Below are 71,255 nucleotides of genomic sequence, written 5' to 3' on the forward strand. Positions count from 1 at the left end.
CTCGCAAGAAATCAGATGGGCAGGACTCTCGACGTAACGGGGGCCAAGACAAAGGGAGTTTGGAAGAGAAGGATGCGGCAACGAATGTCCGATACCTAAAATTAATGGTGGAATAAAGCATTAATTCGGATGTTTGCTATTAGTTCTAACACTATGCTCGGAGGGCGAGGGCGATTAAGGATTACCTTCGGGCCGGAGACCGTTGCGTTGGCGTTGGATGATTCCGCCATCTGATTCGCCGGCGGAGATGAATCTGCGCGGTTGGGGATCTGGGATTCGCGTTGCCGCGAGTTGAATCTGCTCGATGGGCAATTGGGGATCTGAGTTTGTTCCTCGCTGGAAGGTCGCAAGCTACCGTTTGAAATTTGGGGAATGACCGCTTGGACCGGTCTAAATGGGTAACTGAGTCTGGCCTTGCTGGCGTTTTTTGGTAAAAGACCGATGCGTTGCCATCGGCTCTTTGAGCGTTGACCTACTTTGACAATCGGAAAAATCAAACATGGAAGCCTTCTTCATTGATTAAAACGGGTTTTTTTTACAAGAAGAGCCAATTGCTCACAAAAGGAGGATCTGCTACTTAATAGACTACTACTAGCCCTATTCTAGCAGTCCCTGATCTAGGGGCCGGCTTCGTCGCTGCCGTCGCTGGCCTCGTCGTCGCCGTCCTCGCCGCTATCAGCGCTGCTGCCGGCGATGTCCTCGTCGCTGCTGCTGAAGCTGTCGGCAGGGGCTTCTTTTTCGTCTTCGTCATCGTCGTCGTCCTCCGACCCGGCGCGGAAGCGTTTCGCCGGCGGGTACTCGTCGGAGGAGGTGTCGTCCTCCGCTTCATCCTCCTCGTCGGAGGAGAGGTCCGCGTCCCAGCAGAAGGCGTCGTCGTCGCTCTCCTCCTCCAACTCCCCGTCCACGAGGAACTGGAGGTTATCCTCCCCGTCGGTCAAGGATTCGTCATCCCTCGACCCGACGGTGAAGTCCCAATCCCTCTCGTCCCACCACTCTGGGGCGCAGGCCTCGTACGCCGCTATCGGGTCGTACTCCGGCGCCGGCTCGCTGGAGGAGGAGGATTGGAAGGAGAGACCCGAAGAGGCAGAGGAGGAGGAATCCATGGTTGCAGAAGAGGGTTTTTTCCGATGGCTAATGCGGAACAGGAGGATGAGGAGGCGAACTGCTCGGGCGAGGTTAAATAAAGGGGATATAGTGGGAGATGATTCAATGCTTGGGCAGTTTTCGAGGAAGCGGTGCCAAAACTGTCAATCGTGCAATACGGAGAAGTTGAGAAGACAAGGCATCATGATGGAAAGACACTGAAGCGGTTCTGCTCTGCAACGCTTAACCCGATGAAGGAAAACAGAGTGGTTTTGGAATTATTATTGCCAAAACCAGAGGGGCATGTGTTATCACCAGAATTTAGCCAGAGCAGGAGATGGGCCGTGATTGAGATGGGCTTAGAGGACATGCACATGAAGTGTCTCTGAATCGGCCTTGTGCGGGAGTTTGAGCTAGATTTCCCGTGTATCTGTATATTACGGTAGATTACGTTTTATGTTTAGAATTAAGAGATAGAGTTTAGTTGTACACAGCTAGGTTTATTCCAACGATAGAAAGTCTACGGACTATAAATATGTACCTAGGGTTACTGAGAAAGGAGGACGATCACGTTCACAACAAACCAATCTAGGCGCATCGCCACCCCTTATTTCGAGGGTTTCTTCCGGGTAAGCGACATGCTGCCTAGATCGCATCTTGCGATCTAGGCAGTATCAGTTTATTCGTTGTTTGGTATCGCTCGTACTGAAGCCTTGTTGATGGCGAGCAGTACCGTTATCGTAGATGTTTTGGGGCTGACGTCGATACTTTTATGATATGCTTGCTTAGCTATGTTGCCCCTCAATATCTAGCTGCCTTTACACCTATCCTGGGTGTAAGGGCAGTATCTTGCTTGGTCTTTATTTAGTAGATTTGATCTGTTATAGTTGTTCCTTGTTCTTCAAGGATTAGTTTGATATCCGCATGGTTAGGCCTTGCAAACGGGTTGAACGATCCAGTAGTGCGTAAGGTATGGTTTACTGATCCTAGAGGGATTGTTCCGGGAATCGACTTCATGTTAGTTTTTAGGCCTCTTTTAGGACTACTTTTTTATTATCTTTCGTATCTGCCAGGCTCAACTACGCGTAGGATGTTCCGGTTATGCGGTGAAAACCCTAGACTATCGTAGATTGGTTTAACTTGGTATTGATAAAGCAGGATCTCCTTGTTATCGTAAATCCAACGTGAACCATGGAGCAATCGGCTCTTTGAGCCGATTCACAGGGTAACCTGAGAGCCGATCGGGGCTCGTATTTAATGTTTACGTGTCTGCCATGCAGAAAACTAATTGAAGCAATCCATCACCTTCCTGACCAGGTATAGGTCAGGTGGCACGCCCTCGTATTAGCCAGGACGTGTGCCGGAGTTTTGCGGGCCGTCGCCCGAGGGACCAGGGCCCACCAGCAGTCTTGGGAGCCTCCCGGCTCGTCGTGTTGCTCATCGGTGCTCGCCGGTGAGTTTTGACACGCAACAGAAACCCATATGTGGTCGGGTATGCCGTATGCTGCAAACATAGGCACACCTATACATCGCTGCTGTGCGGGAGTTAATCCCGCAAGCACGCAGTGTCCATATTCCTGAAGGGCCAGCCTAGGTAAAAGCTTCCTCTCTAGTTTTTCCTTTTTTATATTTTAGAAAATTTTCAAATTTGAAAAACTTCAGACTTTTTTAGCAAAAAAAAGTTTAGATTAAAAAATGCTTTATGAAAAAAATTGCTCAAATAAAATTTTTATTCAGAAACAAAATTTGTTCAAAATTTTTTGCTCAAAATTCTTTTTGTTCAAACAAAAATTCTGCTCAAATTTTTTTCTTCATAATTTTTTTTCATAAACAATTTTTTTACTCAAAAACCTTTTTATCATTTATTTTTTGTTTAGAAATAAAATTTATTAAAAAAGTTTATGCACAAACGCAATTGTTCATATTAAGAAAATGTTTAAAAAACATTCAGAAAAAACAAACACAAAAAAAAGAACAATTCAAATTCAAAAATGTCCAATAAATAGATAAAGAAAAACAGGAAAAAACCTGATAGAAAAGTGATCAAACCAAAAATGAACCGAAGAAACAAAAAAAACCAGAAAAAAACGCGTAGAATCTTCCAAACACCGAAGTTATCCGAAACTAATGGCCGCAATGGCGAAGCCAGGACAACTAGGCCCAAATCATCCCGTTAGCGGGTGGGGCGTATTCCTGGCCGCTAACAGGGTGATGTATAGGAATTCGGAAATCCTATACACCGACCAGGTCGGCGCGTACCGCGCGCCGCACACCCCCCGCGCGGTACGGGCCGGCCCAGTTCGGGTGTTGGGCCAGTTGGCCGCTTTTTTTTCTGAGTCATTTTTCTGTTCTGTTTTTTTTTTCCATTTCGTTTCTTTTTCATTTCGTTTTTTTCATTTCTGTTTCTTTTTTCGTTTTTAATATTTAATTTTTTAATTTTACTATATTTTTGAATGTAAAATTTTCTAACTAAAAAAATTCGAGAAAATTTCAAATTCGAAAATTGTTCAAGTATAAAATTGTTCAAATGCGAAAAATGTTCAAGTATAAAAATTGTTCAAATTCAAAAATTGTTCAAGTATAAAAATTGTTCAAATTCGAAAATTGTTCACATATAAAAAATAATAATTTTTTTGAAAAATATTTTTTCCAATTTAAAATTTGTTCTAATTTAAATTTGTTCCAATTTAAAATTTGTTCTAATTTGAAAATTGTTCCAACCTGAAAAATGTTCAAATTTTGAAAATATTTAAATTTCTAAAAAAACTAAAATAATTTTAAAAAATCGGGTCTAAAAAGAATCATCTTTTAAAAAACGTAAAAAGAAAAATTAACCAGAAAAAACGAAAAAGCAAAAAAGTCAAAAATAACAGGAGTGGGAATATGTTGGGCCGGCCCAACAACCCGCCTGGGGGGTGTGCGGCGCCTGGTCCGCGCCGACCAGGTCGGCGTACAGCACCCCCCATAGGAATTACCTGCAAACACGGGTGCTCTTATGATACGCTTCACACGTCGGTTACGCGCGCGATGCGTGTAGGCGGATCTCGGGTGGGCTGGCCCATGTATCAGCTCGAACGTTGTATTTTTTTTCTCGACCGCTACAAGTTTCTCTATCGGTGTTTCTCGCACTTCGGATTCTACAGCTTAAATATTTTGTCAAATTCGAAAATGGTTTTAAAAAATTAAAATTTAAAAATGGTTCAGATTTAAAAATGTTCACATTCCGATAATGTTCACATCTAAAAAATGCTCATAAAATTTAAAAAATGGTCAAAAAGAATACAAAAACTTTTCAGATTTAAAAATGTTCAAAATTCCAAAAAATATCCAAAATTTGAAAACGTTCATATTAAAAAATTGTTGAAATCAGAAAATTGTTCAAAATTTTAAAAATGTTCAGATTTTCAAATTCCAAAATTCAAGAAAAATAAATGTAAAAATGTTCATCTTTTTTTAAAGAGCATAATAGTAACCAATAAAAGTAAAACAAAAAGAAAAAGAAATTAAAGTGGGAAAACAGAAAACCCAAAAAAACGAAGAAAAACCTAGAAGTTTCCTAAAACCGGAGAAAACTTGGGCTGGCCCATTTCAGATCGTTAGGAATGGGAGGGGTATTAACCAAGGTTTAAAATAGCGCGCTATTTCTCCGCTAATAGCACGCAATAGCATATTTAGAATGACCACGCTAAATTTTAATAATTTTGCTCGCTATGGTGCTATTTGTGAAATAGCATGCTATATCGCTCTAATACTTCATAGCGTTAGCGTGCTATTTTTTCAAGCTAAGTTGCTTTCACTTTTTGTGGTGATGAACTGCAATCTATTGGTTCCTTTTCTAGATTCGAACATAATACCGCTACTGCTGATGATTCTTAATAAATAATTTATACTATGTTGTTGCCTTATGAAATGCTGATGTTAGTCTTCTGAAAAATTGGAGATCTATTTGTTGTACGTGGTTATGTGGTTATGTATGTATATAATTCAGTCATTTTTTTGACTAACTATTGAACCATTTTAGCGAAATTCTTTATTTTTAGGCTATATTTGGTATTTTTTTCAAAACGCTATTTGAAATATAGCACGTAATTAGCATGGTGTAGCGTTCATAACATTTGAAAGAGGCTGGCGCTATTTCATTTAGCACGCTATTTTAAACCTTGGTATTAACTAGTTCGTGAAGTGTCAAATATGATTTTACCTGCAAACTTCCCTGTAAACATTACTACTGCTACTATTTAATAAAGTCTAGTTGGCAGTATAAAAATTAAAATCAACATCACCTTAAAACAAAAACAAAAAATCAGAGCAGGCAATAAGAAGGCGAACCCTTCATAAAAAAAGGTTCCTCTGAAGAGGAAAATATAGGCACCTGTTGAGATTTCAATCGCCACGAGTGACAATTTTGCAAGCAGAGGTTGTGAGAAATCAGATTGGTTGACCACGACGGTCAGCAGGATCAGTACCTTCAGGTGACAGCGATCACACCGCGCCGACTCCCTTGAAGCTACGTTATCGTGTTCACGACATAGCGTAAATCACCACAATTCCACGCGCGCGCCAGAAGAAGAGCGCCATGCTAACTGCTTCCGTTTACTGAATCTCTGTAGCTCGCACCGTTAAATCAAGAAATCCATGCATCCTCGTCACCTCGTGAATGATAAGGTGCGCCGTATTCGGACTGGAACCAAGCATGCACCGCGGCGCTGGTTTTGGCCTTTGGGCTCTGCGAATCGGCGTTTGCTGAAGCCTGACGGATATAGTAGGGCAAGTGCTGGAATTAGCCACGTCCACACCCGCGCGCTCCAGCCATGTGAACGTTGTTGGCGCTGCAGCATGGGCAGCGGTTGGTCTGGACTCTGGGCGAGTCTGTGACGGTGACACCGGTGAAGCCGAGCTGTGCGCCTCCGGAGGCAGCTCCAGGTCTCGCCCCGACACGTTGCACGCCACGCGGCACGGCACCGCGGCGCCCAGCTCCAGCTCCCGCCGCCAGCACCCACGTGACCCTGCTGCTCGCCCCAAGGCTCGCTCGGCCCCAGCAACGCAACGTCGATCTGAGGCAGACTTGGCCGCTAGGCCAGGGGGGAGGCCGGGAGAAGAAGGCGACTAGCTAGGCCTAGGGGGCGCGCGCGGCGTCGGTGTCGCGCACGCGGTGCACCACGCCGCCTCCATGTGACCGCTTCGGACGCTTGCGCGATGGCGCCCCTGCTCTCCCCTTTGGCTTCGATCGATCTCTGGCGCTTTGGCAGCTTGTTGCTTGTTGGCTGCCCCGCGACTCGCTGCCAGCGACTGCTTCATCCATCTCTACCACCACCACCACATGAATGACTTGTTCTCTTCTCTTCTCTTGCGGGCAGGGCGCACCCCCGCCCCGGTTTGCTTCTGTTTCCGGAAGAAGCTAGCTTCGACGGATATGGGGAGTGGCATGTGCTGCTGTCACGTACGTGTCCGACCGAGCGTCGCGCCCACAGCTGCGAAGCCGCCACGACGCCCGCCACCAACCCAACGGAACCAAACCACACCCGGGCGGGGCGTAGTATGTCCCATCGCTCGTTGCTTCCGCGCGCCGTCGTAGACGGGGCGGGGCGTTGCCGTGGTGACAAGTGGGGACGCACCGCGGTGGCCGGTGGTGGCTTGCTGGGTGCATGCCTGCGTAGCGCCGTGGTCCGGCCTAGCACCGATTCAGCAGGGGTGCGAGAGCATCTCAAGCCGCGTTCTCCAAAAGGATTTAGGATGTGTTGGACAAAAAAACGTTTCTAGTCGCGTGCTTCAAAACGTATTTTAGTTCGGCGTGGCCCGATACGATGTTCGAGGTCTTGAACCCATCCCCAATACACAGGAGACGCTCCGGGCACGTCGGACACAACGAAAAGCGAGGCGACAAGAGGCAGGACCGATGTGTCAGCGGCACATTGAAGTTTAACCTAACCATCGCCTACCTCGCGATAGAAGTTATTGGAGCGCAGCGACGGTGCAGTTCCCACAGAGGCGCAGCGAAGAGTCTCGTCGCGCCTAGCTCTGTGTGCCGGCATTAATGAGTCCACCGCTCCCCGCCTCCGTCCGCCCTATAAAAAGGGTCGCTCTCTCATCGTCTCTCACACACAAACCCAAGCGCCTCTCTCCCTAACCCTAGCCGCCACCATCTCAAGAGTCGACGCCATGTCTGGTAAAGGCAGAGGCCGAGCTCGCGGCCGTGGTCGTGGCCGCGACAGAGCTGCACGCTCGCCGTCGCCTGCGACGCTGTCGTCTTCATCGTCTGACATGCAGGAGGAGGAGCGGCAAGTGATGTTCGAGTTCGTCGTCGTCCACAAGGGCGACCCACTCGGCATCGAGAGGCTGCCGGACAAGTTCGCCGACTTCGTCATGGACAATGAGCCGTCCTCGCTGCATCTGCGAGAGGCTGCCTGCGGCTGCTGGCGGTGGATTGTGGACGTGATCTTCGACGCGTGCGGCAAGATGTACCTCCACATCGGCTGGGAGAAGTTCACGCGCTACCACCACCTTGAACGCTGGCCTAGCTAGAACGCTAGGACAATCCACGTCTCAGGAAGAAAGAAGGGTTAGTCCGCTCGTCCCTCATGGGCGGCGGGGCTTTCCTTTTTGCAATTATATTATTTTCCACACCTTGGATGACATGTGGTGGCAATGACATAAATAATCAAATTTTAGAGATAACTGTGGCAAATCATCGAATATCATCGGGAAACCTAGACATCCTCTCTTCTGGCTCTCCCCCTTACCCGCTTCGCAAGGTAACTGTCGTACCGGCCCCAGCGGCATTCCTTTACCCATGTTGGGCCAGGTTGGTTTAGATCTAGCACCGTCCTCTCACATCTGTGTTGTTTGGCTCGTTGTAGTGGTGTTTTGCTCCCTCTTCGGTGCGACATGGATGCGAGTGCGACGTCTCTCAAATAAGTATTGCGCGGCCGGCTTTCCGACGAGCATTGCAGGTTGTGGTGACTGGCCATGTGGGTGGCAACAAGTGGGCGGCAGGGATCATGCTGTTGGCGGTGCTTCGACGGTAGCGACTCCCAAGTCGCGTCATGGAGGTTCGGTTTGTCTGCAGAGGGCAATTCGTTGTACCGTGGGGTCGCGTGGGGGTGATTTCGAGCAAAATCTCGGCGCTCCGACGCCAGGGAAGGCGATGCCTTATGGTGTTGTGACCCTCTCTTGGGGGCGACGTTGTGGCTACCTCCTCGCCCCAAGGCTCCAGGTGGATTCCCTTGACCGTTTTGGTCTAGGCGGCATCATTGTCGTCGTTGAGCATGCTTAGGTCCTATCTCAACTCAAATCAGCCCCGATGTGTGTGGAGTTCTTAGCTATCTCCGATCATATAAACCTGACATTGTTGTTCCCGGTCTCGGTACTTGGTGTCTGCTGGCGGGATCGACGCTCTAACCCTAGCCCAAAGCGAGAGGGCAGGCCAGCTTGGTGGGTGCGGGGCGATGATGTACGATGGTTTCATAGGGAGGCATGCTTACATATCTAGTCGGTAGTCTTGAGTGTGTCTTGGAGGGCGTGGGTGTTCCTAGTCTTGTCTTCTATCTTTGATTCACTTGTGAAAGAGTCCCCTCATCACTTTATATTTATTTAACCGTTAAGCTTTATTATTTATAAAGCGGAGTAAAATGCTATTTCGAGAATGGTCACCGCGCTAAACCGATCGAACAGAAGGAGCCCAACTAAAACATCATTAATAAACAAACAAAAATTCCACATCTTGTTAAGGTGGATAAACCATGCACTTTATGCAATGATCAGTGGATTGGAGTGGGGTGGTTCACTACTTTTTGTACTACACCACTCTAATCGCAGAAAAAGCAAAGATAAGATAACGTCCACCGGCATCAGCTCTCGCCTAATTTGATCGAATATAGTACCGCAATGAATTGACCCCTGAATTTCTCGTCGGATGCCTGATATGGATTAGCGCCCTCCACATGTGCCCATACCAGCAAAATCTCCGAACGCAATCTCGCTTAAGCAATAAACTAACCACCACTTGCTCAACTCGTCTTGTTTACTTGCTTGACCTCTTGCGGCTCAGGCAGAGTTCTGTAGGAATCCTATATAGTTTCCTGCTTCCATACGATATATACTAGGCCCAGTTGTGCATATTCTGCTAACTGCGTCCAACACAGCGCCGGCTCCGTACCAGTTAACGTGTTTAGTATGTTGCCCGCACAGGCACCAGCTTAATTAATGGCGTTTTGTACATGCAAATCATGCAAAACATATTCGCGGTGTCGGAGGTCTCAACCGCATCCAAGAACGGCACGTCCTTGTCTTGTCTCCACCCAAAATTCAGGATAATCAACACCTGCAAAGGACAATGTTAAAGTACACATGCATACCGCGTTTTGTTAACTACTCATTTCGTTCACACATATGATGTTTTAGGTATTTTAAAGTAAACTAGATACACACTGATGAGTGAATCTACGCACTAAAAATAAACTAGATAGGTACCAAAATAGATAAATTTATTAAAAATTAAAACATCTCATATTAGTGATGGGAGAGAGTAGTGTAATAGTATTTCTTTCTTTTTCTCCCAACCAAAACAAGTGGATTTCTTTCTTTGTGGACAGAGGCACCTCTCAGACTATCAATCCAAAAACCTCATTTTGGTGAAGGGACTGCTTGACATTGCAGGACAGATATAAAGAATTGACAACAGTAGACATTTAAAGTGGAAAATCAGTAGTCCTTTGAAAAGATAGCTGGGATTTTTTTTCTTCGAAAACGGGCACTTTATTATTTGCGCAATAGCCCGGCCTCTGCATAACTAACTAAGATGCACACAGCCGCTCACAAATTCGTTACAAAACCACAAAGGTGTTCAGAGATAAAACATAGTTCAAAAACAGGAACAAAAACTAGCTAGGAGGATCCAGCCGAAGGTCACGCTGCCACCCATGTTGGGAGAAAATATCCCATGCCGTATCCTCCAACTGTGAAGACACCTCCGTAAAGAGGTCCCGGTGCTCCACACGCTGCAACGGTATCCATGAACGAAGCAAAGCTGTGCACCGGTAGATGACCTGCAAAAAGGAAGAAGAAATATTATTGAAAATCTTGTCATTTCTACATAGCCACAGCGACCAAATGATTGCAATCGTTTCCATCCTAATAAGACGTTTAAACCTAACATCCACACCATTGAGACAGTTGCCAAATAAATTTACAACACTACTTGGTGGGTATAAGGTAGACCCTATTTGGACGGCTGACCATATAGACCTAGCTAACTTACATTGGAAGAATAAGTGTTTAATTGTCTCGTCCTGGTGACAGAAGACATACTTTTTACTTCCATGCCAGTTGCGTTTGGCAAGATTATATCTTTAGTAAGAATTACCCCCCGACGAAGATACCAGACAAAGATTTTTGTTCTTAGTGGTATCTTCATCTTCCAAATTTTGGAATTATTATCGATCGGAAGTTCAGGCTGAATTAAAATATTGTACATGGAAGACACTGAGAATGAACCATTTGCGAAAAATCAAAGCACCAGCATTGATAAGGCTATGGAAATATACAGTGAAAATACTTATGATATGTTCCAACTACCTCTTAGTACTATTGTTCATGAGGAACTTCACAACTTGCAACAGGAATTCTTAAACCTGGAAATTACAGAGGATCATGATATTTGGTCATTCAGCTGGGGTAGTTCATACTCCACAAAGAACGTCTACAGAGAGCTAATTGGTAACCATGAAACACCAAAGAGTATAGCATCAATTTGGAAAGCCTGCAGTATTCCTAGACATAAATTCTTCTTCTGGCTATTATTAAATGGAAGGTTAAATACTAAAGAGACGATGAAGCATAAGAACTTCCATGTGGAATTCTCTTATTGTGTTCTCTGTGATGTTTGCCCAGAGAAAACAAATATGCACCTCTTCTTTGAATGTACTTTCAGTCAGAACTTCTGGTGGGCACTTGGTTTGGAGTGAAATGTGGATATGAGTTTACATCAGATGATAGATGAAGCACAACAAAGAATATCCTTGGAATTCTTCATGGAAATCATGATAGCTGGCTGCTGGAGCATTTGGGACCAAAGAAATGATGCTATTTTTAATGCAAATTATCCAAATGTGCATACATGTATTAGTAGATTTAAGTCCACCTTCACCCTTACAATGCATAGAGCTAAGCCTAGCCTTAGAGAGGGAATGCAATCCTGGCTTGACACTCTATAAATGTATAATAATGGTAGTCATCTGATAGACCCATTGTAAATATCTAATTATTTATTAATAGAAAATGACACGTTAGGGAGCCTTTCCCTATTGTATTTGTGTCAAAAAAAATCCAGAACAAGTGGATTGCAGTTTAATTAAAGATTCTGCAGGTGACTGCATATATGTTTCGTTAATAAGAATTCATGTAACTCAGTGTTTGATAGTTTGAGCCACTATTTGTTTCTCCTAAATTGTTAAACAAACATTTTTTCTCTTTTTATGTTGGTGAAAAACGTGATGGAAAAACAATTTAGGAGATTTTGGGAAAAACAATTTACGTGATGAAAACGGTCTTTTTTAAACGTGGAGGCAATTTTGGCTCCATTCATTAATGACATGACAAGTTTTAAAATCCAGAAGCTATAATGGGGATTACTTTCCCAAAAATACATGACAAAAATGCTTTACCCCTGTGGCCACCCAAAGCCTAAGGTCGGTTTAAGCGATGCCAGAAGTATTGGCGGCAGAGTGAATTTTATTTATAGGTTTTAAAAAATTCTGAAACAAAATTTAATAGTAGCTAGTGGTATACCCTAATAATGTGCACAAGTTTTAGTTTCAAATGTTTTGTATTCTGAGCTACATAGAAATGAAAAAGTCTGTCTTTTTTAGAGATTTGAAATCACTATGTTTACATCTTCATTTTTGTTATTTTTGTGTAGACCAAATTACACATTGTTTCCGATTGAAAATTTGCTCCTTTGTGAGATACATTACTGACTAGGCCATGATAGGTTTTCAAAATCTTTTAAAACGTAGAGATATTACTTTTAACTTATTTAAATAAAGAGATCATTGGTAATGATGTGCACCAAATCTCTGTCCTGCCAAAAGTCCTTATGAGCCATACTAGTTCAAAGGTTAGCATGCCTCGATCAGATTAGCCAAAGTTAAGTTGTACCAATCATGAGTCAACAGTGGAACCGAACTAATCAGCAAAATTCAACCCGGGATGCGCGTTAACCCAGATTTTTCCCTGTCCCTTTCGATCACATCGTCATCGCAGCAACGACGCTGTCCCTCTTCCCACTCATCCTTGTTCACCTACAAATTCCGTTGGCGATAGCTCAGCTGGTCCACGGCCGGACAGACGGCAGCATCCGGCCGGGACTGGGAGCGCCGTGTCGACCATCCGGCAGGGCCATCGGCACGTCGCCGTCGGCGACCGCGTCGCTCTCGCCGGTGAGTGAGCCCGGCCGCGTGTACGTGCGAGCGTATGGGCGTAGGAGAAGCTTCGATAGCGTTCAGCCTTCAGCGTGATGGTCACGTCTTTGCTTGTTAATTTGTCCGCTTCCCATGGAAATTACTACTGCCGTACATAAACTCGCCAGTCTCTAGCCCAGGTTAAAAATGGTCGGGCATATTTTCAGTCGATCGACAGGAAAACAAGAACAATCCACACACGTCACGAGTAGCGTGGAGCAGTTTCTTTCCGTAGCAAAAAAAATTGGCAACTTGTTTCCGTACCAATTGATTTGACGAGTTTGGGTTCGCCCACTGTCACGTCATGGACTCGCATTTTAGCAACAGTTACGAATAACTCGTTCACCTTTGAAATCCCCTCTCTGTTATTTAGAAGCAAAAGATTTAAAAAAAATCATCACTTGACTGGTATATACTTATATGGTGTGATGCAACCATGAAAGAAACATTGGAGTCCTACCGTGCTAGCGTCTGATGCCGAACTGACAGCTCACCAAGATCAACAACGCATGCACTGCACCTAATGCAACATCAGGATCAGATCTAGCTGCATGCCTTCGTACAATTTGGATGTTTTAGTGATTTATGTAGTCTTGTCAGCTCCTGTGATCTTATCCGGCAACTGTGTATAGACCATCTCTGCCACGTACTGCTAATTTGATTTCTTAAAACGTTAACGAGATGGCAGGATAGCTAGGGTAGATTCAACTTGGTAACTTGCCTTAAATAGCGCGGGACACTCTCACAGTGACAGGGATCAGGGGACCAACACTCTCCAAATCAAGGTAGATGATTTAGGATAACAGCTTTGGCGAGGATGATCTCATCGTCCTCATTGACTCTTGCGTACTCACCATGTATCTGCAAATATTAGCAATAACACAGTACAAATAGTGAAGACAAGACTTTCAGTGTGACTCCTTAGGAGAATACTCAAATATGCTCATCTGCATTGAAGAATCACAACACTTGCTAAGAATTATGTCATACTTAGGATTCATCAAATGGAAGGTGACTCTATCTACACCTTCATTTGTGCTCCCAACGAAGGTGAGCATGGTGTGCTTCAATATCGTCAACAACTCTAAAGTTAAGCGGCGATAGGTCAGGGCATCCTGGTAGACAAATTCTTGCAACCCCACATTAGTAATAAGTGTATTGAAATCGTTACCGCCTATCCCAAGATGGTTAACAATGGCAAGACATGACCACTTGGTGGACGTGATGGTGCGTACACACAGCTGCTTGAAGCGGGTGAAGTCTTACTTCCTCCCTAGCGCGATCCCGAGGTACTCATCCTCGGTGGTCTTGCTCTTCTAGGCTTGTCCCTCGTGTCCATACTTATCAATGGCTGTCCCCTCGTGTTCATATCTATCAATGGTAAACTTGGAAAAATTTAGCACTTTGGTTCCAATATATTAGAGTAGTAATTGGCCCTCTACAAGTTACATGTAAAGATCTCCTCAAAATAATACTACAAAATATGCTTGACAAATAAACCATTCATATGCATCTAGGAACTATGATTGGAAATATAGTGATGTTGGGCAAAGATTTGCAAAAAGTGATTAAGGGATCAGAGGAGAAACGTACCTTAGATCGTTAGTGCAAGAGGAATTGATAAGAAATCGAACAAGTAAAGAGATCCTCAAGATGGATTTGGAGAGTTTGGAGGAAGAAGTAAGAAAATTTGAGTGTTTGTGATTTAGGGTTACCTCTTCCCAAGAAAAAAAGGTTGACTCATTTTTTCCGTGCATCCTCTTCCTCTAGTTTACACTATCTTCTCCAGGTTATAATCCTTATCTTCTGACGGTGTGCCACGTCAGGAAGAAAGATGAGCATCCCAACTACCACTGTCCGTGGATGCGTTTCCTTCACTCATCCTTTTTATGCACACGAAATTGCGATGCTAGAATGCTTCAGTTTCCACTTTCTTGCGTCAACATAGAGGTGACCTCTTTTTTTGTCACCTTCTTTGCTAACGATGCGGCATGACATTAGAGTGTTCCTCATTTTCGTGTCCGGGTCCTAGCAATTTCTAGAAAGGAAAGTCACCCACCTCACGCCTCGGTTTTGTGGAGGCGATGGGATAAAAAAATGTTTCATCTCATGGCATATGGGAATAATTTAACTTCACCATAGTTACTGAGTCAAATCCACATTCGAACGATGTTTTGAACTTTGAAGAAATCTATATGCAGAACAACTGTCTTATGGGGTTAACCCCACATTCTTTGCATGTGATATCTAGAATTTACTTGAGTTAGCCGAGACATGGTTTGCGTCTTGGGTTAATTCATGATTTTTTTTTTTTGCATATGTTCTCTTCCGCTAATTTACGTCTATCTTCTCCGCATGTCACTATCCTCATCTAATGACAGTGTGCCGCGTCAAAGAGAAGGATGAGCATCCCAACTACCACCATCGGTGCATACCATTTGCTTCTCCTTTTTATGGGCAAGAAAATGTGATGCCAAGGTCCTTCGGTATCCACTTTATTGCGTCAAGTTAGAGGTGACCTCATTATTTTCCCTCGCCTACTTTGCTACCGACAAAACATGACCTCAGAATGTCCCTCTTTTGCTTGTTCGCAGAGCAATTTCTGGAATGGAAAGTCACAGCCTTAATTTGTTTTGTCGGCAGGAAGGGATAAAATGTTTCATCGCACGGCGTCCAAGAATAACTATACTTAATTAATTGCAGTAACTAGCACATATTTACCGAACAAGGTATTGAACTTTTAAGAGATCTATATGGAGAATGCCTGCTTTGTGGTCTTGATGATTTTATGCTTGCAATATATGAAATTAACTTGACTTGTTCAAGACGCGCCTTTTATGTTGGGTTAATTCAATGAATCTTGTTGTTGCATATGTTCTCTTTTGGTAATTTACGCCTAGCATACTTTGGTTGCACTATCCTTATCCTTTGACAGTGTGCCGCGTCAGAAAGAAGGATAAGCGTACCAACTACCACGATCGGTGGATGTGTATCATTATCCTCTGATGGTGTGCCGCGTCGGAAAGAAGGGTGAGCGTACCAACTACCACAGTCGGTAGATGTGTATCATTATCCTCTGACGGTGTGCCGCGTCGGAAAGAAGGATGAGCGTACCAATTACCACCGTCGGTGGATGCATATCATTATCCTCTAACAATGTGCCACGTCAGAAAGAAGGATACACGTACCAACTACCAACGTCGGTGGATGCGTATCATTATCCTTTGACGGTGTGCCGCGTCAGAGAGGAGGATGAGCGTATCAACTAGCACCGTATGTGGATGCGTATCATTATCCTCTGACAGTGTGCCGCGTCAGGGAGAAGGATGAGCATCCCAACTACCACCGCCGGTGGATGCGTATCCCTATCCTCTGACGGTGTGCCGCGTCATAAAGGAGGATGAGTGTCCCAACTACCACCGTCGGTGGATGCATATCCTTTACTCCTCCTTTTTGTGATGCCAGCACCCTTCGGTTTCCACTCTCTTGTGTCATCTTAGAGGCCACCTCATTCTTTTCTCGTCGCCTACTTCGCCACCGACGCAACGCGACACCAAATAGTCTCTCTTTCACGTGGTCGCATCCTAGCGGGTTCTAGAAAGGAAATGTCTCCCACCTCACGCCTTGCTTCTGCGCAAGCTAAGGGATAAAAAATGGTTCATCTTGTGGCATCCATGAATAATTTTACTTAATCAAAATAACCGAGATAAGGCCACATTTGAACTATAGGTTATGATCTTTCAAGAAATATATCATATGGAGAATTTCTGCCTTGTGGTCTCAACCGGTCAACCCGTGTTGTGAGTTTGTGACCCGGTGGGTCGATTGCGTTGTGCACTGGATGAGTCCACTCGGCGCACTATGTGTGGCTGGGGCGGCGGGTCAAGAGATGGCAACAATCGTCCTGGCAGTCCATTGTCTCCGGTAACTTTTCCCAGCCTGAACTGTGCGTGTGAATCAGCGCCGGCTTTCCTTCCCGTTTACTCACCACTGGAAAAAGGCAGCTCAAGGCCTATAAATACGTCGCCTCCTCCTCCCACTCTCCCCAGCACCATCGATCCCCACCTCTGCCGCAGGGTCGCACCCACCACCACCACCACCCGCCGGAAACCCCCAAATCACAACCCACTCCAGCCCCCAACTCGATCCCCACCGGAGCCAATTCCGGCGAGATGGGCCTCTCGAGCATGCCGGCGCCCAAGGACAACCTCTTCATCTTCCTCCTCTACAACACGGCCGTGTCCATCGCCGTGCTCTCCGACCTGGTGCGCGCGGCCATGGCCTTCGTCGGCCTCCCCGTGCCGCCCGCCTGGGGGGACGACGACGACCAGCCCCTCGCCATCCCGTCCTCCTCCCCCGCCCCCGCGGGCCCGACCCTCGCGGACAGGTTCCGGAGCAGCTTCACGCCGGCCCTGTTCGGGCGCGGCCCCCGCCGCGGCGCCTCCCCGGACTGCCGCGTGTGCCTGGCCAGGTTCGAGCCGGAGTCGGTGGTGAACCGGCTGCCCTGCGGCCACCTGTTCCACCGCGCCTGCCTCGAGACGTGGCTCGACTACGACCACGCCACCTGCCCGCTCTGCCGCCTCCGCCTCCTCCCCGCCGCCGACGACCCGCCCTCGCTCGGCTCCGCCCGGGTGTACTGAGAGATCTGCCGCCGTCCATTCGATTCGATTCACCACCGCGCGCGGAGCCAGCTCCATCTGCGCCCTGCTGCCGTGTGCGCGCGCATAGGAAAATTGAGGATCCATCCATCCCCCATTTAGCTCTAGCTCCACCCCCAATTAGTTCGTTCTCCTTTATTTACTCTATCTAATGTTTTACAGTAGTAGTGCCGCGCGCTTCTTATTAGAGTGGCCTCTTCCTCTTCTTCTTCCTTTGTTGCGCTGCTGATGTACCTTGTAAATATCCGCCGAGAGTGCTCCCATCCATTGGACATGGAGGGTGTAGCGCTTCTGTGTACACCGCTGCTTTTGCAATTCAAAGAGATGATGAAGATAATATCCATGACATCAAAGTTGAGCTCCTTCTGCCTCTCTTGCTTTCTTCTTTTCTCATGTATAATTGTGCTAGTAGTAATTAATAATCAGTCTGCGCCTTTTTTCCTAGAAATTTAACTGAATTTCGATGCATCTGTCAAATTATTATATATAGAAACAAAAGTAGTATGGGCGCACGTAGAAATAGAAACTTTTTCAGAGAAAAAACGGCAGCAATTCTTCTTGCGTGGGAGGAGGAAAGAAAGAGAATGTTCTAGAGGGAATGGTCGACACAAGATATTTTTGGGGAGGAGGAGCAGAGCCAGAGCAGGTCGCCGGGCGGGAGGATATCTCTAGACGCAATTCGTTGGGCGCTGAAAGGCACGGTGTGTGAGTCACATGGGTTGCGTGCGTGCCTGTCGACATGGCCGCACTCCCCGTGTCCGCGTCTGCGTCCATGAATGTGCCCATCAATTCACCCTCCCTCCCCTTGTTTCATTCATCAGTAATCTGTCTGCCAATCATGTTATCTCGACTCCGTGGCCCAGATGCGGCACTAGCTAATTTGTTTCTATTTACAAGATGGAGTGTGATAGTACCGTGACAAATTATCAAATGCAATGCTCGGAAATGCAACAGTTCCACAAATTCTACTATTCAACAGAGACAAGTTGGTTAGACCAGAATATCAAACTTGGGAGTCCAATTTTGCATTCCACAGACGGGGACAAGAATAGTACAGTACTGGTCCTTTTCAGCATTGCGGTTTTGTTATGTTCTCCTTCTCAATATTCATGCCTTGGCTATCCCTATCCTCCCAACAGAAAGGAAGAAGATACAACAGCTTAACACAAGAACTGTCTGTAAACTTCACAACTTTATTGGATCACTTATTTCCGCCTCTGAGCAGTGCAACCCGTGATCTTTGAAGCAAAGGTTTCAGATGGTTCAATTCCATATACAAAAAGATACGCACAACACAGTGCTGCAATCCTATGTATGTCCTTGTGTCACTGTAGTTCATCACTCCATACTGAGGCCGCTATCATGGTTTGGTCTAAATGCTGTAATCTGTGATACATTTTGTCAGATACAGGCATACAGCGCAACATAACAAATGGATTGGTGTCCTGTGTTCAGCCACAATGGCTCAGCTGCTGCAAATGGGTTGGATTTGCAAAGCTCGCCTCTAAAATGGTCTAAAGAATGAATCAGTCGCCCGTCCGGCGTGAATCTTCAGTCAAGCAATGTATGTACAGAAGATCATTACCGGCGGTCAGAATATGTCCGGTCATTCAGTATTAGTATGCACAGGGGTTTGTCACGGATGAATGGTCCTATCGGGCTTGCGGGAGCTGCTTTGATGCAAGGCTGAACATCTCCTTTAGGCGAGCAGACGAACTTGAGAGAACATTCTTCTCGATTCTCTTCTGGTGCCTGGTGCTCTTTGACCATTCGATTCCAAGATAGACCTGGACGCTGCACGCCTTTTGTTTAGGAGCAAGGTCTTCGATCTGATATTTTATATGAAGCTGCATGCACAAAGTCAGGTGTACATGTCATTTACAATGTTTATTCTGGTTTTATGTATGCAGAAAATAAGCACAACATGTTTAATTTGCTCCGAACACACAAAGGAACAACTTGGAACATGTTAATTTTGATATTTGGGTACACATACATGAAAGACCAGAACAAACATTTACTCACAACCTACATAATATTTGGCTCGACATATGTAAAAAACCAGAACAAACATCAATCATTAATTTATGCATCACAAGTCATGTGTACCTGACAGAAAATCTGTACTCAAATTGATTACTGTACTACTACGGTTTCGGTCGTGCATTGAAATTGTTTCATCTTTCTAACCAGTGGAGGATAGTCTATATAAAAAGCCAAAGTTCTAGTACCTAATACTGACCTTCTGAGTCAAACTAAAATCCTCTATCTCAGCGAAGATTTCAACCAATTAGTGTAACTAAAGCGATGTACTTCTAGGACAATAGAACACTTCAATATACAGAACAGATGTCATGAAGTGAAAAACCGCACCATCTTTCAAAGGCAGAAGTTTTCTAGACATTGTGAAAGGTGTCACATGAAGATCATGTAACTGCCAGCGGAAGGGTTCCTCCTCACTGGTGCAGCTCACGGCATGGTCCACATGGAAAACACTGCAATGCTTGTGTATGAGGGTGAACCATATCAAATCAGGCCTGGCTGTGGCGATTGGCTAGGGTGGAAGGGCTCCAATCAGTATGCCCAAGAAGAGCATCGCCAATGTAGCTCAGTCATGTGCATGTGAGTCCTAGCCGTGTATGTAAACTTCTTTTTGTATCAATACATCGAGAAGCGAAGATTTTGCGTTCAGATTGTGCTACTCTTAGACACTTAGCCACTAGTATAAGCATGGTTTTGTTTTTTTCTGAGAGCTGCGCATAGAAGATTTGAGTATATCCACATACCGTGAAGAAGTCACCAAGGAGGACCCCTTGAAGTTCCATGATCTCTTCTATAATCCACCCTTTCTTATTGGGCATAGGAGATTTCAGTTGGGTACCAGTCACTTCTCCACCAACAGGAGACAACCTCCTGCTGAACTTGTAATGAATTTGTCTTTGAGATTCATCGGGTTTATCTGATTCCCATTGTGTAGCGGAGTATTTTAGGCAGCCAACTTTCTCCATGACTTTCATCTCCAACGAACCTCCTTCAAACAACTCCATAAGTGAGTTCATCTGGCCAAAGGAACATTCATTTCAGTTCAACTTTGTGATAAATTTCATCATAAGTAGTTACAGAACTTGCAGGTGCAACTCAGGTGCAAATTAAATTTGCCACGGCGTGTATAAATTAACTTGAATTACATTAGCAGATATGGTCGAGGAAAAAACTTCGCTCATCTGAAGGCTCTTGGAGTCCTCAACACCAAGAAAAATTCCACTGTCTTCGCTCTCAAGAGTTTTATCTTGGGATTGCTCCTCAGCAATCTGTACTTTGGACTCGGAGCTCAAAGATCTTGCTTTCCATAAAGCCATTATCGTCCTGTAAAGCATCCCAAAAAATATCTATAAGGGCCAGACTGAAATGCCAAGAATCATAATGACATGCAAAAGGAGATTTCAAGGTGCTATGGTCTAGTGTATCAATACAGATGTTTCTCGATGGTCTAGACTGGCCGTTGTAACTGGAAAACCCTTTAAATGGTTTATTCTAGTGGAGCTAATAATTCATATCATTTCCAAAAGGTGGAGATTTACCTATTGGCCACACTAAATGATGCAAAAGACTGCAGAGAAAACTTCAGCTTTCCACTCTCAATGCTCTTTGCACCATGCTTTGCATCCATCCCTCTACCTTTGTGAAGAGTTATTGCAAGGGATGGACTCCACGACGCTAGTGATGGAGGAATTGCCTGTATGTCTTCAATATCCTCCCATAGAAAGAAGAACTTTGTTTTTCGGCCAAACATGCTTGAATAAAATCCAATAATTCTTGGAGATAAGAAAAGATGGCCCTGAAATGAAAAGTACATATTATCTTGTTAATTAACAGAACGTTTAGTAAGTATTTCATTTTCTTTTAGTTTACTATTTGATCAGACACCCTTTGCTACACACATTTCTTTTCTAAATTTCATTTTTCAATATACATGTTTGAAACTGGCAATACAAGATGCTCATAGTATACAAAAGTGTGTACATCCTAACAAGTTAGCCATATCCAAATAAATGAATTTCCATATCTTTTAAGAACAACTAATTAAAGAGTACACAATTCACAATTCTGCAAGTATAACATATTTTCAACCTTGAACTCTGTAACCAGTTGCTTCTAACCATGAACTCCTGAATCAGTTTACTTTACCCCCATTGTCCTACCCCAACTAGTTTTGTGCTGATTAGGACGAAGCGCGTGGTGTCACTTACAAACGTCAGCACCTTGCCATGTCAGCAACGTAAATATTTATTTTATAAAAATCAAGTAAAGGAGAATTTAACAGTCAAAAGATGGTGAACTTCTTTAATAGTAAATCTGCAAAGAAATAGATCTGAAGTTTCTAAAATGTTTTTCCCCATAGTCAAACTGAAAAAGGATTCAACAGTCAATCTTGAAAAACTTTTTCCAAAACTCCGTCCATATTTTTTCAAATATATTATGTTTTAAACTTTTTTTTTCTTGATTTTCTAAAAAAATACTTACATTGTTTGATGTGTATAAGTCATGCCACTTCTCTTTTTTTCGATAAAATGGAAAGCTTTGTGTCTCAATGCATGTATATAGAAGAAGAGAGTTAAACTGATTTAGAAGTTTGGGAGTTTACTTTAAACTGACGCCAATTGTCATCTTAGTTAGCACAAAACCACTTGGGATATGGCAAGGGGGTAAAGTAAACTGACTCAAGAGTTCAATGCTAAAAAACAAACTGTTACAGAGTTCACGGTTGAAACTTAAACTTCTGCAATTGTTCAAGGTTGAATATGTTAGTAGGACTATGTATTTCCTTTTCCTACTCTATCTCGTACCATGTATAGATATGGGCCTAATGCCATGGCAATAGATCAAGTTGCATATTTCCTGACAGAACAATGGTCTTTTTTTTTCTATAAAAGGCTATCCATTCTAGGTTATGAGCTCAAGCAAAGAAGAACGAATGTATTCTGTCCCTGATTTTCTATCCTCCCAGTCTATGTTCGAACCCTCCCTTCCAATATCCCTGATCCCCATCAAGCCTTGATGTTTGGCTATCCGCTTTATAATAGTGTCAGTTGCAATTTGAGAGGTACCTGTGTAGGCAATTTTCGCTTCAAGTAGCAAGTAAAACTGCTGATGAGAAATTCTTCAGCTGGCAGAGAGAATAGCTCCTGGAATGCAGTATTACTTCGGGGAGACCGCAATGGCATCTGGCAGTAGTAACCCAGATCAGACTAGGGGAAACTCACATAGTAACAGTATGCTTTCAAGAAGATGGGAAGGGAAGTACTCACCTTCTTACCAACTTCTTTCTCCATTTTGCTCAGAAAATCGGAGACCATACCAGTGCCCTTAGAGTTGTTCAAAAATATTCTGAGGTGTAACTTAGACTGCCTGGACTTAGCCAAGTTACCTTCAAGAGGAATCCATACATCGGCTAGCTCTGACAGGTTTGATTTGACGAAGTTGATTTCAGCATGTCCAAGGGAGGTAACTTCATCAAATGGACCATCAAAATCGTACACATGTACATTCATCACTGATGGAGGATCATCCATGGCATCAAACTCGAAGATGTCTGCGAGATTTAGGAAAATATATTTAGTTGCTCAATACATCATGTACCAGACGGCTCTATCTTTTCAACTAAAATGGGGGAATTTCCATGTTAACTTTTCTTAGTGATATGTGGTTATGGAAGATGTTACAGATCATGAATGAAAATCAGAAACTTTTTCACAAATAACATACCGTTCCACTGAGGTTCAAGTGTTTGGAACTTGATTGAACTTGTTTTTGTTTTACCATTGCAAGTAAATACCACGTAAGGATCAGAGAAACCAGTAGCATCGACTGGTGCCAACTTGGTTCCCTCAATCAAAGCAACCGTCAACAACCATCCGTCGCCTTTTGCTTTCACGCCATGATCACCAACTGCATGAGGAAAAATATTAGCCTAACCAAAAATCACATTTAGGGCAACTAGATTCAGTAATGCACATCAAGAAATGAGAGTCAAATCGATATGGTACATTTTTTTTTCGAAATGGGGATACCCCAGCCTCTACATCAATCGATGCATACGGCTTATTTTATTGAAAACAAATCAGTTTTACAACCAGCAACATTCGAAACTTATTACAAATCATGGATCACATAGAGTCGCCATAAAAATAAGCCATCTAAACAGATATAACATGAAGCGCCTTTGCATCATCGATATGGTACGAATACATAGGTTTCTTTGGAGAAAACTGACAGGACTGAAGTTTTGCATTTCTTTTGCATGAAGCAAATTGAAAGCTCTTTTAATTTACAACACGTTAATGTCAGGACAGTGGAGAATATCCAAAAGGCATGCTAAACAGCAAGACAGCTGAACTTTGTTATTATTTGATAACATAATCTTGGTTATTAATAACTGGAGTCTTCCATTTACAAGGAGGTACATACGCATTGCAGATGGAAAGTGATGAAATGAGGATTGAAAGGGAAGAAAGTACCTTTTTGTTCCCTTGCCTGAAAAAAACACAAGATTTTCTTAAATATGTGTTGCACCTGAAGAAATAATAGCCCACCCATGACAATCTCGCTGAGTGAATCTGGCAAATCTAATCCAGGAAACTCAAGTCCCTGAACTGCACCTGAATTCACCAGTGAAATGTGCACAACAATGTACAGGGCTACAAAAAGGGAGGACAAGACACCAAAGTTGCAGAAGTATAGGAATGCTATCTTCAAATCAGACTCCTGGCCCCCTTGCAATGAAGCTAAGACCTGTTCCTTGTCTGACCCAGCATCTTCTACATCAATAGGCTTGATCCTCTCTGCCAGTAAATCAGAAAACTGTGCATAGTTTTGCTCCAAGCCTTGTCTTGCACCATTTTCTATCATACTTTTCAGCATAGTACTCTGAAGAAAATTCATGCGCCAAGAAATGACCAAATGTGAAGTCTGTTGCTCAGAATCAAGTTCTGGACCTGGCATAATACGGAAAAGAATCTCTGTCCGAAAATAAGTACCGCAAGGAACATCAGGGGTGCTGGCACTCATTAAAACTGAATACTCTTTCCCATCAGCCTTCAAATAAGATTGTTCCTCTGTTGCTTTAACAGCTTTAACCAATTTGGATGGTGCAGTTGTATAGGTTACCACTCTCTTCAGAGACTCCCCACTATTATCAGTTCTCCAGGGTTCAGTTTTGAAATCAGTACAACCCTGAGTCTGTATCAATGTTGGTCGAAAATCTGAATCTGGTGAGAAGAGAAGGTTATTCAAATCACCAGGCGACGTAAAATATGACTGGTTAACAAGAATTCCTTGTAAATTCACAGGCATTTCGACTCCTTCATGCTTTGATTCAAAAGATTTCAAGAGTTCATCAAATGAAGCTTCTGTAGACATATCATCAGTTTGGCTTACAGGGACCTCAACTCCTGCTGGTTCTTGTTGAACCTCTTCCGACGCCTCAGTCTTCGCCATAGACGTTGACGAAAGATCATCAGTTTTCTTGACAAACATTTGACAGACACGATCAACAAGCGAGGGCCTCTCAAGCTTTTCTGTTTTAAGAGTTTCTGCTCCATTAGAAATTTCCGTACCAATCACCTTAAACTTGTCCTCCGCGGCTGTTTGATCCATCCCTTGGCTACATATTTCCTCTTCAGGGATTTGAGCTCCACCAGAATACTCAATAACATTGTCTCCTTTAGGGGCTTCATTTTCTTGATAAGCTAATGCAGCTGATGATCCAGTGCTCGGACTTGATACCAATGAATATTGTTTCTGTATGCCAGTTAGTTCAGCTGTATCAGACCATGATCGTGTGGCCCCACCTGTTTCTAGAGATATTGCAACACAAATCTCCCCTGCAATGGGCAACCAAATGATAAATCAGAAAAGTGACTATAGTTTTGTGCACAATGACATGAGTAGAATTTGTCTTCACAAAGTCAAATACTGAATCCATATGCAAAAAGACAAGGCATGATTTAACATAGCAAACGACCATTAGAAAATACTACTAGGAAAAAAAAATCAGAGTTGAAACAATTACCACAATCAACTGCCTTGTCACTCTTGCCCTTGGGAAGAAGCTGGTACCAGCGCGTACCGAGGGAGAGGTCCTCCGCAGCCAGAATATCCTCCAGTGGCACCGTCACCTGGCCCAGGAAGTCATCAGTCCCGATCATGTCTTCATCATAGACGTCGAGCTTGAGCACTTCCCGGACATCAGCGACGACCCAGCTGAACTCCTGATCCCACTCCGGGTTCAGGTTCATCTTGACCACCTTGGTCTTGAACCTCTGCTTCCCAACCTGCAACTTCACATAGGGGTCGCTGAAGCCGTTGAAATCCATGGCGCGCAGGTTGCGGGCTCCGATCACACGCACAGTCAGCCTCATCTCTACCTTCTCAAGCCACAAATCCCCCGCCAAGAATCGCCAAGAAATGGCAAGAATCGATCAGGAGCTTTGCTCCTTTCCCGATCGCAGACAAACTCCGCCCCAAAAGGACCACTCCTGCCAAGAAACGGGCCAACTACCTCTGCTCCCCAACAGCCAATCCGAAGATCAAAATGGCAAAACAGACTCGCATCACTTATTCCACGCCCATTACCAATCCCGGCAAAGAAACAAGGCCGACAGGCACATCGGCCGCTTTCCAGGCGCAAATCTCCCTTTCCAAATCTAGGATCCCCACTGGATGTGGACGCGCCACCAGAACCAGATCAGATTTAGCCGAGCCGAGATGAGACGGACAGGAGCAGGAGGATTGGAGGAAGAAGAAGCAAGCAGACGTGCGCGAGAGAAATGGCGAGGAGGAGGAGGAGACCAAATGAAGGGAGTAACCGGCAGACCGCGCGCAAGTCCTTCCTCAATATACTAGCTCCCAAGTCGTCTTCTTTGTTGGATCAAGTCAAAGGAAAACAAAGCCAACCACATGGATGGATGGACGCCAGATTTCGTCAACGACACAGGAGGAGCGAAATGGGAAGGAAGCGACGAGTGGGAAGGAGGTGGTGGAGAAAAGGCATCGTGTTCTTCATAGTGCACACCCTATTAAACTAGCGGCGGCGCATCCGCCTTTTTGGCGTGCCGGTGATTCCCCCGGCCGAGTCGGCGGCTCGGCTCGGGGTTGCTAATTTCTTCGTCTTGTCCTTCTCCGGCCCTAGTCTCCCCGCGTTTGCGGTTGGTCGCCGTCGCGCCGTCGCTGTACAAGACCTCGGGATTCCGGTGTGAAGACGGGAGATTTCCCGTGACGAATTCGTCGGCGCAAGTACAACTGCAGCCATCGTGAGTACGGCCAGAGGGCTGCCAGACATTTGATTCCGGACGGATGGTCATGATTGAGATCTTGCTTGGATTGGGCAGTACACGTCTAAAAGCGGAAAGTAGTTCTGCACTATCAAACATACTCCCTCCGTTCTGAAATAGTCTACATTCTAGCCCCAAAATTTATTCTGAAATACTCTACATTCTAGCTTTTAGTCAACAACAACACTGAAAACGAGGTGGTTTTACTCTCTTTATTGGATGTTGTTATTTTCAATGTAGTTTGGATTGGTTGTTCAAATATCTAAGTAGTACTAATAAATGCACTACTAATTTGTCTCCTTTTTTCTAGAATGTAGACTAAATCAGAACGGAGGGAGTACACGTGCATCTTTATCCAGAATTTTGTCTAATATATAACTCGTAAAAATAAGAATTTTGTGGCATTGTACATATCTGTGTCCTTTATATCTGTGGAAAGTAGTTCCAAGAAAACGAAAACATAGATTGGCCATTAGGAGAAAAGAACAAAAAATAGTATTTTTTGGAGACTAAATTCAGACAAGCCGTGGAAAAAAGTTCTTATTGTGAAGATTTTGAACCTTATTTTATATTTGTAATGCTTTTTAGGCCAGAGCATGTGCTCGGAGGCTCCATTTTTCAAAAAAAAAAAACTGTAAGGACCCTTTTAAAGAAAAAGAAAAAATAATGGGATTGGAATCTCATTGCATGCTAAATTATGCATGGACCAAAACCATATGACCTAGTATCCTAGAAAAATCACATCAACTTGAAAAGAGGCACGACTTTTAGATGTTGCACCGGAAAAAAAATATAGTAGACTTTTTCACATAATGTGCTACTTTATTGAACAAAGAGAGAGAAAAAGAGTAGTTGCATTGAACTGTGAGATGATTTTTTTCATACTCCCTCCATTTCATATTACCTCGCATATAAGATTTGATAAAAATCAAGCTTTGTAATCTTTGACCAACAATTAATGACAAATTATTAATATATAAAAAGAAAATGTAAATGATTTGACAGTACATTGCATTACGATAAATAATATATCGTAATAATTATTTTTACATATATCTTGTCAAATGTTGCAAAAGTTTTGACTCTGTCCAAATCTTATATGCGGAGTAATATAAAACAGAGGAAGTATGATAGACATCGTGCTTGAATTTCTCCAATACTTAGATGAAACATTTATATCATATGAGAATTGTTTTTTTCATATTGGAGACATCGTGTGGTTGGATTTCTCCAATACCTTATGTGCAATCATAAGGTCCGACAGGAATATCCATATATATATTTCCTTGGACGATTTTCTTACACTTGAATATCATTTTCTGCACAGAGCACGTGCTCCCGCGTGCACCTATGAATTACGCATGTTCAGTCGTCAGTTTCGATAGTTAACCATATCCATTCCTGTATGGTAAATATCCCCGAGGTGATTGGAATGCATATAATATTGTCCTTTGCATGTAACGTTATATAAAAGCACGAAATTCACTCCTTGACTTTGAATTCCATAGGCCACGGCTCTTTATGGATAACTGCAATGGACAACGTCAATCAGTTATGATCTTAAAACGAAGGAGATGATTTCTTTGATACTTCTGTCGTGTTGCTAGATTGATCAATAATTGCGTTAGCCACTTCCCATGATTTACATGTCCATCAAATAAATGTGAAGACAACTTTTCTTACTGGAGAGTTGTAGGGAAAATATGTACGGCACAACTTGATGGTTTTGTGATATCTAAGCAGGAAATAAAGTTTGTATATTATTGAAATCCATAATAGGTTGACATCTGATGATTTCTCTGTAAACGTAACAGATATGTATACTACCACTATGGTAGAGATTTGGGGTTCATCATGTATTTATAGTTGATGACGTGCTTATATTTGGAACAAGCATAACAATCATTGACGAGGTCAAATCTTTCTCATCTCGGTGTTTTAATATGGAAGGCTTATGAGAGGTAAATGTAATTCTAAATATAACAATGAGAAGGGGGTTGCTTTGAATCAATCTCACTATGCCAGAACTGTTCTCCGCTTGGGTTTGACAATTGCAAAATGTCTCCAACACTATATGATGTTAGCATCAAATTTAAAACTTATAACCCATGAGAACGTAAAGATTAGTTAAGATGTCGACAAATAATTAGATCCCTCATCTACCTGCTATGTGTTACATGACCTGGCATCTCTTTTGTTGTGAGGAAATTAAGACGGTTTATCTCTAATCTAAGAGATGATTATTGGGTAGCACTATACGGGATTGAAATTAAACCCGTACGACCATAATTTGAAATTCCTTATATGGATACCCTCCCATGTTAGAAGGATATAGCGATGTCAACACAAATATGAATGAGATCAAAGCCATATGTGGATTTTTTGTTGTTGTTGGGCCACGTAGAGATAAACAAAAAAAAATCCCTATGCTAAACTTTCAGGAACTAGCCGAGGTAGAAGGTCACGAGGATTATCACTAGATGCGCATGTGGGGAACTTGATGAAGCGCGTCGGTGCAGTGCAGACGATCCGATCCAGTTTCACGATCATCGAAGTGCTGAACACACAACACCTCTACCGGTATCCACACGCACAAGAAGGAGTACCGGCGGCAGACTCCTAGGTCTGGTACGGCGGCAAGGGATGGAGTGGAGGCTAGGGTTCCCAACACATGGATGGTCTAACCATAACCGCAAGCCAAGCAGCGCACCTTATGTTCAAATATCGCTTCACGTTAAAGGTGTGGGACTTGATTAGGACTTGGCTCGGTCTTTATGCTATCCAGAGACCGCACCTATGATGGAAAACCCTTCGATTGAAGGGTGTTGGAGGGGTAACTTGGTAGCGTTAGGTAATCAAAGAAAAATCATGTCCTTCTTAACTACGATTGTCTCTTAGGCAAATTTGGAACGGAAGAAATGAGAGGGGTTTTCACAGAAAAATTCACAAGACCTTACAGCATCATTGCTAAGATCAAGAACGACGCGAGGAATTGGGCTATCGCTAGGGTAAAGCATTTGAGAGCGATTTTACCCTGGGAGTAGCTCATCGTTTGGCATTCTTGCCATGTTTTTATCTTGAAAGACTTATGTTTGTGAAATCTTCTCATTATTCAGTGAGATGGGGCAAATATCTTGTGTCCGTTGGAAAAATAATGAAAGAAATAGATTACCAGCAAGCGAACTTGGCCGTGTGCAGATGTAGGTGTACATACACAAACACACACAACAAGTAGGGACCCCAATTAATTGTTGAGTTTTGTTGGTCCTAATGAAGATATTATGTCAAATTTCTTCCAAAATTATTTAGGGAGGTTAGGAGAACATTTACCCATCCACGTCTTACCATCGTGTCTCTCAATACAAATTGCCCATTGCCCAACATTATGTAACTCAGCCTTTCTTTTTTCCCCTCTCTGCCTTTCGTTTCCTCAATGGTTGCACTTGTTTATGCTAATCTCTATCAAGAATGCTTATGTATAAAATAATGATCCGGTTAGCATCTTTAAAATTAAAATTATGTCCATTCAAGTGATTGGTGCACCGGCTTAAATTTCATCTAAATCAAAATTTTGAAAGTCCTTTTCTGCAATGATACAGCAAAAGTACTTAACAGATTGGCTACAGTATAGATTAAATTATGCCCAGGAAATATTTGTTGTAATGGAGATTTACTTGAAGATTTTTACATAAGCATGAAGAATTCACATCTTTCATTTTGTAAATCATATTTCTTGGAAAAGTTGGGTTGGACTTCCATGCATGGTATCAGAGGGCTTCCCACTGTCATGCAACATTATTCATAGAGTTGTGTCATAATCATTGCCTTTCAATTGATCGCACAGTCAAACTTGATGTACACAGGCATGACCATAAAGTACTGATTAACCCAACACACACAAGGGACGTCCTGTTGGGTGGTTTCTTGTATATCAATTGTATGTAACACCTACGAGGTCTAGGAGCCTCTGGAGCATTCGCTGTTGCTCCGGTGTACTTCAGCGAGCGGATCAGGCGCTGTGGCCTAGAACCAGTGGGCTCCACTTCCCCGAGTTGTAACCACTGCAAGCACCGACGCTCGCCTCCTTCATCTCTGCCTCGGAGACGCCGTTGTTGCAGAGGTTTGCGAAGGCCCTCATGTGTTTCATGCCGTACTGAGTAAGTGATCCGCAGTGGGATTCGAAAACGCGCACCTGACAATGGGCATCATTACAGAGTAAGTTGCAACATAAAACAGAAAGAACCTGGATGTACAAGCAACAGCAGAAACTCTATGGCATTTAAATACTACTAAAAAACTATCACACTTACCATCCTCTTCAAGCAATCCCAGTCGTCGACTACTGGTTGGCCGGAGCTTCTAGGAGCTTCAAGCACTGAAGGGCCCTTCTCAAATCCAAACACAAGCTTCCCGATGAAATCAATACTGCTGTCGAGGTGCTTCCTGTGTGCCACGGTTTCTTTGATCTTTTTCAGAACCTGCACCTTCTCTTCCGATCCAGCATTTAGCTGCTCATACTGAAAGCAAGAGGACACATTAGCAGACAAATTTGGCAAACTAGAACACATGGGCAAAACAAAACATTGATGTGCATAACTTGAGCCTATTATGGGAGGATACAGTGTTAAACTGAAAGTTAGTATATGAGCTGAAACCCTCCCAAGTTGGATGCTATTCTTTCAGAGTACTGTCAATCTGAAACCATATCTTCTCAACACCATGAAGCTACATTTCTATTTAGAAGCTTAAGGTCATCCCCATATATTCTCTAGCAAGTCGACAATCCTGGTTATGAGGCCTTTATAACCGCATAGGTAGTACTCTGACTGGTTGGCCAATGTGAAAATTACATTGGAACAACGTTTGCTTAGTACAGTTAAGCATAAGTATTCAATTTCTTTTATGCTAAGGATGAATTCAAAAAAATAAGCAATTAGTTTGATTTAAGCAATCATCCAAAAATATCTCCTCTTTTCTTCTAGAATTCCTACATTTTATTTGGAACATCGTAAGTAACCAAATTTCAAGGTTTATGGACCGCTACATCCTTGTAGATTTGCATTCAGTATCCGAAGGAGTTCATGAGTCAAAACACAGTAATATGCATTGTTTCGCGCAGCAAGCACTGCTTCTACATGTAGCAACCAATAACAGTGAATATTCAGGAAATAACTGGGTTAACTGAAACAGAAGAAACAACTGAAATTTTACCCTCTTCCACATGAAAAGAATGTCCGCATCCCTTTGATTGATTGCACCCTCCAGGCTGGGCAAAGGCAGCCTGTTTGTGTTGTTGACATTTGCAGGATCAAAGCCTTGATAAAGGAAAAGCTTCTCGTCCTTGAATGTCTTGTCACCATACTCCATGACATGAGAACCAGTTAGGCTATTTGAGCTTGAGGTTCTCTTTTTAACCTGCCCAAGAAAGCAGTGAATTGATGCCACTAATTAACCAGAATGGAGAAAGCGTTCTCGAGACTTACCGACTCGTACTGATCCTTGATTGCTTCCTTCTTTAGATTGTGAGTTTCACTGCAAAGTAGGTTTTATGAGATGTCAGATGAGAAATAAAGTTCAGACTGCAGAGCAAAATATATTTCAAACGATTCTTACCTGTCTTCCATCCAAGACACACTGTAGACGTCACCTAAACAGGTAAGGTATTCGTGAGGAGGTGGTGGATTCCATCCTGGGCAGTATGTTCCCCAACTACTTTCCTGTGCGTTTGCTGCTGTTGTAACATAAATATTAAGATCTTGAGGCATTATACCCTCAAACATACTGCCACTGTCACACGCTTCGACATATATAACCTGCAAAGATTGTAATTTTAATCACAGATAAGACTCTAATCAAGAGTACTATTTCATACTATTTAAAAGATATACTATTTTCTTAGGGAAAAAAACAAAATTAACGTTATACCATTTTTGAATAGCTCTTGGAAGCATGCTTTTCTCGCAACACCTTAATGAAGTCGCCAGCAAAAAGCCATGGATTGTTGGGCATACCTACAAACTTGCTAAGGTTAGTTCCGCTTCAGAAGTAAATCAGGTAAATGATACGTAACATTTATGTGGGAGTATGCACCAAGAGAACCAGCCCCCCCATGATCTGCATAATAGATGAAGATGTGATCATTCGGTTTGCTGTTTATGACTTTCCTACTCCCTCCGGTAACCGCTGTTTTGTTGCCCATGAGGACCGCGAAGAAGTTTTCAGTAGTGACCTGGTCACCAGTGTAGTCCTGCAATGGATGTTAAAATTGATCAGTACGTCTAGCAGGAATACAACAACATGCATTCTGTAGTATGTCAAATAAAACAGTGCTAAAGCTACGAATCATTCTCGGCTTAAAAAGTACAATCGACATTTAGAATTTCATGCACACTCTTCTTTGAAACTAAATTAAATGGAGCACAGCCAGACAATACCTTGGGAACACCCGCGTAAACATCTTTGCCTTTAGGATGGTTGATGATGACTCCACGTCTCGGGTTCTCATGGTTATTGGCGATGTCGTCGTACATAAACACCACGATATTCTCCTCCTTCAGCCCTCCCTTCTTCAGAATCTGGTAGGCGTGGCACACATCGGCCTGTCGTGCATCAAGAACACCACAACGTTGAGCAAGCACCCATAGAATTGCTTAGCGATCGAATTTTAACCAAGCACGTCCCATCAATTTTTCATATACAGAGCAGCATTGAGTCATCATGATCATAATCTATAAAACAAGTAGCCCCAAATGGCCCTCACCCGAACAAATTTCTTTTCCAGTTATGTGTCTCGCACTACATTTTCCTATGAACTTAGACAGAGCTCATGTCCTGCTTTCATAGATGAAGTAACCCCAGCGGGTCACCAGTTTCAGCTAAGAAACTGAACATGTCTCGAGCTGTTTACAGAGATCTAAGATCTAACACACCCCACTCTGCTGCAGCGAACAAACACTAACTCTGCAACTTGAACCAAAACTAAAAGAAAGCAAAACAGAAAGGAAAGAACTGGAACACAACGATAGTACAGGATAGTACAGCTGAAGCAGGATTTTAAGCCCGATGAGCTCGATCAAAGAACCAAGAAAATATTAGAGCAAATACTAGCTGGAACTCCCACAGTTCGGAAGTAACGAGATTGAAGCTTCCAAAGCCGGAGTCTCACCTGGTGACGGTAGTTCCCGTAGCCGGAGGAGCCCGCAACGAGCACTGCCCACCTCGTGATCCCTTCCTCCGCCGACGGGGCAGGGGCGGGAGCAGCGCCATGCTCATCCTGCGTCGGCAGCCGAATCAGCGGCTTCGCACTCCCCTCCGCAGCGACCGCGGCCACCGCCAGGAGCGAGAGGAGTCCGCACACCCACCAGCGAGCCATCGCCACCTCAAGAACAAGCTAGCTGGAGAGATCAAGGGAGAAAACAGAGAGCGAAGTGTGATGTTGCCGGTGAGGACTGAGGCCGCATTTTATAGCCGCAGCGGCATGCTGCACGGAGACACGTGGACGTGGTGCGCGGGCCCTGACGCCGACGAGGCAGTTCGCACCTCGCTGGCGCAGCGCCTCCCTAATCGGATTTGCGTGGCGTGGCTGAGACTCCAATCCTGCCTTGGGAATTGTACGCCTAAACTTGCTAAAAAGCGCCAGGTTCCTACCGGATTTCGGCTGTGGCCAGGCGCGACGTCGTACTCGCCGCCGGCGGTGGCGGTTGGCGTCATGAATTAGCCCGCGGCATGGCTCCGTAGTTTGCGCAGCCTCCCGGCTCTATGGCGACGGAAGAGGAAACGGGAGGAGACTGACGCTACTCCTGCGGAGAAAATGGAGTTTGGCTCCAAAACTCATATTCAAAACTAGAGCAAGGTAATTAACCTTCCCACGCTATTATCTCCTCTCAGGCTCTCCACCAAACCGACATTTTTATGCAGACCATAATTAGCCGACTTTGGCCGCTGAGGTGCTTGGTGAAAGCCAGAAAAGGAGAACATGATCTAGTGACGCCTACGGCGACGCATGATGTGAGCCGACTTCGTAGAGAAAACATAGAATGTTCCACGACTTTGGAGGAACAAGGTAGTGTGTGGCAGTGGAAACCGTGAAGACTTCAGAGGAGCAATGTATCCACTTATGTGCTGCAGCTGAATATGTGATAGTTTCACCTCAACTAGCCGCCCAGTTCGTCCTCACTAGCAACCAAAAAGTGGAGATATAGACCTAATTGTTGTTGTATTTCTAACCCCGTGTGAGGTGCACACATTTGTCTCTGTTGTCCATCTCTGAAACAAGATATGTGATAGCTCACTATTCTCACTCCATAGCAACTTCTCTTTTCCGTCTCTCTCAAAGGAAAAACTGAAATCTGTATAACACGGATTTTCTATATACCATATAAATAATTAAATATATGTAATGATAATTTTAATAAAAAAATTGTGACATATTTACGTTGCACAAAAACTTGAGTTTTTTTATCAAATAAGTTATATCCTTGACCTACAAAGTTTGGAGATTATATAATGTTTGTTTTGGAGAAAAATAAATAAACATAAAAAATGGGTGTGTAGGTGCTCAGTCACAACTCACTAGTACAAAACAAACCTTATATTCTTAGCTCCAAAGAGCATTAGCACCGGTTGTGCTATGAATCCAGACTATGTGGCCATAACGTCGCATGGGACCCGCAAAGCTTTAGCACCGGTTCGTGACACGAACCGGTGCTAAAGGGCATGAACCGGTGCTAAAGGGTTGGCGCCAGCCGTGTGGCAGACGCGAAACCTTTCGCACCGGTTCGTGCCATGAACCGGTGCTAAAGGTAAACATTAGCCCCGGTTCGTGGCACGAACAGGTGCTAAAGCCCCCCCCCCCCTTGCCTATAAGTTCAGCTCATCCCAGCCAGCCCTCTCCTTTGTTTTTTTTTGTGAAATGTGTGAGGGTTGTGTGCTTGTTTGTTTTTCTTTCATATGCACAAGAGGTGCTTGATGAAATGCCTGAGAGAATGATGCCACTTGATTTCACAAAAAAAAATGATATGAGGTGCCCGAGCGACACTTAAGCTTTCTCCTCTTTCTTTCCTACTCGATCGAGGTTAATTAGAACCTCTACCCTACTCGATGAGTGGTCATTTCACTATTTATTATGTTATGGTTTTTTGATAAACTTAATTATATGATGCGGATGAACCGGCGGCAATGGATGTATGTTGGCCGATGCCTTAACGAGTTCACTGCGGGCGTGGAAGATTTTCTCCACGTGGCTGAGGAAAACCATTGGGCGGATGGTCTTATGTGTTGTCCATGTGTTGACTGTCAGAACTTAAAGCAATACTCTTCCTGGCAAGTACTTCAGTCCCACCTCCCTCGGAAAGGTTTCATGCCCAGGTAATTGTTGGACCAAGCATGGAGAAATAGGGTTTATGATGATGAAGAAGAAGTGGATGATGATATGTACCCTGAATATGGTGATACTGTAACAGGGCAGGCTGAAGATGAAGAATCAGGGGAAGCTAAAGATGAAGAGGCATCAGATGAGCCCGCTGGTGATCTTCGTCGGGCCATCGCTGATGTACACAGAGAAGCAGAAAGTGTAAACGAGAAACGGAAGTTAAAGGGCATGTTAGAGGATCAAAAAAAGGTGTACCCATATTGCGAAGATGACAATACAAAGCTTGGTACCACACTGGAGTTGCTGCAATGGAAGGCAGGGACTGGTTTATGTGATAAGGCATTTGAGAAGTTACTGAAAATAATGAAGAAGAAACTTCCAAAGGATAATGAATTGTCTGACAGTGCGTACGAAGCAAAGAAGGTTCTCTGCCCTCTAGGATTAGAGGTGCAGAAGATACATGCATTAATGATTCCATCCTCTACCGCGGTGAGGAGTACGGAAATTTGGAAGCATGCCCGGTATGCACTACACTGCGGTATAAAATCAGACGAGATGACCCTGGTGATGTTGAGGGCGAGCCCCCCCCCCCCCCTCCTCCCCAGGAAGAGGATTCTTGCCAAGGTTATGTGGTATGCTCCTATAATAGCACAGTTGAAACGTCTGTTCAGAAACATAGAGCATGCCAGGTTGTTGCGATGGCACAAACAAGACTGTAAGAAAGACGAGATGTTGAGACACCCCGCTGATGGGTTGCAGTGGAGAAAAATCGATAGAGAGTTCCCGGACTTTGCAGGTGATGTGAGGAACTTAAGGTTTGGTCTAAGTACAGAAGACATGAATCATTTTCGGGAACAGAGCTGTAGTCATAGCACCTGGACTGTAACTCTATGTACCTATAACCTTCCTCCTTGGTTGTGCATGAAGCGGAAGTTCATTATTATAACAGTGCTAATCCAAGGCCTGAAGCAACCCGGCAACGAATTGATGTGTACCTAAGGCCATTATTTTGAAGAACTCTTACAGTTGTGGGTCAAACCAGGTGTACGTGTGTGGGATGAGCACAAACAAGAGCCATTTTACCTACGAGCATTGCTTTCCGTGACCATCAATGATTGGCCTGCTCTTAGTAACCTTTCAGGACAGACAAACAAGGGATACAATGCATGCACGTACTGTTTAGATGAGACTAAAGGTATATATTTGGATAAATGTAAGAATGTTGTGTACCCGGGGCATCGTCGATTTCTTCCAACCAGGCACGCCATGAGAAAGAAATGCAAGCATTTCAGAGGTGAGGCAGATCATCGGAAGAAGCCTAGCCTCCGTACTTGTGATGCTTTACTTGATATGGTCAAGGACATACAAGTAATCTTTGGAAAGGATCTTGGTGGTCAATTTGTTCCGAATGATGTTGCTACCGGACACGCGTCCATGTGGAAGAAGAAATCTATATTTTTGGAGCTACCCTATTGGAAAGACCTAGAGGTCCGCTCTTCAATCGACGTGATGCATGTGATGAAGAATCTTTGCCGAGAACACTTTATCTTATTAAGTTTCAACTCATTTCCTATAACGCTTTTACTGCTTTATTTACTTTATATTCAACCATTTACAACACCCCTGTTCAAACATTTTGAGACTAGAAAACAATTTATAAGTAATATTTAATAGAAATTAGCAAGGGGCATTAAGACCCTAACTAGTATCTCCTCGTGGTTCGATACTCTTATTTCGAAACCAGTTACAACTGATATGTGTTCTTGCAGTTATCAATACACCTATGCCTAGTTTGCATACTTACGAGTTCTTGTTCACTTTCATATGAGCTTCACATATTTAGTAGTTTTATTAGGATTTTGCTATGTTTCCCTCGTCTTTGACATGTATTTAGGGGTTATTGGCAATCATGGAGAAAGGGAACAAAAGGGACCAAGAGGGTACAAGATGGGAGAATTACAAGCACCAGACTTAGCCATATGAGGTGTATGAGAAGTGATATTTTCCCAACATCTTATATTTAAGATCTAAGTCCATGTTGTTGTAGCCCTCGTCCATAAAAGTTCAACTAGCCGAAGAACACCCAAATGGGAGTTCGTATGAAGAAATGGCGTCCAATATACAAAAGTCTAGTAACTTTAGCAACCATTGGTACGGGCAGAGTCCACCCGTACTGGGCTCGGACGGCTCCGTTTCTTCAAAAGAAACAACATTTGTGAAGGCCCAATGGGCATATTCGGCCCTGAGCTCCGTCGGTTCATGAACCGACCTCCATCGCCTATATAAAGAGGAGAGGAGCCAAGGAGAGGCACAATTCATCCACGCCCTAAGGGGCGGAGCCCTGCCGCTCCGCCATCGTCGTCATCTCCGCAGCCGCCGTCTCCATCAACAAACAGAAGAGGAGGAGGCTAGGATCTTGAAGGGCAACACATCGATCTCCATCATCAACATCTTCACCGCGATCCCCTTTGTCTACTTGGTTGTGATCCGAACTCTATTAGGATTTGCACTCGTATACAATTGTATCTTCATATTCAATCCATACTATTGCTATGATGTTGATCCCCTTCATGTATGAGTTGTTCCTTTGTTCTTGGGGAGATATGGAGAAATACTAGTACTATTATGATGTGAAATAAAGATGCCTTATACCTTTGATCTATGAATGTGTGTTAGTTCTCTCTCTCTTGATATCATATGTTGTGCATGATACATCTCCAACGTATCTATAATTTCTTATGTTTCATGCTAGTTTTATGACAATACCTACATGTTTTATTCATACTTTATATCATTTTTATGCATTTTCCGGTACTAACCTATTAACAAGATGCCGAAGCGCCGGTTCTCGTTTTACTGCTGTTTTTGGTTTCAGAAATCCTACACAGGAAATATTCTCGGAATTGGACGAAACAAAAGCCCACGGCCCTATTTTCCACGGAGGGTTCCAGAACATCGAAGAAGAGTCGGAGACGGCCAGCAGGGGGGCCACCCCATAGGGCGGCGCGGTCCCACCTCCTGGCGCGCCCATGTGTGGGGAGCCCACCCCCTGGCTCCCCCGACGCTGCCTCTTCGCATATATATTCCTTCGTATCGGAAAACCCTAGGACCGAGAGCCAAAATACGAGAAAATTTCCAGAGACGCCGCGGCCGTCAACCCCATCTCGGGGGGTTCTGAAGATCTCCTCCGGCACCCTGCCGGAGAGGGGAATCATCACCGGAGGGCTCTACATCACCATGCCCGCCTCCGGATCGATGCGTGAGTAGTTCATCCTTGGACTATGGGTCCATAGCAGTAGCTAGATGGTTGTCTTCTCCTATTATGCCATCATGTTTAGATCTTGTGAGCTGCCTATCATGATCAAGATCATCTTATTGTAATGCTACATGTCGTGTTTATTGGGATCCGATGAATATGGAATACTATGTCAAGTTGATTATCGATCTATCATATATGTGTTGTTTATGATCTTGCATGCTCTCCGTTGCTAGTAGAGGCTCTGGCCAAGTTGATACTTGTAACTCCAAGAGGGGGTATTTATGCTAGATAATGGGTTCATGCCTCCATTGAATGCGGGACGAGTGACGGAAAGTTCTAAGGTTATGGATGTGCTGTTGCCACTAGGGATAAAACATCAATGCTTTGTCTAAGGATATTTGTATTGTTTACATTACGCACGGTACTTAATGCAATTGTCTGTTGTTTGCAACTTAATACTGGAAGGGGTGCGGATGCTAACCCGAAGGTGGACTTTTTAGGCATAGATGCATGCTGGATGGCGGTCTATATTCTTTGTCGTAATTCCCTAAGTAAATCTCATAGTAGTCATCATGATATGTATGTGCATTGTTATTCCCTCTCTATTTGTCAATTGCCCAACTGTAATTTGTTCACCCAACATGTTATTTATCTTATTGGAGAGGCACCACTAGTGAACTGTGGACCCCGGTCCATTCTTTTACATCTGAAATACAATCTACTGCAATCATTGTTCTCATTAGTTTTCTGCAAGCAAACATCATTCTCCACACCATACGTTTAATCCTTTGTTTTCAGCAAGCCGGTGAGATTGACAACCTCACTGTGTTAAGTTGGGGCAAAGTATTTTGATTGTGCTGTGCAGGTTCCACATTGGCGCCGGAATCCCTGGTGTTGCGCCGCACTATACTCCTTCACCAACAACCTTCACGTGGCCTTCATCTCCTACTGGTTCGATAACCTTGGTTTCTTACTGAGGGAAAACTCGCTGCTGTATGCATCATACCTTCCTCTTGGGGTTCCCAACGGACGTGTGCTTTACCGTCACAAGCAGTGCACCTTGTAATATTTGCCTTATGGTCTCATGAGGGAACTACCTTTTGAAGTGTGGTAAAGTGAACGGCAGGAAGTGACATTACCGTATTGGCGCTTTAACACATGGACGGGGGGATAAGGAGGGATTCACTAAGCTCATATCGATAACCATGGGGTAAAACCCTTAATAGAAATAGTCAATATGTGGCTTGCAGAAGACTAGCTGATGTGGTTATTTAGAGATGCGATGACCGATGGATTTCTGGGCGCATCTAATTATGGAGCTCTCCCCACACATAGCATAGAAAAGATATAGTTCATTCTATTCATAAGTAATAGCAATACTCACTACAAACAACTCGCAAGTCCATAACAATTTTAGTTCGTCAGCGAATGGACAAAAACCGTCACGGAGACCTCATAGTGACGGTCTGGAATTTCGTGGTGAACCTCGCATCACAGATGGCCTGATTGATGGTTAGATCATCCCGTCATGGATTTGTGACGGCCTAGCCCACACCCAAATCCCACCCGACCCGGTACGTCGTGACGGGCATAATCGTCATGCGGCTGTCTCCCCGATCGAGACCATCTTGTCAGACCAATAATGGAGCTTTCGGTCCAATGACTAAAGGCGCATGATGCCATCTTTGTCGTCTAGCTGACCACTCCGGACAAACCTCATCCCACCACGTGGCCATGTAGAATTGCATTCGACTGTTGACACGTGCCTAGAGAGTGATCATTGGCATGTCGACACGTGTCACGTAGAATACCAACATGTGCGTGTAGAAGACCCAGTACCATCTCGACACGTGGCAAAATGAACTGCTGACACGTGGACATCGGGGCCCAGATGTAGAAACACACGTGGCATGGAACAGGACTTCGGGCCCAGGTTATTGTGGTTCATTAATGGAAGGTCCATTTATGGTGGCCTGCTATGGGCAAGGCCCATTTGTGGTGACCCATTAAGGCAAGCCCGTTTACCGTGGTCCTTTTCTTGACCCACTCACGATCGGCCTTTTAACAGCCTAAATGTGCGGCCTTACTATCCCGACCCGTTATTCTATTGCAACATCTCAAAAAATCTATTGCAAGAAATGGCCCGTTACTTCCAGCCCATCAATGGTGGTGCGTTAATAATAGTTTGTTAGAACGGCCGAGCCTGGTTTTCTCAGCTGGCCTGTTACTTCCACCCGATAAATGTCGGCCCGTAAACAATGTCCGGCCTGGTTAACTCAACTAGGCCGTTCCTTTCAGTCTGTCAAACCCGGCGTGTCAAATAATGGACATTTTGTGGTGGTATTATTACATATAAATAATAGATAAACACTCAAAAAATACATACATAATAACTAGATAACTTTGCATCAAGTTACATTCGATCTTAAGTTCATCCTGCGTACTCGCACCATAACATAACAGTTTAGTTCCTCCAAAATAATAACAGTTCAGCTTGCACCAAAGTAAGACCACCAGCCCAAAATACAGTTCAACTGTCCACCATATATAGCACCACTAGTTCACCATATTTACTCGCGCAGGGACCTGGTTAACGTTTCAAGCCCTGCCTCAAGGTCAACCTGCCTCTCTCTTGCTTCATGTACCTTTCTATTAAGCTCGAACAGATTAGCATTATGGGAGTTGACAAGATCTTCCAGGTCCCTGTTTCCCCTCCGTTCATTCTCCAGTAAATCAGGTAGGGTGCTCATATTTGATCGAGTGGGTTTATGCTCCAGTCCCACATTCTGAAGAAACACTAAGATATAACAATAACCACTTTATTATTGCCTCTCGGTATATCTCCAACATAGACAACACAAATGCACATATATAGTAGGTTAGTGATACGTCCATTTTGCATCACTATTTTATATCATAATTTACTGTTATTCATTGATATATTTCATATTTAGAGATGATACTTATGTTATTTCACCTATTTTGCATGTTTCATGATTATTGGAGAATCACTCACCGGAGTCAGGATTCTGCTGGAAAAAGCACCGTCAGAATGCAATATTTCTGAAGATCAACAATTGACGGAAATTACACCGAAGATCTTATTTTTCCAGAATAATAAGCCAGCCAGAAGGAGGAGCTGAGGAGGGATGCCATGGCCCCCCCATAGGTTGGCGCGGGCCCTGCCCTGGCCGCGCCGCCTTGTGGGGAGGGGGCCCACAGCCCCCTTCGGCCGCCTCTCTTTCGCATACTTCTTCTCCCCGAAAACCTAAGCTCCAGAGAATAATCGCAAGGAGACACAGCCGCCTCTGCGGGGCGGAAAACACCAGAGAGAAAAGAGCTCTCCGGCAGGCTGAAATCCGCCGGGGAAATTCCCTCCCGGAGGGGGAAATCGACGCCATCGTCACCGCCATCGAGCTGGACTTCATTGGGATCATCATCACCATCATCTCCACCACCGTCACCGTCATCTCCACCGCTGCACCTCATCACCGCTGTAACATCTAGGGTTGAATCTTGATTGTTTGGTAGGGGAAACTCACCCGGTATTGATTACTCCTTGTTATTGATGCTATTGAGTGAAACCATTGAACCAAGGTTTATGTTCAGATTGTTATTCATCATCATATCACCTCTGATCATGTTCCATATGATGTCTTGTGAGTAATTCGTTTAGTTCTTGAGGACATGGGTGAAGTCTAAATGTTAGTAGTGAACTATGTTGAGTAATATTCAATGGTTTGATATTTAAGTTGTGGTGTTATTCTTCTAGTGGTGTCATGTGAACGTCGACTACATGATACTTCACCTTTATGGGCCTAGGGGAATACATCTTGTATTCGTTTGCTAATTGTGGGGTTTCCGGAGTGACGACAACTCTGAACCCCGTTGGTATATTGATGCGGGAGGGATAGCGGGATCTCGAGTTTAAGGCTGTGGTTAGATTTATCTTAATTACTTTCTTGTATTTGCGGATGCTTGCAAGGGGTATAATCACAAGTATGTATTAGTCCTAGGAAGGGCGGTGCATTAGCATAGGTTCACCCACACAACACTTATCAAAACAATGAAGATTAATCAACTATATGAGCGAAAGCACTAGACTAAATTCCGTGTGTCCTCAAGAACGTTTGGTCATCATAAGTAAACAAACCGGCTTGTCCTTTATGCTAAAAAGGATTGGGTCACTCGCTGCAACTATTACTCTCGCATTTTACTTACTTGTACTTTATTTATCCGCTATATCAAAACCCCCTGAATACTTGTCTGTGAGCATTTACAGTGAATCCTTCATCGAAACTGCTTGTCAACACCTTCTGCTCCTCGTTGGGTTCGACACTCTTATTTATCGAAAGTACTACGATACACCCCCTATACTTGTGGGTCATCAAGACTATTTTCACGGCGCCGTTGCCGGGGAGTGAAGCGCTATTGGTAAGTGGAATTGGTAAGGGAAACCTTTACTGTACGTGCTGATTTTATTTCTGCCTGCTGCTATAATTCATCATGGAGAGATCTCCTCTTGAGTTCCTATTTGGAAAATCTACTACTACTGCAAAGGTAGTGGATGAGGCGCCAGGTGAGAAAGAGGTTCCATACAAAATACCTATGAAAATTATTGAACGTGTTGTGGATAACCGCTATGAAGGGGATGGAACTGTCCATCCTGGAGATCATTTACTGTTTTTACATGAATTATGCGGGTTATTCAAGTGTGCAGGTATTGCTATGGTTCAAGTTAGGAAGAAACTATTCTCTATATCGCTGTCTGGTAAAGCGGTGCATTGGTATAAATTGTCGAAGATTGGGGATTCCCTTGATTGGAAGGATATTGTGCCTCTATTTTATTCTAAATTCTATCCTCCAAGTGAAATTCACGAAGACCGAAACCGCATATATAATTTCTGGCCTCATGATGGAGAGAGTATTGCCCAAGCATGGGGGAGATTGAAGTCTTTAATGCTCAAATGCCCCATTCATGAGCTTCCTGGTAATATCATTATTGATAATTTCTATGCAAGACTGTCTTTTTAAGATAAAATCTTGCTGGATACTACTTGTTCTGGATCATTTACACGCAACAAAGAAGAGTTTAAAAGGGACCTTCTTGATCGGATCCAGGAGAATACTGAAGGATGGGAGAACGACAAAGATAGAGAGTTAGGTATAAATTATGATTATGGATGCAGTGAAACTTTTATGGATACTGATAAATTTCGTAATATGAGTGCTACTTATGGTCTTGACTCTCAAGTTGTTGCAAATTTTTATAAAGTTTTTGCCTCTCATTTTGAATTGCCTAGGAAGAATTTTGATAAGTATCATGAACCGTACAAAGATAAAACCGATTCATCTATAAATAAATGTGCTGTAATTGAAACTGTTGATCATATTCTTCCTGAAGCTTATATTGAAAAAACTCCTTTCCCTGCTAAAATGAAGGAGTATTCTGTTATAACTAGTGCGGTTAATAAAAGTGCAAAGAAACCTATAGAACTCGAAGAACAAATAAAGGTTGAACCTGCTATTGCAATAGTTAAGGATCTTGTGACTCGAAAATGTAGAAGATGGTCATATTATTTTCCGTGAAGATGCTTCTAATATTGTTTCGCATCCTAATAAGTCTAGGAAAGCCGGTGTTCCTATGTTCTCCGTTAGAATTGGTGATCATTGTTATTATGGTTTATGCGACATTGGTGCAAGTATTAGTGCCATTCCTTATGAGCTTTATACGGAGATCATGCATGAAATTGGTTCTTGTGAACTTGAAGATATTGATGTGGTTATTCGGCTAGCTAATAGAGAAACCATCTCTCCTATTGGTATTGTTCGAGATGTGAAAGTTCTATGTGGTAAGATTAAATATCCTGCTGACTTTTTGGTACTTGGTTCTGCTGCTAGTAAGTTTTGTCCTATTATTTTTGGTAGACCTTTTCTAAATACTTGTGGAGTTGTTATAGATTGCAAGAAGGAAAAAATTGTAACTAAATTTGCTAGTGAATCTTACGAGTTTAATTTCTCTAACTTTGCCAAAACTCCTTATAAGGTTGATTTGCCTAATAATGATTTTAGAGTTGAACAGTGTGCGTCGATTGCTCTTGCTCCTAATAATCCTTTGCAGCAACATTTGGAGGATAGTGAGAGTGAAGTCTTTAGGGAAGAAAGGAATGAGCTTGATGAAATTTTCCTTCGTCAACCTGTTCTTAAACATGACTTGCCGGTTGAAAATTTAGGTACAACACCACCACCAAAGAAAGATCCTATTTTTGATTTAAAACCATTGCCTGATAATCTTAAGTATGCTCATATTGATGAAAAGAAAATATATCCTGTTATTGTTAGTTCTAAGCTTTCAGATTTTGAGGAAGAAAGGTTATTGGAAATATTGAAGAAACACCGAGGAGCTATTGGCTACACTCTTGATGATTTGAAGGGGATTTCTCCCTCTATTTGCCAACATGCCATCAACATGGAAGATGATGCAAAGCCTGTTGTTGAACATCAGTGTCGTCTAATTCCTAAGATGAAGGATGTGGTAAGGAATGAGGTATTAAAACTTCTTGAAGCTGGTATTATATATCCTATTGCTGATAGTAGATGGGTTAGTCCTGTGCATTGTGTTCCTAAGAAAGGAGGAATAACTGTTGTGCCTAATGATAATGATGAGCTCATCCCTCAAAGAGTAGTTGTAGGGTATAGAATGTGCGTTGATTATCGAAAAGTTAATAAAGTTACTAAGAAATATCATTACCCTTACCTTTTATTGATCAAATGTTAGAAAGGTTGTCTAAAAATACTCATTTTTGCTTTCTTGATGGTTATTCTGGATTCTCACAAATTGCTGTTAAAACTAAAGATCAAGAGAAAACCACTTTCACTTGTCCCTATGGAACTTATGCTTATAGACGTATGCCTTTTAGTTTATGTAATGCTCCTGCTACTTTTCAAAGATACATGTCTGCTATTTTTCATGGCTTTTGTGAGAATATTGTAGAGGTATTCATGGATGATTTTTCTGTCTATGGGAATTCTTTTGATAATTGCTTGCGAAACCTTGATAAAGTTTTGCGAGAGATGTGAAGAAACTAACCTTGTTCTTAATTGGGAGAAATGCCACTTTATGGTTAATGAAGGAATTGTATTGGGACATAAAATTTCCGAGAGGGTATTGAAGTTGATAGAGCTAAAGTTGAAGCAATTGAGAAGATGCCCTATCCTAGGGATGTTAAAGGTATCCGTAGTGTTCTTGGTCATGCTGGGTTTTATAGGAGAGTTATTAAAGATTTCTCCAAGATTTCAAAGCCTCTTACTAATCTTCTTCAAAAAGATGTACCTTTTGTTTTTGATGATGATTGTAAGGAAGCTTTTGAAACTCTAAAGAAAGCCTTATCAACTGCTCCTGTAGTTGAACCTCCTGATTGGAATTTACCTTTTGAAATTATGTGTGATGCTAGTGATTTTGATGTAGGTGCTGTTCTTGGACAGCGAGTAGATAAAAAATTAAATGTTATTCATTATGCTAGTAAAACTCTTGATGCTGCTCAAATAAATTATGCTACAACTGAAAAGGAATTATTAGCTGTAGTTTTTGCTTGTGACAAGTTTAGATCTTATATTGTTGATTCAAAAGTTACAATCCATACTGATCATGCTGCAATTAGGTACCTTATGGAAAAGAAAGATGCTAAGCCAAGGCTTATTAGATGGGTGCTTCTTTTGCAAGAATTTGATTTACATATTATAGATAGGAAAGGTGCTGATAATCCTGTTGCTGATAATTTGTCTAGATTGGAAAATATTGCTTATGATCCTGTTCCTGTTAATGATAGTTTTCCAAATGAACAATTGGCTGTAATAAAGGTGAGCTCGCGAGATAGCCCTTGGTACGTGATACGTCTCCGACGTATCAATAATTTCTTATGTTCTATGTCATTTTATTGATGATACCTACATGTTTTATGCACACTTTATGTCATATTCGTGCATTTTCTGGAACTAACCTATTAACAAGATGCCGAAGAGCCGATTCTTTGTTTTCTAGCTGTTTTTGGTTTCGAAATCCTAGTAACGAAATATTCTCGGAATTGGACGAAATCAAGACCCGGGGTCCTATTTTGCCACGAACCTTCCGGAAGACCGAAAGGGATGCGAAGTGGGGCGACGAGGCGCCGCCACCATAGGGCCGCGCGGCCAAGGGGGCCCGCGCCGCCCTATGGTGTGGGCCCCTCGTCGGCCCTCCGACTCCGCCCTTCCGCCTACTTAAAGCCTCCGTCGCGAAACCCCCGAGGCGAAAAACCACGATACGGAAAACCTTCCGGAGACGCCGCCGCCGCCAATCCCATCTCGGGGGATTACGGAGATCTCCTCCGGCACCCTGCCGGTGAGGGGATTCACCTCCCGGAGGAATCTACACCGCCATGGTCGCCTCCGGAGTGATGAGTGAGTAGTTCACCCCTGGACTATGGGTCCATAGCGGTAGCTAGATGGTTGTCTTCTCCTCATTGTGCTTCATTGTTGGATCTTGTGAGCTGCCTAACATGATCAAGATCATCTATCTTTAATACTCTATGTTGTGTTTGTCGGGATCCGATGGATAGAGAATACCATGTTATGTTAATTATCAAGTTATTACATATGTGTTGTTTATGATCTTGCATGCTCTTCGTTATTAGTAGAGGCTCTGGCCAAGTTGATGCTAGTAACTCCAAGAGGGAGTATTTATGCTCGATAGTGGGTTCATGCCTGCATTGACACCGGGACGATGATCAGAAAGTTCTAAGGTTGTGTTGTGCTATTGCCACTAGGGATAAAACATTGATGCTATGTCCGAGGATGTAGTTATTGATTACATTACGCACCATACTTAATGCAATTGTCTGTTGCTTTGCAACTTAATACTGGAAGGGGTTCGGACGATAACCTCGAAGGTGGACTTTTTAGGCATAGATGCGGTTGGATGGCGGTCTATGTACTTTGTCGTAATGCCCAATTAAATCTCACTATACTTATCATGACATGTATGTGCATTGTTATGCCCTCTCTATTTGTCAATTGCTCGACTGTAATTTGTTCACCCAACATGCTTTTATCTTATGGGAGAGACACCTCTAGTGAGCTGTGGACCCCGGTCCATTCTTTTATACTTGAAATACAAATCTGCTTGCAATACTTGTTTTACTATTTTCTCTCGCAAACAATCATCTTCCACACAATACGGTTAATCCTTTGTTACAGCAAGCCGGTGAGATTGACAACCTCACTGTTTCGTTGGGGCAAAGTACTTTGGTTGTGTTGTGCAGGTTCCACGTTGGCTCCGGAATCTCTGGTGTTGCGCCGCACTACATCCCGCCGCCATCAACCTTCAACGTGCTTCTTGGCTCCTCCTGGTTCGATAAACCTTGGTTTCTTTCTGAGGGAAAACTTGCTGCTGTGCGCATCATACCTTCCTCTTGGGGTTCCCCAACGAACGTGTGAAAGCTGGGAATGTTATTACTATGGATGCTTTGAACACCATTGTTGCTAATGCTATGGAAAATTCTAAGCTTGGGGAAGCTGGCTCTGATGAGCATGATCTTTTTAGTCCCCCAAGCATTGAGGAGAAAATTTTCTTTTATGATTACAATATGCCTCCTATATATGATGATAGCCACTTTGTTGAATTTGCTCCCACTACAACTAATAAAATTGATTATGCTTACGTGGAGAGTAATAATTTTATGCATGAGACTCATGATAATAATGCTTTATGTGATAGTTACATTGTTGAGTTTGCTCATGATGCTACTGAAAATTATTATGAGAGAGGAAAATATGGTTGTAGAAATTTTTATGTTACTAAAACACCTCTCTATGTGCTGAAATTTTTGAAGCTACACTTGTTTTATCTTCCTATGCTTGTTACTTTGCTCTTCATGAACTTGTTTATTTACAAGATTCCTATGCATAGGAAGCATTTTAGACTTAAATGTGTTTTCTCTCTTTTGCTTCAAATACTATTTCTTGCGAGTGCATCATTAAAACTGCTGAGCCCATCTTAATGGCTATAAAGAAAGAACTTCTTGGGAGACAACCCATGTTTTCTACAGTATTTTTGTTTTATATTTGAGTCTTGGAAGTTGTTTACTACTGTAGCAACCTCTCCTTATCTTAGTTTTGTGTTTTGTTGTGCCAAGTAAAGTCTTTGATAGTAAAGTGAGCACTAGATTTGGATTACTGCGCAGTTCCAGATTTCTTTGCTGTCACAAATCTGGGTCTACCTCCGTGTAGGTAGCTCAGAAAATTAAGCCAATTTACGTGCATGATCCTCAGATATGTACGCAACTTTCATTCAATTTGAGAATTTTCATTTGAGCAAGTCTGGTGGCCTAATAAAATCCATCTTTACGGACTGTTCTGTTTTGACAGATTCTGCCTTTTATTTTGCATTGCCTCTTTTGCTATGTTGGATGAATTTCTTTGATCCATTAATGTCCAGTAGCTTTATGCAATGTCCAGAAGTGTTAAGAATGATTGTGTCACCTCTGAACATGTTAATTTTTATTGTGCACTAACCCTCTAATGAGTTGTTTCGAGTTTGGTGTGGAGGAAGTTTTCAAGGATCAAGAGAGGAGTATGATGCAATATGATCAAGGAGAGTGAAATCTCTAAGCTTGGGGATGCCCCGGTGGTTCACCCCTGCATATTCTAAGAAGACTCAAGCGTCTAAGCTTGGGGATGCCCAAGGGATCCCCTTCTTCATCGACAACATTATCAGGTTCCTCCCCTGAAACTATATTTTTATTCCATCACATCTTATGCACTTTGCTTGGAGCATCGGTTTGTTTTTGTTTTTTGTTTTGTTTGAATAAAATGGATCCTAGCATTCACTTTGTGGGAGAGAGACACGCTCCGCTGTAGCATATGGACAAGTATGTCCTTAGGCTCTACTCATAGTATTCATGGCGAAGTTTCTTCTTCGTTAAATTGTTATATGGTTGGAATTGGAAAATGCTACATGTAGTAATTCTAAAATGTCTTGGATAATTTGATACTTGGCAATTGTTGTGCTCATGTTTAAGCTCTTGCATCATATACTTTGCACCCATTAATGAAGAAATACTTAGAGCTTGCTAATTTGGTTTGCATATTTGGTTTCTCTAGAGTCTAGATAATATCTAGTATTGAGTTTTGAACAACAAGGAAGACGGTGTAGAGTCTTATAATGTTTACAATATGTCTTTTATGTGAGTTTTGTTGCACCGTTCATCCTTGTGTTTGTTTCAAATAACCTTGCTAGCCTAAACCTTGTATCGAGAGGGAATACTTCTCATGCATCCAAAATACTTGAGCCAACCACTATGCCATTTGTGTCCACCATACCTACCTACTACATGGTATTTATCCGCCATTCCAAAGTAAATTGCTTGAGTGCTACCTTTAAAATTCCATCATTCACCTTTGCAATATATAGCTCATGGGACAAATAGCTTAAAAACTATTGTGGTATTGAATATGTACTTATGCACTTTATCTCTTATTAAGTTGCTTGTTGTGCGATAACCATGCTTCTGGGGACGCCATCAACTATTCTTTGTTGAATATCATGTGAGTTGCTATGCATGTCCGTCTTGTCTTAAGTAAGAGAGATCTACCACCTTGATGGTTGGAGCATGCATATTGTTAGAGAAGAACATTGGGCCGCTAACTAAAGCCATGAATCATGGTGGAAGTTTCAGTTTTGGACACATATCCTCAATCTCATATGAGAATAATAATTGTTGCCACATGCTTATGCATTAAAGAGGAGTCCATTATCCGTTGTCCATGTTGTCCCGGTATGGATGTCTAAGTTGAGAATAATCAAAAGCGAGAAATCCAAAATGCGAGCTTTCTCCTTAGACCTTTGTACGGGCGGCATGGAGGTACCCCATTGTGACACTTGGTTAAAACATGTGCATTGCAAAGATCCGGTAGTCCAAGCTAATTAGGACAAGGTGCGGGCACTATTAGTACACTATGCATGAGACTTGCAACTTGTAAGATATAACTTTCATAACTCATATGCTTTATTACTACCGTTGACAAAATTGTTTCATGTTTTCAAAATAAAAGCTCTAGCACAAATATAGCAATCGATGCTTTCCTCTTTGAAGGACCATTCTTTTTACTTTTATGTTGAGTCAGTTCACCTATCTCTCTCCACCTCAAGAAGCAAACACTTGTGTGAATCTGTGCATTGATTCCTACATACTTGCATATTGTACTTGTTATATTACTCTATGTTGACAATTATCCATGAGATATACATGTTATAAGTTGAAAGCAACCGCTGAAACTTAATCTTCCTTTGTGTTGCTTCAATACCTTTACTTTGACTTATTGCTTTATGAGTTAACTCTTATGCAAGACTTATTGATGCTTGTCTTGAAGTACTATTCATGAAAAGTCTTTGCTTTATGATTCACTTGTTTACTCATGTCATTACCATTGTTTTGATCGCTGCATCCACTACATATGTTTACAAATAGTATGATCAAGGTTATGATGGCATGTCACGTCAGAAATTATCTTTGTTATCGTTTTACCTGCTCGGGACGAGCAGAACTAAGCTTGGGGATGCTTGATACGTCTCCGACGTATCGATAATTTCTTATGTTCTATGCCATTTTATTGATGATACCTACATGTTTTATGCACACTTGCATTTTCTGGAACTAACCTATTAACAAGATGCCGAAGAGCCAATTGTTGTTTTCTGCTGTTTTTGGTTTCAGAAATCCTAGTAACGAAATATTCTCGGAATTGGACGAAATCAAGACCCAGGGTCCTATTTTGCCACGAACCTTCCAGAAGACAGAAAGGGATACGAAGTGGGGCGACGAGGCGCCGCCACCATAGGGCCGCGCGGCCAAGGTGGGGCCCGCGCCGCCCTATGGTGTGGGCCCCTCGTCAGCCCTCCGACTCCGCCCTTCCGCCTACTTAAAGCCTCCGTCGCGAAACCCCTGAGGCGAAAAACCACGATACGGAAATCCTTCCGCAGACGCCGCCGCCGCCAATCCCATCTCGGGGGATTCTGGAGATCTCCTCCGGCACCCCGCCGGAGAGGGGATTCACCTCCCGGAGGACTCTACACCGCCATGGTCGCCTCCGGAGTGATTAGTGAGTAGTTCACCCCTGGACTATGGGTCCATAGCAGTAGCTAGATGGTTGTCTTCTCCTCATTGTGCTTCATTGTTGGATCTTGTGAGCTGCCTAACATGATCAAGATCATCTATCCGTAATACTCTATGTTGTGTTTGTCGGGATCCGATGGATAGAGAATACCATGTTATGTTAATTATCAAGTTATTACATATGTGTTGTTTATGATCTTGCATGCTCTCCGTTATTAGTAGAGGCTCGGCCAAGTTGATGCTAGTAACTCCAAGAGGGAGTATTTATGCTCGATAGTGGGTTCATGCCTGCATTGACACCGGGACGAGTGACGGAAAGTTCTAAGGTTGTGCTTGTCTTGTTGCCACTAGGGATAAAACATTGATGCTATGTCCGAGGATGTAGTTATTGATTACATTACGCACCATACTTAATGCAATTGTCTCGTTGCTTTGCAACTTAATACTGGAAGGGGTTCGGACGATAACCTGAAGGTGGACTTTTTAGGCATAGATGCAGTTGGATGGCGGTCTATGTACTTTGTCGTAATGCCCAATTAAATCTCACTATACTTATCATGACATGTATGTGCATTGTTATGCCCTCTCTATTTGTCAATTGCCCGATCGTAATTTGTTCACCCAACATGCTTTTATCTTATGGGAGAGACACCTCTAGTGAACTGTGGACCCCGGTCCATTCTTTTATACTCGAAATACAAATCTGCTTGCAATACTTGTTTTACTATTTTCTCTGCAAACAATCATCTTCCACACAATACGGTTAATCCTTTGTTACAGCAAGCCGGTGAGATTGACAACCTCAACTGTTTCGTTGGGGCAAAGTACTTTGGTTGTGTTGTGCAGGTTCCACGTTGGCTCCGGAATCTCCGGTGTTGCGCCGCACTACATCCCGCCGCCATCAACCTTCAACGTGCTTCTTGGCTCCTCCTGGTTCGATAAACCTTGGTTTCTTTCTGAGGGAAAACTTGCTGCTGTGCACATCATACCTTCCTCTTGGGGTTCCCCAACGAACGTGTGAAATACACGCCATCAGTACGCTGATTATGCTAACTTTATTGTTTCCAAGTACTTGCCTCCAACCTTTTCAGCTCAGCAAAGGAGGAAATTCTTTTATGACTTGAGGCATTATTTTTGGGATGACCCACACTTATATAAAGAAGGAGTGGATGGTATTATGCGAAGATGTGTTCCCGAATATGAACAACAAGAGATATTGAGTAAGTGTCATGGTAGTGCTTATGGAGGACATCACGCTGGAGATAGAACCGCGCAAAAAGTTCTACAATCAGGTTTCTATTGGCCAACTCTCTTCAAAGATGCAAGAAAGTTTATTTTATCTTGTGATGAATGTCAAAGGGTTGGTAATATCTCCAGACGCAATGAAATGCCTATGAATTATACTCTTGTTATTGAACCATTCGATTGTTGGGGATTTGACTTCATGGGTCCTTTCCCTTCTTCGAAGGTAACACTCATATACTTGTCGTTGTTGATTATGTTACTAAATGGGTGGAAGCCATACCCACAAAAAGTGCTCGATGGTGAGACCTCTTTAAGAATGCTTTTAGATATTATTTTTTCTAGATTTGGAGTTCCTAGATATCTTATGACTGATGGAGGTTCTCATTTTATTCATGGTGGTTTTAGAAAAACTCTTGCTAAATATGGTATTAATCATAGGATTGCTTCCGCTTATCATCCTCAAACTAGTGGGCAAGTATAATTATCAAATAGAGAGATTAAATCTATCTTGCAAAAGACTGTTAATAAATCTAGAAAGAACTGGGCTAGTAAATTGAAGGAAGCACTATGGGCTTATAGAACTTCTTATAAAAATCCCATGGGTATGTCACCTTATAAAATGGTTTATGGGAAAGCTTGTCATTTACCTTTAGAACTGGAGCACAAAGCTTATTGGGCTGTAAGAGAACTAAATAAAGATCCTAAACTTGCCGGTAAGAAAAGACTGTTACAATTGAGTTCTCTAGATGAATGGAGAAGTGAAGCTTATGAAAATGCTAAACTCTTTAAGGAGAAAGTTAAGAAATGGCATGATAGAAGAATTATCAAAAGAGAATTTAATGTTGGAGATAAAGTCCTATTGTATCGATCTCGTCTCAGATTTTTTGCAGGGAAATTACTCGCAAAATGGGAAGGACCATATGTCATTGTGGAGGTGTATCGTTCAGGGGCAATTAAAATTAGTTCTCTGCAAGGTGATGCCACACAAGTGGTGAATGGACAAAGACTCAAGCATTATATCTCTGGTGATTCTTATAATGAAGATGTTGATGTTTTTCGAGTGGTAACTCCGGAAGCTTTCATCAAAGGCCAAATTGACAGTTCTGCAGAGTTCGACTTTGAATAGGTAACAGTACTGGTAATAAAAAGTCTGCGTTTAACTTTCCGGACAATGTTTTTGCTATTTTCGGAAAATATGAAAAATTATGAGATCGAAACGGAGTGGAGGAGGCGCACGAGGGCGTGCCCCCATAGGCCGGCGTGGGCCCCAGCCTGGCCGCGCCGCCCTATGAGGACGGCCCCTCGGAGTCCCCCTCCAACTCTTGTTCGACCTGGTACTTTCCTTCCGTAGTGAAAATTTCTGCTATATAATCCCCCGGACCCCTGGAGGTCCGTATACCGTTTTCTCGCCGCGTTTTGTTTCGAGCTGTTTTCTGCCAGGATCTGTTTCTGATCTAGAAGCACCATGATCTCCAACAACAAGGGCAAGGGGCTTTCGGAGGAAGATATTCAAGATCCCGAGTGGAAAGAGGTGGATGAGAGTGTCAAGGAAGAAGATGAAGAAGAAGTGGAGGAAAACTCGCGTGCATACCCGCGTGCTACCGTCGCAAGCATCGGGGTGGTGGAGAATCCTTTCAGTTCCAAGAAGATCGCAAGAATTAACACCGGAGGAAAAGTTCCACGTCACTTCTTAGCTCCAAAGACATCTCCTCCAGGCACCTACAACCCCTTCCACAGTCTAATTCATAATAATCAAATTGAAAGGGTTCCCAAGGCAGTATTGCCTAGCAGTTGGGATATAGATCGTTCTAACACTGCAAGAAGGATGAAGCCTGAAGCTCAAGAGCGGGGAAACAACTCTAAGAGTTGGGACTCGCCGTCGGACATACTTCTTAACCACGTCGAGCACAATTCGGAGATGATCCGTAACCTCATGTACGAGATTGATGAGCTAAAGGAGCTTGTTAAGAAGCTTATCAAGAATTCATCGTCACCACCGCCGAAGGAGTAATTCATCATCGGTATTGGCACCCCCTTGGCTTGTTCCAAGCTTGGGGGGAGTGCCGCGGTATCACATCATCACTATCTTTTACCTTTTTACTATCAAGTAGTGTCATATCATGAGTAGGGAAGTTATCATATAAGATGTGTTGCAGTACGGAAGTATCTCTCTTTTCGTTGGTTATCTATGTATCCCTTGGTGTGAGTTATCGTTATGGAATATTAATGAGAAGTTTTATCATTTACATATTGCACATCTTATTTTAGTTTGCAATCCCTATTATATGATTGATCTTGTTGTTAGTATTGGTATCACTTTGGGAGCATTGAGTAAATCTATTTGGTTTTGGCAAACTTAGCATTGGTCAATAGCAACAACACTTTGAGTTTAAGTAGAAAAGAGGAAATACATGTAGATATGTTATTTCATTATCTTTGTTTCTTGTTAGCTCCTAGCTTAGTATTCTGAAGTTAAAATTGTTTGTGCTTACAAGGAAGATGCATGATTGTTTCTATCACATGTATATTTGTTTGTTTCCCTCAACTCTTATGCTTGCTAATCAACCTTGCTAGCCAAAGATCTGTACTGAGAGGGAATGCTTCTCGTGCATCCAAACCCTTAAACCAAACTTATGCCATCAGTGTCCACCATAACTACCTACTATGTGGTATTTCCCTGCCATTCCAAGTAAATACTTCATGTGCTACCTTTAAACAATTCAAAAGTTATTACCCCTTATTTGTGTCAATGTTTTATAGCTCATGAGGAAGTATGTGGTGTTTTATCTTTCAATCTTGTTGGGCAGCTTCCACCAATGGACTAGTGGCTTCATCCACTTATCCAATAATTTTGCAAAAAGAGCTGGCAGTGGGGTTCCCAGCCCCAATTAATTAACCTTCATTAATAATTCTCTTCATATGTTTTGCCCTGATTCATCAGTAAGCAACTTAATTTTGCAAATAGACACTCCTCCATGGTATGTGAAATGTTGGAAGGCACCCGAGGATTCGGTTAGCCATGGCTTGTGAAAGCGAAGGTTGGGAGGAGTGTCATCCTTAAATAAACTAAAGTATATGTGTAAACAAAAGAGAAGAGGGATGATCTATCTTGCTGGTAGAGATAACGTCCTTCATAGGAGCCGCTCTTTGGAAGTCTTTTTGGCAAGGGGGTTAGAGTACCCACTACCATTCGTTGACAACAACAAACACCTCTCAAACTTTACTTTTATGCTCTCTATATGATTTCAAAACTTAAAAAGCTCTAGCACATGATTTAATCCATGCTCCCCTCTGCGAAGGGCCTATCTTTTACTTTTATGTTGAGTCAGTAAACCTATTTCCCTCTATCTTAAGAAAGCAATTGATTTGTTGTGATCAAACCATTTATATTGTGATCTACTTAATCATGCCTTTTATTATTCCTTGTTTAGTACAAGTTTTATCCGAATGAATATAGCTTTGAAGGTTATCAATGATTATGAGGAGATTATTATGATTGAGTATGCAAGTTTTGCTATAAGCTTTAATATAAGAGCGCTGCTCGATAAATAAGTACAATCTGTTAACTGTTCTTTGACCAAGAACGAAGTTTGCCATCACCAATTATGATTTCATATGCACCTTTATTTGTGATTTCCTTCTACTTGTTTCAAGTTGAATTATATGAGGAGGTTGTGCACTAGAATGTTTTGTGTGAATCAATATGATGCTTCTTGTCCGTATTTTATTTATCGACTCTTCACTCCATAAACATGTGGTCTTGTTTATCGAGTTCAGTTTCGCTTGGGGACAAGCGAAGTCTAAGCTTGGGGGGAGTTGATACGTCCATTTTGCATCACTATTTTATATCATAATTTACTGCTATTCATTGATATATTTCATATTTAGAGATGATACTTATGTTATTTCACCTGTTTTGCATGTTTCATGATTATTGGAGAATCACTCACCGGAGTCAGGATTCTGCTGGAAAAAGCACCGTCAGAATGCAATATTTCTGAAGGTCAACAATTGACGGAAATTACACTGAAGATCTTATTTTTCCAGAATAATAAGCCAGCCAGAAGGAGGAGCCGAGGAGGGCCGCCATGGCCCCCCATAGGCCGGCGCGGGCCCTGCCCTGGCCGCGCCGCCTTGTGGGGAGGGGGCCCACAGCCCCCTTTGGTCGCCTCTCTTTCGCGTACTTCTTCTCCCCGAAAATCTAAGCTCCAGAGAATAATCGCGAGGAGACACAGCTGCCTCTGCAGGGCGGAAAACACCAGAGAGAAAAGAGCTCTCCGGCAGGCTGAAATCCGCCGGGTAATTCCCTCCCGGAGGGGGAAATCGACGCCATCGTCACCGCCATCGAGCTGGACTTCATTGGGATCATCATCACCATCATCTCCACCACCGTCACCGTCATCTCCACCGCTGCACCTCATCACCGCTGTAACATCTAGGGTTGAATCTTGATTGTTTGGTAGGGAAACTCACCCGGTATTGATTACTCCTTGTTATTGATGCTATTGAGTGAAACCATTGAACCAATGTTTATGTTCGGATTGTTATTCATCATCATATCACCTCCGATCATGTTCCATATGATGTCTTGTGAGTAATTCGTTTAGTTCTTGAGGACATGGGTGAAGTCTAAATGTTAGTAGTGAACTATGTTGAGTAATATTCAATGGTTTGATATTTAAGTTGTGGTGTTATTCTTCTAGTGGTGTCATGTGAACGTCGACTACATGATACTTCACCTTTATGGGCCTAGGGGAATACATCTTGTATTCGTTTGCTAATTGTGGGGTTGCCGGAGTGACAAGCAACTTCGAACCCCCGTTGGTATATCGATGCGGGAGGGATAGCAGGATCTCGCAGTTTAAGGATGTGGTTAGATTTATCTTAATTACTTTCTTGTATTTGCGAGATGCTTGCAAGGGGTATAATCACAAGTATGTATTAGTCCTAGGAAGGGCGGTGCATTAGCATAGGTTCACCCACACAACACTTATCAAAACAATGAAGATTAATTAACTATATGAAGCGAAAGCACTAGACTAAATTCCCGTGTGTCCTCAAGAACGTTTGGTCATCATAAGTAAACAAACCGGCTTGTCCTTTGTGCTAAAAAGGATTGGGCCACTCGCTGCAACTATTACTCTTGCATTTTACTTACTTGTACTTTATTTATCTGCTATATCAAAACCCCCTGAATACTTGTCTGTGAGCATTTACGATGAATCCTTCATCGAAACTGCTTGTCAACACCTTCTGCTCCTCGTTGGATTCGACACTCTTATTTATCGAAAGTACTACGATACACCCCCTATACTTGTGGGTCATCAGTTAGCGCATGAAGCACAATCTAGATCACATGATCGAAAGTGGTGCTATTTTTATGCTTCATGTGTTGACCAACTTAAATTCAATCTTCAGTCATAGTCTTGGTCAACCTTGTATATCTTCATGCTCTATCATAATATCTTGATCATTCATTGTTTACACATAAGCTAGAGCATGACTAACTTGAGTTCCACACAAGAACTCTATCTTCATTTTTTCTTCTTGATCATATCATAATATTCTCTTGAAATCGATGACCTTGATGCCAATACCAAAGGTATAACATTATATTAATTTATGGCATCCACACTTGAATCCAACATATGAACTTCAAGAAATACCTATGGAATATTCCTTTCTATAAACACAATGAAAACATTAGTCCATGTATAGAATTGTTATTACCAAAAACACAGTTAGAGTAATGTACCCTTACACCCACCATACGTCCACATGCCTTGTTTGTGGTTTCCATGCGACGCTCGCTCGCGGGCGTACTTCCTCGGCTGACACGTGCGGATCGAACATAGATTGTGCGGAATGATTTTTCCCTTCGCAAAGGTCGGTCTTTAGGTAGTGGTACCCGCACCTTCATCGAAAAAATCGAAAAATAAAATAAAAACAAACCCACGAGGTTACGACAAAAAGCTCACGGGACAATTTGATCAAGTAAGTCATGGGCTAAAAATAACCACAGCCCAATATATGGGCCAGTCCACTACCCTGTTCACCGACCTATCGGGACACAGCTTAGGCAAGGCTGGGCGTTTATAAGGCAAAACCGAAGGTGCTGGCCCAGACAAACACCCACGTGACGCGTCATCGCACATCCCAACCCGCCGATCCGATATCGAGCGAGCGATTCCGCTAGCCAAACCGCAGGACGCGCCGGAACCCTAGCTACCTAGCGCGGCCATGGGGAAGTCGGAGTACGGCGGGGGCGGCGGCGGCGGCGGAGGGGGCGGCAGCGGAAGCCCCGGGTAAGGGAACACCGCGACCCCTCTCCTCCTCCTGAGCTGTCGAGCTTTCTCGATCTAGTTGCCTGATATTACGGAGGTCGGTTTTGTTTTCGCAGGAAGATCTTCGTCGGGGGGCTCCCACGCGACACCACGCTAGGTAACTCGCCCAATTCCTTACTTCCGTGTTGTTTTTTGTGATCCTTGTGGCGCCGTTGTGCTGGATCTGGTGATTCCGTTCCAGATTTAGTCGTACCGTACCGCGATCGATATTTAGGTATCCGATGTCTTTTACTGGGTTTGCGCGGTTCTATGCGTTGGTTATCTTGAAATATTGTCCCTATGGAGTTTGATTTTGACATTATTTACTTTGCGTTGTATTAAGATTAATCTGAGTGATATGCCCAGATTTGTGCGAACTGCGTTGCACGTTAAATTTAGTTGATGCTTGACCGTGATTGCTTGACACTTGGTCTTTACAATTGATCCACGGGGATTAATTCCTAGAATTGAGCATGATCATCTAGCCCATCCTTCCACTAAGATTGAGTTAATTATATGTTTGGTTCTCTGCTGGTGTTGTAGTTATACTGCGCATACTACCCCATTACCTGGCTGTAATATATTCTCCGAGTTGTAATTTCGTGAAACTAATTTCCGTGCTCCAACTTTTGATGACAGCCACGTTTCAGAAGCATTTTGGTGCCTACGGAGAGATAGTTGATTCGGTGATAATGAAAAATAAGCACACATCTCAGCCAAGGGGTTTTGGCTTTATCACATATGCTGACCCAGCTGTTGTTGATACAGTGATAGAGGACAACCATGTCATCAATGGAAAGCAAGTAAGTTCTGTTCCCAGTACACTACTGGAGACTGCAGCTTCACAATTGCCAAGCTCTTTATGCTCTTGCTCGTATATAGCTTTACTGTTCATGCCTACACTGATATTCTCCATGCATGTATCTTTGATATGCCCATTGCAGATGACCTGCTCTTGTATTTATATATATATATTACTAAATATGTAATATCTTCATTGTCTGATATACTGTTACTGCTGTATGTTAGGCTACATATTAATCATATGTTGAACACATGGTTTTACACCCTATGATGATGCCTACATTTGCAATTTTGCTCAGATGCTATAGTTTTCATATTTAACATGATTTTGCAGTATATAGATTTTTCTGCTACCTTGATATGAAAGTATTTTATCTCTCCATGGGTCGGAAGGTTTATATCAATCTATTTATTACTCCTACTTGACTGCTTACTTTTAAGGGTTCAGTGAGCGGGATGCTCATGTAGTTTTAACAGCTTGATTTGTAAACAATAGGATGCGTTCCTTTTTAACATCATCACTTTTTTTTGTCTGTTTCCTCGTTTTATTTAATTAATGGTCTTTCTGGATCTATTTAATACTCCCTCTGTTCCAAAATAAGTGTCGCAACTTTTTCTAGATACGGATCTGTAGCTAGACAAGACAAAGTTGCGACAGTTATTTTGGAACGGAGGCATTACCACATTTTGCAATCTATTAGCTCCTTTTCGTTTGTTCTGTGCAGATATATCTTCTTATTGAAGTTACCATTCCTTGTGTACTACTTACCAGTTCCGAGATGTTCATAACTTGAAAATTACTTACTGGCAATGCCTGTTTTTGTTTCCAGGTTGAGATTAAGAGAACCATTCCAAAAGATTCTATGCAGTCCAACCCTAAGGATTTCAAAACTAAGAAGATTTTTGTTGGTGGCCTTCCCCCAACACTCACAGAAGGTATTATATGTTGTGGAATCTTATTGTCTGCAACCTTAATCAAGGTTGCTTCATTACACATTGATTTTGATAAGATGGCCCCTTTTGTTTTGTTGCTCAGATGATTTCAAGGATTTTTTTGAAAACTTTGGAGCTGTTGTTGAGCACCAGATTATGCATGATCATCAGACAAGACGCTCCAGGGGCTTTGGATTTGTAGTTTTTGATTCTGAGCAAGTTGTAGATGAGTTGTTAGCAAAAGGGAACATGATTGATCTTGCTGGTTCCAAGGTGAGTCCCGTGCATTTCATAACAGAAGTGTCACTGATTGTTGGCCCCTTCTCTATATACTTGCGCAATACGTGTAACTTTTTATATCGAATTAATGTCTGCCAAAAGAAACATCTTTCTTTTGTTCATGTCAACTATTTTGCTAGTGTCATGGACCATAATACTTTATCGATCGTTGGTAGCGAGGACCAGTAGGTTTATATTTGTCAGTACTTAGGTCATTTGCTTTGTTTGTAGGTGGAGATCAAGAAAGCAGAACCAAAGAAATCCACAAATCCGCCACCATCAGCTGGTAGTGATTCTAGATCAGCATATGGTAGGGTTTCTAGAGACCGTCCTTCCAGGGATGATGTTGGTGTTGGACTGGCTGATGCCTATAGCAGCTATGGCAGTGGATTTGGTCCTTATAGGAACCATCCAAGTTATGCTGGTAGTCTTGGTAATGGAGGGGTAGGTGACTACCATGGTCGATACGGTCGTTATCCCCCAGGAATAGGAAGCTATGAAGGCATGTCTTCCTATGGTTATCCCAGCCGCTTTGGGCCATATGGAGGAGGTTTTGATGGACCTTATGCTGGAGGGAACTTGAGTGCCTACAGGCGAGGTGGTGATGATAGCTTTGGTGGCCCTGGTAGTTCTAGCTACGCTGGCGCCATGTATGCTGGGGCATATGATCCTGCACTAGGTGCTTATGGACCTGGTGGCCCTCCTGATATGAATAGGGGAAGTTTTGCCCCAGGCCGATATCACCCATATGGATGATGGAAGCGTTCTTCAGAATTGAGCCCAGCATAATATTCGCTACAAGGTTGCCGATTTATATTGTGATTTAGTACTAAGCATATTAGAACCCTGTGATGGATGAACCCACCTTAATGTTCTGTAAATGCTTGCTAGTCCGTGTGAACCTTAGCTTTTTGTTAGATATATGTTGTGATCCAGTGTCCAGACTAGCAGTCATTGTATTCACGGTTTTATTTGGGATGTTATAGAACATGGTACTTGTGATATCTTAGATGTGCATTGAGAATCTTATGTTTAAGTTGCCTAGAATGCATTCTACGTCTAGCAGCACATTAGGTCTTGGGATCTGTTAGATGGTTTTGTTCTTTTCACTGATCCTTTGCCTTCTTAGCTCTTTGTTGCAATTCTGTTTTCATTTCTTATTGCCATCCGAGTGACTTTACTTTTTAATTTTGTGATTTATATTGCAATTTTGTATCATTAGATCTGTACTTGAAAATATTTTATCGCATAAACTGTACTACTGTAGTAGTAGTAACATTGACTTGTCTGTTGAATCTCTCGCCCCACAATGTCAAAAATTCTGGTTGGTGCGTGCTGAACTAAAGCGCAAGCTTTTCTCCTGGTTATGGTTGACGTGCCAACTGTGCCTTTTAAGCTCCAGAACACCTCTGAAAGAAGACATCAGGCAGGGAGATATGGTATATGGTAGCTCCGAGCTGAGGGTGGGGCGCTTGTGCTTGAAGACATGGAAACACAAAACTTTTGTGCTTGAAGAGATTATGGTTAGGCGTCGTTAGGGTTTTGACATGGTCGCTTCAAAAACATTTCTCCTCTGTACATAGACTTAGTACTAATTGTCCTGACAGTCTCTCTAAAGAACTTATATATTTCCAAAAAGAGATTACTCAAAGTGCGTTACATTTGTGAGAGCAACTCCAACATAGACGCTATATTGTGAATTACCGCTGATATACAGCACGCACGGTCGTTTGCACCCTCCAGCATACCCGCTAAAAGCGGGCGTGGAAACTGTTCTTCAAACCTGTTTCTGTGTGCGGCATTTTGCACCCTTTGACACTCTAAAATTGGCGCTTCCACTCGATGGCGTGCTATCGCTATGGCTTGTGGGCGAACACCCAACCGTTATGCAGTCGCCGGCGACATTCCGGTAATGGATGGGTCCTTTGGCACTCCACTAGCCCCTCCATACACTCTGTCCCCGCCATGGCCGGGGTCGCGCCACCGTTTTCGCAGTCGCCCGCGACAAACCCTAACACCGTCGCCTCAACTTGCTTCCTGTTCGTGGCTGAACTCATAAACCGGTGCCGCGCCGCCCGTTGCCACGCCTTCTGCACCACCGCTCACGTCAAAAGGGAAGGGTGGAGCTTCCAAGCGCTCGGCCGCGGCGGCGGGCGCCCAAATGCGCTCAAGAAGGCGGTCAAGAAACCCGTAGCTCATTGCCCCGCTCGACTGGAGCGGCTTTCAGCGCACGCAACCTGCTGCACCAAGTGACAACAAGGCAAAAAAATGTCCTCTTTTTTGTTATTGTTAAGATAGATCAATGTACACAATGATAGATGAATGTAGACAATGATGTGTTAATTCAATTGCAATGTAGTGTTGACGATGAGACATTCATGGCACACATGAATGCTGGCTCTTCTTTCTCGCACTCCCATTTTGATGAAGAAATTGGGGAAGAAGAGGGGTATGTAGTGGATGAGCATGGTGAGGGTATGATTGAACCGTCGAGAGGAGGTAGGACGGCCAACTATACCATGGAGGAGGATAGGTTGCTTTGCCGAACATGGTTGCAAATTGGCATGGACCTATTGGTTGGCATGAACCAATTAAGAGATACCTATTGGATGAGAATGAAGGACTACTTTGATGCACACAATCAAAGTGGCAATGAGCGCACCGATCGTTCTCTTCGATCCCGGTGTAGGATCATCAACGCCGACTGTCAAAAAATGGGTGGGTGCTTTGGCGGCGGTTGATGCACTCAATCCAAAGTGGCATGGGTGAAGTGGATAGGGTAAGTTGTTTCATTGTGTGATACTATCTTGTTCTGTTGATGCAGTGTTTGTTGTTATCCATGACTCATTCTTCTCTTATGTTCACAATCAATGTAGATGACCATTGTTCAAAATTTGTTTAAAAATGAGGGAAAGAGAAACAAGAGGGGCAAGAAAATTATAGGCAAGTCATTTGTGTTCCACCATTGCAATAAAGAGCTAGGGAATGAGAAGTGGAAGAACTGTGATGAGATGGGCGTGCACATAAAAGGGATGAATGCAACTTCCGAAGCCACCACTATCATAGATGATGATGCATCAAGTGATGACAACAAGAAGAGGAGCTCCACTCCACACTCGGTTGCCAACACAAGAAGGCCCTTGCTTGGAAAGAAGGCCCCAAAGAAATGAGGGGGAGGAAGACCGGGGATGATGATCTAGCAGAAGCTATGGAGGCAATGGTGACCGCAAGGCAACAAGCAAACGAGGATATGAAGGTGGCTAGGAGCTTGGAGGCTAAGGCCGATGCGCGGAGGGTGGCATTGGAGGAGAGGATGGCGGCCGCCGAGGAGAGGAAGTTGGCATTGGAGGAGAAGAAGGTGGCCATGGAGGAGCATCAACACCTAGTGGAAGAAGAGAGGAGGCTCTTTTGCATTGACACTTCCAACATGGATGAAAGGCAAACATATTACATAAACCTTGCTCGTGATGAAGTGTCGGCCAAAAAAAGAATGATGACAAACTAGTTGAAGAGCCAAAGTGAAGAGAAGAATGCACCGATGAGTGGCTATGTATGTATGGGTGGCCATGGAGGCTATGGATGCATGGGAGCACCACCGGTTGCATTTGGAGGCATGGGAGCACCACATGAAGGCTATGGAGGCTATGGGAGCATGGGAGCACCGCACGGAGGCTATGGAGGCATGGGAGCGCATGGAGGCAATGGTGATATGGGTGGCATGGAAGGCATGGGACTTGGAGTGGGATTTGGAGGGATGAGTGCACCGATGGGTCAAGTTGGAGGCATGGGTGGCCTGGGAGCACCGCTGGGGAGAATTCATGGCCTCCTTGGTGGACCCACCACTTTCTACCAATGTTGATGCCTATGCAGATTCATCGGTTCATGCCAACACCACCGTCCAAAACTCTGAAGAAGATGTTGGTAAATAATGTGTTTGTGTGTGTTTGAGTCAAATTCGTGTTGAACTTGGTTGTGTGAAATTATCCCTTTGCATTTAAACTATGTCATAAATTTGAATTATGCTATCTAGATTGAGATTTGGAGATTTTAAAGTTATTTATTGGTCTATTTATTTTGACTTATCTGATCTGGTTGATCATTGTTGTTTTTGTGAAAACTGTTTGCGCCGGCGCCTCATGCTGCATTTTAGCGCCTCCGATAGAGGAGCAGCGTTTTCTCCTAATTGCCGCGTGTTGCGTTTTAGCGCCCCGGGTGGAGGACAAGCGGCCACACGTTACCGCACTATAACGTCTCTGTTGGAGATGCTCTCTGTCTTGCCATGACCTGCCATGGTCAGCCTGCCCCTCCACCTCCGGGTTTGAAAACTAAACGGAAACATGGTTAATCGTTTTTGTTTTCGCCTATCTTTCTGGAGTCGGAACCGAAATCAAAAACTTCGGAAACGAATATGGAAATGAAAATAACTGAAGACACATACGGAATGGATATGAGACATATACACATTGTAGAAACGGACACCTACAATGGCGGTATAATACTTTTGGTATCTAGGCCGAAAGATGCACATAGATAAGTCGGCGCATGGGGAGATGGTCGGTCTGGCTGAGCACATGACTCTTTGGGTTACATATCTGGAAACTTTTCGTATTTGGTTTTTCCAAAATTTCCTCGCAGTTTCCAATTTCACCGGGTACCATTTATGATTTTTACGTTTCTGTTTTCCTTTTCCCACAAAATGCCGCTTCAGGTTTTTCTTTTTTCTCTTTATTTCCTTTTTCTTCGGAAACAGACAGTAAGTTTCCATTCGGTTTTCAACCCTACCGCTTCTCTCTTCCCTTCACATGAACATGCCTTTTGTTATGTTGACACTTACACGTTCGCTTACAGTCCGGAAGAGCTACAATAGCTAGTTAAAAAAGAAAAGAAAAAAGCCACAACGCTAATTAAGTAGTATCATAATTCATAACCAGGTGATGCCTCGGCAGCTGCTTACTAGTGCACGGGGCAACCGGGGACGCTGACTCCCGGTGCCGTCGGACAACGAGCCAAGTCACAGTGGTCATCGACCTGCAACCCCCACCAGTTCACACCGTTGACGCCTCCAGACTGCAGCATGGCGTAGGACGCGATGCCCATGAACGCCATGCCGGCGTCCAGCGCGGCCGACAGCACGTAGTTGTGCCGCGCCCACCATGCTTTGTACCGTCTGTACACGACGTGGTTGAAGGTGAGCCCGACGGCACCCCACATGAGGTAGTTCACGGACCGCGCCGGCGGCATCAGCCCCGTGGCGCTCAGCAGCACGGGCATGTTGATGAGCCGGATCCACCCCCTTTCCGGGAAGGACCGGGACAGCGCCCACACGGGCACCGGTGCCAGCGCCCCGGCGAGGAAGAAGTAGTTCATCTTGGTGTAGCGGCCGAGGCGCCCGAACATGCGCTGCGGGCCGACCACGCCCCAGATGATGGACGCGTTGTAGAAGACGTCGTCGCCAGGGCACGTCCACGGGCTCCCCGCCGGCAGCTTCGCCGGCTCGCAGATGTTGCTCACGCTCTCAAGCAGCCACCATGATGTGCCGAAGTAGACCGACGAGGCCAGCAGGGTCCCCGCGAGCTGGACGGCGAACATGGACCGCGGCGGGATCTTCATGTAGTGGCCCAGCTTGAAGTCCTGCAGGAACATGATAGCCTGGGACATGCTGATGTACCCGTACGTTTTGAACGCCACGTTCGCCAGCGGCCTCCCCGGGTACAGGTACCCGATGATCAGCTCCGTCACCACGTTCAGCCCAGGCTGCTGATTGGTGGTGGCGGTGATGATGCCGATGGGGAGGGTGAAGAAGAACGCCAGCCCGGCCGCCAGGAGCACGCCCCAGTAGGGGAGCTGCAGCTCCTGCCCGAACCCCTCGCAGGTGAATATGGAGAGGCCGAGCACCAGCACAAGCATCACGTGGAACCACCACTGCGGCACCGCCGCGTAGTTCCTCTTCATCAGCCTCGTGTGCACGTCGCCGGCCTGCTGCCCGCTCACCGTCGCCTTCGTCTGACGCCATATCGACCTGCCGTGGAAGAGGGCGACGTGGGACAGAGTGGCGGCCAGCGTGGCGAAGCTGAGGCCGTAGGCGAAGGCGAAGAAGATGCTCAGGTTGATCTGCCCGGCGTCGTCGTACCCGGCCTGGCTGAACTGGAAGGTGGCCGGGTCCAGCACCCGGCTCACGTCGTACCGGCTGCCGTTGGCCATGAACACGTGGGAGGAGATGATGGGGAACCGCCTGGCGTCGTACGCGTTGCTCCAGTACGCCACGGGCAAGACCACGTACACCACCAGGAAGAACCCAGCCATCACGTTCAGGATGGCGAACGCCGGCGTGGACAGCGGCGTGCCCAGGAAGCCGGCCACCGTGGCCCAGTCGAGGCCAAACGACCCGACCCCGAGGCCGTACACGCCCGACCCGATCTGCTGCGCCGTCACGGAGTTCCTCCATACCAGGCACACAACGGAAATGCTGGAGATGGTCGGGAAGAGGTAGTTGGGAACGATGTAGTAGGCGAAGCTGCTGGCCAGGACGATGAGGAAGAACTGCAGCCTCGTGCTCCCTCCTTTGGGCCTCTTCTCCTTCTCGTGCAGAGCCCTGAAGAGCGATACCTGTACCAGGTTCGACGGCCACCACATGTAGGGGGAGTCCACCAGGAACTTCCTGAAGAGACCAGCCCAGCCATACCCCATCAGCTGCCCCGGTTCAAAAGTAGCAATTGGCAGTTCAACACAAGTCAGTGCCAGATGAGACATGGAGTGAAATGATCAAATTATACAAACAGAGAATCTAGATGTTCAGTAACTATCACCTGGGTTGTTTGAGTGAGCAGCATGGCGGCGAGCGGGTGGATGTCCCGGTGGTAGAAGGCCTTGACGATGGTGATAATGCCGACGGCGTAGACGGAGTTGGAGCCGGTATTGGCGAAGATGGTGATGAGGACGTGCTCCTTGAGGTTGAACGGCCCCGGGTTGAGAGAGAAGGACCACCGGGTGCCCTTGATCCCGACGACCTTGGGAGGGAGGCAGGCCGCCATCAGCCTGCCCAGCGGCAGCACCACGATCTGCACCGAGAGAGAAGATATGTAGACAGGGTTCTGACGGTAGCCGAAGAACTGGTTGCAGAAGGCCAGCAACGCGCACGAGACCAGCCCCAGGAACCATGTCCTGAACGTCAGCGCCGGCAATGTCGGGTCGTCTGTGATTGGCACCGTCAGCCGGACCTCCTCGATCGGACAGTCATCCACTTCATCTGCACGTACAAGAACAATTTTCAGTCAAGAAAAGTAAAACAGTTCACCCTGGCAAGAGGAGAGGGGAGCTCATGACTGAAAGAATTGGCCAGATTGATCTGAACAGCTAAGCTAGGCAGGAAAAAGCTCACCTGTTTTTTCATCGCTGGTGTCCGGCCCTTCGTTCTGAACCTCCAAGTTGCTGAGCTCGAGTTGTGGTGGCTCCTCCATTGCAGGCGGCGCTCTCCTTGCCAACCTCCCACCAAGATTAGGTTCTTTTATATGCCTTGTGTGGATTAGAGGTTTTCTTGGTAGCTAGTAGTTCCTGCCAAATCACAACAACTGTTCATTTCGTCGTCTTAGGTTGCGAATATCATAGTCTACATATATGTGGGCGTCCAAGGCTTATCCTGGCCGCAGTACGTACTTTGAGGCTCACATTTTACACATAACACCCCGGCATTACATTCATGTATCATTTGTAGGCCCCTCCCTATTTCCAAAAGAAACCCTTCTCTATGTTAAGCTTATTCAAGGACGTTGGCCATGTCAGTTTCCAAGATCGACGTATCCCATCAAGGAAAGCGAGCGCAACATTAAAAATCCGGATCAAATCTTACCAAAAATATTGTGTTCGTGATTCATTTTCACAATTCGTACATGATTCAAGTCAGATTTCTAAAGGTATGTAAGCAAATCTGAAAGATTCACAGAAGCAAATCTGGAATCAAATAACACAGGAAGATTCGAGGATTCATACAATTTTGGAAATCTAGAGAAAAAAATCAATTTATGTATCCAAGCAAATCTGGAAGTTTCACAGGAGCCAATCTGGAATCAAATCACAAAGGAAAATTCGTACATGACTACGCGCTGACCTAACAAAGCGTCCGCTTCAGTTCTTTGGTCTCATATCAGTATATCACACCATGTTTGTACTTATTATTATGTACAGCTTAACTATGTTTTTTTTTGGGTATACATCTGGTTCAACTAGCTTATATATGGAGAGAATATAATGGGTCATCAACATTTTGACAGCATATTCATTTACAAGAAACCTTTGACCGCAATATATGTTTAATTATGTCATCTTTCAGCCGTCTTTCTTTTTCAGTATAAACCCCGATAATGATTTGCGTTGCTCCCCATTCCATTTTGCTGGAAATTATGAAGGTGTTTGTAGTGTACGTATGCTTTTGTACTGACCCAACAAAAGAGTGCATCATTTCTGCCACTAGACGCAACAAAAACAGGAGGCTATAATCTTATCGAAAATCCGCACACACCACTGCATGTTGTACGAGAACGACGATCACTAGATACTGCTAATTCATCATTTGCTCGCACCATCCCAATCCCCAAATACGGGGACATGATTTGCAATACTCGATTGGTTGGATCGCTCACTACATTTTCTTGAGCCAGTAAAGAATCTTATTAGATTTTGTTTCTTGCATCATTCCTCTCACCATGATTCAAAATGAGTTATTATTGTGGCCCCATGCCCCATAAGAGATGGCAGGGGATTACTTAGTGCAGCCTAGTGTGGTGGTTAACATCGGGTAGGCAAAACTAAAGATTTCACAAGAATCCCTTAAAAAAAGATTTCACAAGAAATTTGTACTACAAGAACCCTGGGTTTATATGAGCCAACAAAGTAAGCTGAAGGGATATACTCCCAAGTAGACGTTGATCAAGAAGTCACAAGATGCTTCTTTGTGCGCGATTCTGTTTCTTCTAGGTGGTCTTTGATGGACCAGCCAGGGAGGGGTAGCAAGAGAACGTAGAGCAGCAATAGGTGTAACGAGCAACAGTTTAAGCATAGAGTCTGCTAGATAGGGAAGGTCACCCCAATTAGCCGTGCCAAAAGTACATATAGGGCATCGAATCATTCAAAAAAAATCTAAGTTCTGTAGCCAGTAGCCAAGTAGAGCTGGTTGTGGGAGTCCCACATTATCAGTATTCAGTGCATATGGAGAAATAAGGAACACTAGAGGACCACACGCCATGTGCAATGGATATATGTTTGCAGACGTGTGTTTGCTCACTTGGATACTCTGAACTCAAGTGGAAGACAGTTGCATGCATTTGTTTTTGCAGACGTATTGGCATCGTTGCTATGCGCATGAACAT

The 71,255-nt window shown here is 43.6% G+C and overlaps 5 protein-coding genes across 5 annotated transcripts; 2 read left to right on the forward strand and 3 right to left on the reverse strand.

The window, feature by feature from the left end:
• Positions 1-16,592: 16,592 nt before the first annotated feature.
• On the forward strand, positions 16,593-17,550 carry LOC124682040 (probable E3 ubiquitin-protein ligase XERICO). The gene has a single exon (XM_047216806.1). The coding sequence runs from the start codon at positions 16,712-16,714 to the stop codon at positions 17,177-17,179; it is 468 nt and encodes a 155-aa protein (XP_047072762.1). The 5' UTR covers positions 16,593-16,711; the 3' UTR covers positions 17,180-17,550.
• An 841-nt stretch (positions 17,551-18,391) lies between these two features.
• LOC124670541 (C2 and GRAM domain-containing protein At1g03370-like) lies at positions 18,392-26,345 on the reverse strand. The gene is made up of 9 exons (XM_047207055.1): positions 25,269-26,345; positions 23,716-25,080; positions 22,964-23,146; positions 22,507-22,790; positions 22,306-22,422; positions 20,779-21,035; positions 20,386-20,563; positions 19,984-20,256; positions 18,392-19,044 (listed from the first exon to the last, which is right to left on the reverse strand). Exons 1-9 carry the CDS (start codon positions 25,615-25,617, stop codon positions 18,850-18,852), a joined length of 3,201 nt encoding a protein of 1,066 aa, XP_047063011.1. The 5' UTR covers positions 25,618-26,345; the 3' UTR covers positions 18,392-18,849.
• Positions 26,346-30,538: 4,193 nt separating this feature from the next.
• LOC124682053 (vacuolar-processing enzyme beta-isozyme 1-like) lies at positions 30,539-33,913 on the reverse strand. The gene is made up of 9 exons (XM_047216813.1): positions 33,695-33,913; positions 32,964-33,128; positions 32,620-32,776; positions 32,455-32,540; positions 32,143-32,342; positions 32,013-32,061; positions 31,741-31,944; positions 30,840-31,046; positions 30,539-30,721 (listed from the first exon to the last, which is right to left on the reverse strand). Exons 1-9 carry the CDS (start codon positions 33,899-33,901, stop codon positions 30,539-30,541), a joined length of 1,458 nt encoding a protein of 485 aa, XP_047072769.1. The 5' UTR covers positions 33,902-33,913.
• A 25,796-nt stretch (positions 33,914-59,709) lies between these two features.
• On the forward strand, positions 59,710-62,897 carry LOC124670904 (heterogeneous nuclear ribonucleoprotein 1-like). The gene is made up of 6 exons (XM_047207396.1): positions 59,710-59,859; positions 59,955-59,995; positions 60,517-60,680; positions 61,512-61,617; positions 61,718-61,887; positions 62,125-62,897. Exons 1-6 carry the CDS (start codon positions 59,795-59,797, stop codon positions 62,647-62,649), a joined length of 1,071 nt encoding a protein of 356 aa, XP_047063352.1. The 5' UTR covers positions 59,710-59,794; the 3' UTR covers positions 62,650-62,897.
• A 3,788-nt stretch (positions 62,898-66,685) lies between these two features.
• LOC124670640 (oligopeptide transporter 1-like) lies at positions 66,686-69,377 on the reverse strand. Its single transcript, XM_047207144.1, has 3 exons — positions 69,272-69,377; positions 68,700-69,139; positions 66,686-68,583 (listed from the first exon to the last, which is right to left on the reverse strand). The coding sequence occupies exons 1-3, from the start codon at positions 69,348-69,350 to the stop codon at positions 66,847-66,849; spliced, it is 2,256 nt and encodes a 751-aa protein (XP_047063100.1). The 5' UTR covers positions 69,351-69,377; the 3' UTR covers positions 66,686-66,846.
• Positions 69,378-71,255: the final 1,878 nt, after the last annotated feature.

This window comes from Lolium rigidum, chromosome 1 (genome assembly GCF_022539505.1).
Source record: "Lolium rigidum isolate FL_2022 chromosome 1, APGP_CSIRO_Lrig_0.1, whole genome shotgun sequence".
NCBI lineage: Eukaryota > Viridiplantae > Streptophyta > Magnoliopsida > Poales > Poaceae > Lolium > Lolium rigidum.

Coding starts and splice junctions, on each gene's coding strand:
- LOC124682040 (XM_047216806.1), top strand. CDS start 16,712: ATGGGCCTCTCGAGCATGCCGGCGCCCAAGGACAACCTCTTCATCTTC.
- LOC124670541 (XM_047207055.1), bottom strand. CDS start 25,617: ATGAGGCTGACTGTGCGTGTGATCGGAGCCCGCAACCTGCGCGCCATG. Junction 21,036..22,305: donor AGCGAAAATTGCCTACACAG/GTACCTCTCAAA, acceptor TTTTCATTTCAG/GGCCATCTTTTCTTATCTCC. Junction 20,564..20,778: donor TCATTTAGTGTGGCCAATAG/GTAAATCTCCAC, acceptor GATGCTTTACAG/GACGATAATGGCTTTATGGA.
- LOC124682053 (XM_047216813.1), bottom strand. CDS start 33,901: ATGGCTCGCTGGTGGGTGTGCGGACTCCTCTCGCTCCTGGCGGTGGCC. Junction 32,541..32,619: donor TGGGGGGGCTGGTTCTCTTG/GTGCATACTCCC, acceptor GCAAGTTTGTAG/GTATGCCCAACAATCCATGG. Junction 31,945..32,012: donor TCAAGGATCAGTACGAGTCG/GTAAGTCTCGAG, acceptor TTTCTTGGGCAG/GTTAAAAAGAGAACCTCAAG.
- LOC124670640 (XM_047207144.1), bottom strand. CDS start 69,350: ATGGAGGAGCCACCACAACTCGAGCTCAGCAACTTGGAGGTTCAGAAC. Junction 69,140..69,271: donor CACCAGCGATGAAAAAACAG/GTGAGCTTTTTC, acceptor TTGTACGTGCAG/ATGAAGTGGATGACTGTCCG. Junction 68,584..68,699: donor TGCTCACTCAAACAACCCAG/GTGATAGTTACT, acceptor GAACCGGGGCAG/CTGATGGGGTATGGCTGGGC.
- LOC124670904 (XM_047207396.1), top strand. CDS start 59,795: ATGGGGAAGTCGGAGTACGGCGGGGGCGGCGGCGGCGGCGGAGGGGGC. Junction 60,681..61,511: donor ATGTCATCAATGGAAAGCAA/GTAAGTTCTGTT, acceptor TTTTGTTTCCAG/GTTGAGATTAAGAGAACCAT. Junction 61,888..62,124: donor TTGATCTTGCTGGTTCCAAG/GTGAGTCCCGTG, acceptor CTTTGTTTGTAG/GTGGAGATCAAGAAAGCAGA.